The 71,275-nt window shown below is 42.0% G+C and overlaps 6 protein-coding genes across 9 annotated transcripts in view; 3 read left to right on the top strand and 3 right to left on the bottom strand.

The window, feature by feature from the left end:
- The first annotated feature begins 7,460 nt into the window (after positions 1 to 7,460).
- On the top strand, positions 7,461 to 7,964 carry LOC124684609 (SKP1-like protein 1). Its single transcript, XM_047218884.1, has one exon. The coding sequence runs from the start codon at positions 7,461 to 7,463 to the stop codon at positions 7,962 to 7,964; it is 504 nt and encodes a 167-aa protein (XP_047074840.1).
- A 12,898-nt stretch (positions 7,965 to 20,862) lies between these two features.
- Positions 20,863 to 23,428, top strand: LOC124665135 (protein TWIN LOV 1-like). Its single transcript, XM_047202541.1, has 2 exons — positions 20,863 to 22,686; positions 23,089 to 23,428. Exon 1 carries the CDS (start codon positions 20,863 to 20,865, stop codon positions 21,673 to 21,675), a length of 813 nt encoding a protein of 270 aa, XP_047058497.1. The 3' UTR covers positions 21,676 to 22,686; positions 23,089 to 23,428.
- Positions 23,429 to 23,917: 489 nt separating this feature from the next.
- On the top strand, positions 23,918 to 25,584 carry LOC124665125 (cysteine-rich receptor-like protein kinase 7). Its single transcript, XM_047202529.1, has 6 exons — positions 23,918 to 23,930; positions 24,100 to 24,245; positions 24,337 to 24,601; positions 24,796 to 25,042; positions 25,154 to 25,304; positions 25,384 to 25,584. Exons 2-6 carry the CDS (start codon positions 24,102 to 24,104, stop codon positions 25,582 to 25,584), a joined length of 1,008 nt encoding a protein of 335 aa, XP_047058485.1. The 5' UTR covers positions 23,918 to 23,930; positions 24,100 to 24,101.
- A 3,141-nt stretch (positions 25,585 to 28,725) lies between these two features.
- Positions 28,726 to 35,127, bottom strand: LOC124701856 (disease resistance protein Pik-2-like). Its single transcript, XM_047233957.1, has 3 exons — positions 33,087 to 35,127; positions 31,794 to 32,408; positions 28,726 to 30,695 (listed from the first exon to the last, which is right to left on the bottom strand). Exons 1-3 carry the CDS (start codon positions 34,182 to 34,184, stop codon positions 28,884 to 28,886), a joined length of 3,525 nt encoding a protein of 1,174 aa, XP_047089913.1. The 5' UTR covers positions 34,185 to 35,127; the 3' UTR covers positions 28,726 to 28,883.
- Positions 35,128 to 39,097: 3,970 nt separating this feature from the next.
- On the bottom strand, positions 39,098 to 42,094 carry LOC124701828 (cysteine-rich receptor-like protein kinase 6). 4 transcript variants are annotated; one of them, XM_047233925.1, is made up of 8 exons: positions 41,908 to 42,094; positions 41,633 to 41,789; positions 41,290 to 41,554; positions 40,811 to 41,066; positions 40,582 to 40,732; positions 40,293 to 40,484; positions 40,154 to 40,186; positions 39,098 to 39,315 (listed from the first exon to the last, which is right to left on the bottom strand). In XM_047233925.1, the coding sequence occupies exons 2-8, from the start codon at positions 41,777 to 41,779 to the stop codon at positions 39,253 to 39,255; spliced, it is 1,107 nt and encodes a 368-aa protein (XP_047089881.1). In that variant the 5' UTR covers positions 41,780 to 41,789; positions 41,908 to 42,094; the 3' UTR covers positions 39,098 to 39,252. The 4 variants fall into 4 exon arrangements, with proteins under 4 accessions (XP_047089881.1, XP_047089904.1, XP_047089888.1 ...); XM_047233948.1 differs by having other exon boundaries at positions 40,154 to 40,190; positions 40,296 to 40,484; XM_047233932.1 differs by having other exon boundaries at positions 41,633 to 41,781.
- Positions 42,095 to 70,690: 28,596 nt separating this feature from the next.
- The window catches only part of LOC124684608 (cysteine-rich receptor-like protein kinase 25), a 3,002-nt gene continuing 2,417 nt past the window's right edge, over positions 70,691 to 71,275 (bottom strand). Inside the window, exon 7 of the mRNA XM_047218883.1 lies at positions 70,691 to 71,050. The gene's annotated coding sequence lies outside the window, so the exon portion shown is untranslated. The remainder of the gene's footprint in view (positions 71,051 to 71,275) is intronic.

Below are 71,275 nucleotides of genomic sequence, written 5' to 3'. Positions count from 1 at the left end.
TGGCAGGGGGCATACAACGGCCATTCTGAGGGGTGCACGGTCATTCTTGAAGCTGTTGCTTCACATGACACATGGATTTGGCACTCATTCTTCGGAATGGCTGGCTCGCACAATGACATCAATGTGTTGCAACGCTCTCCGGTGTTTGATAGGCTAGCGTACGGTCAGTCCCCTGATGTGGATTTTGAGATCAGTAGCCACCACTACAACAAGGGGTACTACCTTGCTGATGGTATCTATCCACCTTGGGCTACACTCGTGAAGACAATCCGAAAACCCAACTCAGAGCAGGAGGCAAGGTTTGCCAAAGAGCAGGAGGCAGCCCGAAAAGATGTCGAGCGGGCGTTTGGCATCCTCCAAGCTCGTTGGGCTATCGTCAGAAACCCTGCCAGAGCCTGGGATGTGCAAACTCTGTGGGAGGTGATGACCGCTTGTGTAATCATGCATAACATGATTGTTGAGGTAGAGCGGGATGATTTACTCTTTGATAATGAGTGGGATGGCCAGGGAGAGTTGGTTACTTCTCAAGGTGGCCCGGCATCATTCCAGGACATTCTTCATGCGCACCATGAAATTCGAGATCTAGCTGTACACAACCAGCTTCAGGCTGATTTGGTCGAGCACATGTGGCAGCATGTAGGCAACAATGCTGCAAACAACAATGATGAAGGAAATCCAGAAGCCTAGAGCATTTGTATCGTTTTTTCATTTATTTGAATAATACTTTATCCTTGATTACGTGGACAATGTAATGTGTAATAAATTTTGATCATTTGTACTGTTTCATATATTTTCTATAATTTATTTTACGTTTTTATAGTAAATTTACAAGAAAAACAAACCATATGGCGCCGCGACCCAAATCTGCCGCGTTGGGCGCAGCGCGCGTCCGTTTGGGTCGCGCGCTTCCGTCTGCGCGTCCGCTCAGCCCAACGCATCCGTTTGGGTCGCTCGGTTGGAAATGTCCTTACAGCTCACTTAGAACTGTTATTTTCCAGACTGTCTAGTTTGAGCGCCCGAACTCTCAGTACTAACATCGATAAACATTTTTCCAAAAAAAAATTCTACTCCCAAGCATCAATAGCTCTTTGTGGCCGAGTTGCCAAGTAGTTGCATTTCAACTGACACGAACTGCGGGTTGTAATGTTCATCTCCCAACCAACATGAACCCACAACCAGTTGTAATGTTCATCCCTAACACATCCTTCAAATTTTCAGACATGGTAACAAATCCACTGTGCTGACTGGTGTGGTGCATACATTTTGTTTTTTGGCACCCACTTATTTGCGAGCCTGCTCTCCACGCCTCATGCAGCTCCACAAAAGCATATCCCCGATTCACAATGCATGACAAATAGCATAACACGGTCGTAAATCATCCAGCGCAAAAAATTATAAATACAGCCTCACCCCTGAACCACGAACGTGTAACAGATAATATCTTACTTGATCCCATGGCAGGTTCAATATACAATCAGCCAGACTGTTTCCAACGGTTCAAGGAAAGAGAAGAATACGGAAAACTTCGAGGAGCTATATATTCATATTCATGAATATAACAGAGAAAGCCATATAGGAACCTGGTCGAATCGCTAGACCAATGCAGGTGCATTCAACCTTCATGACAGATGGGAATGTCTTCGGGAATCAGATAACAATAGGAAGTTAGCACATTTAAGGATTAATAATTCATACAGCTACACTTCATAGCTCACCAGCGCATGCTACATTGATGCGCCCAGCATATGAATGGAAGAAACTACACCCAAAAACTCTCTCTGCGTCTTAGTCACCCCAATGTAACTCGGGTACCTGTGGAGCAAAGCAACAATACCATCAGCTAAATAAATTTCCACGGTACCATTCATTCAGTAAAAGCCATTGGGCTTATTCTCACAAATTTTTGTAAGGCACAAACAGTAAAGATGAGCTTTGAGAACGTGAAACTTGTGCCAAAAGCACAAAATTCTAATCATAGTATCAGCATAATTAGACAAAGCAAACATTTCAGAGAGAAAAACAATAGGTAATTTGCATGCTACACAGAGGGGGTCAACCTTCGCGTCCGGCATACAAATGGAAGAAGAAACTACACCCAGAAACTCTACATCTCAGCCACCCCAATATAACTCACGAGGTACAAATCTCAAGAAAGGGATCGTGCATCATCTTATCAATTGGTACTTCCATTGGTCAAATAAAAACTGTCACTGTTTTTTTTACACTGCACAACATCAAGCATTGATGATAATATATGCATAAACATTACAAACTATTACTAGTGATCATAACTTTTTAAAGGTGAATCTATCATGTCATCTGGATCATGTGTTCAACAGTATTAAACATTCAAGGTAGCCAAAACAGAAGATATTACACTGCACACAAATCATACATGCATATAACTTGGACCAGCCAAATTGGTGAGGAAATGTTTGACCAGATAACCTAAAACTAGATTAATCGTTAGTAAATCAACAATAACTTCAAGAAACATAACAAAGAGCAGTATATGATTTAATGAAGGCACATGACACAATAACATTTCACAGAGAGCCCAATAGAAACGAGGAGGCATCAGCGAGATTTTGATATAGTCACAACCGTAATTTAAGAAAGAAAAAAACTCAGTTTGAAACAACAAAAACAATAGATATATACAATACATCTACTGCCAAATTTACTGAATAATTCAAAGCAACATTTATTCAGTAATATCGTAAAAATGAAGAACATGCACAATCATATACTATTACCTCATCAGAAGGGACAAGTTATCTGGAGTTATTGTTAAGTTTGTTTCACACCATATTGGAAGGAAACTAAACTATATTCTCATGGCAACGTGAGTGGTCATAATTTATATTATGTAAATAAATTTAGACGAAAAGATGAAAATGAAATCTGCCACAAAGGCCCTAAATAGACTCGCCACATGCAAGGCTATCCCGTAAGGGATAAAATAAACAGTGTCAGAAATTTCAAACCAAATAGTCATGACGGGTTTAAGATTAGTAGCCATATTAGAAGATATAACAATACTGAACGTACACCCATTGAGAAACCTATTTGACATCTTAGTTGGTTCAAGCTAACTTTACATGCAGTCAACCTCATCTTGAGAAAAAAAAAACCTGCAGAACAGTTCAACACCACTCTGCAATGAAGATGTCATGAAGCAGCAGATTAAACAGTCATGTGACACAACTTAAAATTATTAGCTTATCACAAAAGGATGTGAAAAACATTTCATGAACGAACTATCATAAATAACTTTGTTTGTTATACTCGTGGTTTAGAGCCATGTTAATTTATTTTAATTTGACATGTGTAATGGGTTGAAGGTGAATTATTACCTGCTGCATAGACACTTTCAAATGAATGATTGCAAGAAACCAACGTGTGGTCCGGAAGTTTCTTGAACTGCAATGACTTAATATGGATCATGAATACGCCAATAGGTGTCCCCAGGAAGAGCACATTATTGTCCTCAGCAAACCCTCTTACGCACAGGTTCACTCTTGCCCCAGAATTCAGGGAAAGTAGTTTCTCCAGTTCAATAGTTCTTTCCAGCACCCAGGACGCAACACCATAGAGATTGGTCTTCCTTTTCCATAGTTGTGCGTTGTATTGTGATCTTGACACAAAGAGGAAACCAAGCCCACCACCCTCTGTCCGCACAACAGCATATTGATATTTACTCTTCGTAAGCACATCTACTGGCGGCTGTATCACAGCTATGCTCTTCCTCTCGAAATCAAACTCGAGAATACCAACCAAATCCCCATCAAGGATCCAGTAAAGGGAACTCTCAACCAGCACAGCCGGCTTGGTCGGGTAAACAAAGACGACACGGTTACTCGAAGGAACCATGGGCGGAAGCGGTGCCGAGATGAGATCACCCCATACGCCGGTCTCCGATGAGTAAACACAGGCGAGCACTCGGCTATGATGAGGGTCTTCGGCGTCTGCATCTACCAAGACCACCTGGAAGTGTTGAGCATCTACGGCATCGCGAAGTACCGCTCCATGGATCGCGAACACAGGTCCTGCAAACCCTGGGGGAAGGTTAATGTGGTGTTGGTCAGCAGTGATTGGATCCCACACCAAGAGCTGCTTCCGTGGTGGAAGGAGGACGAGTACTAGGCCATGGCGAGATCCGAGGAGATGGAACTTGTCACCTTCATCGAACTGCAAGGAGAAGCGCCCAGGCGGGACACAATCAGGGGCCTCCAGGGCTGGTACGAAGTGGAGGTTGTGGGAATCCCTATCGAAGAAGCCTAGGTGTGGAGGATTCCGGTAGTGGTAGAGGCGGAAGCGCCGGAAGAAGCCTGGATCGGAGACAAGGCGGCGCCAGCGATGGGAGACGAGGGAGGCGCGCGGGAGGGATGAAGGCAGCGGGTGGAGGCGGAGGAGGATCTCCTCCAGCAGGTGGTCGACTTCTAGCAGCGGCAGCGCAGCCGGCGAATCAGCGCGGCAGCCAAGACTCTCCATCATCTCACCCACCTTTTTCCTCATCTCACCGGCGCTGGGGACCTCAGTTGTCGCATTGACCTGTTGAAGTAAGCAAAACATAATTAGTTGTACCCATTATCAGATTTTTCAAATTTATTTATGGTTTCTTGGCACACAATAACCTTTCTTGAAAGATCATTTTAAATTTTTCAAAAGATGATGCATAAATACATTCTCAGATTGACGATAATGAAAGCAACCTCACCGACAGTGAAAATGTACATGGGGAAAATTATTTCAACTATGTTGTGCAGTTATGCGTATACAGATTTACCATAGCAGGGAGCTTCAGTAGTCAGCCGAGACCACTATTTAACTATGCAGTCTAAACTAAAAGTTCCCTGATAATACATGACGCTAGCATCACTCGTGTAAATGCAGTTGTTCCTAGGAACATTTACGTAGGAGAAAAGGCTGCAATTCAAGGTTGAATCGTTCACTGACTAGAACTCAAGGGCTAGGCCAAATGAGCACCTGCGAAATCAGGCATAGACACCCAACACCAGTGCCTTCTGCCAGGGGAATAGGACAAAGGCAAATTGATGGGAAACATGGAAGACCTTCCAGTACCCCCACCTTTAAAGACCTCCAGATTTAGATCTAGACCAAACAGAGTAGACTATTCTTCCACACTTGAAGACTTCAAGTTAGGGTCCAGGGAGCAACTACAGTAGGCGAGCAAGACAGTTCCAGCCAGTATCCATGGTAGAGACATCAAACATGGTGTACACACACAGGTCCACATTAAGGACGGTGCTTGTGATTGATGACAGGTCCTGTCAATAGAATTCACATCACGGTAGTGTGAGCACTAAAATGTGGAAGATTTTGATAGCATCAATCACTTCCAATTGAATGTTAACAAATGTAACGCTGGTGATTATTTATTTACCACTGCAAATTCATGGGTCCAAGATACGTGCATGGCGTGATCCCTAGATACCCAGGTAATCGAACCACCTCCCACGATCAAGCCAAGGACGGTGTAGGTACCGCTGGGTTACAATTTTCTGCTACCAGAGGGTGCCTGGAACCTACAGCGTTTAGAGCAGTACTTTACAGAGGAAGACGTAACAGAAATTCTAAAGATCCAACCCTCACAACGCAATGACGACAACTTCGTTGCTTGGTTTCCAGAAAAACAAGGTAATTTCACTGTAAAGAGCGCTATCGCCTTGGCCTGAACTGTCTCATGCAGGATCAAGACCGTGATGCAACAAGTTGCAGGCCAGATGGCGATAGACCGGCGTGGAAGCTTATCTGGGATTGTCCTGTACCTCCAAAGGTCAAGCTTATGGCGTGGAAGGTTTGCTGCAACGCTGTAGCAACACAGGTAAATATGCATCGCAGGGGCATGGCTACATCAAGCTTATGCCAGATTTGCGGTTCAGAGGATGGGGACACCTTCCACACCTTCACACGGTGCCCGCATGCACGCAGCCTCTAGTTAGCAATGAAAGAAGTATGGGATCTCCCAGCTGATTCTCTGCTTAAGAATACAGTGAAGGAGTGGTTGCTAAGCCTGATACATGAAATACCACTGAACCAGCGCGCTAGAACACTGATGGTATTGTGGAGAATATGGCATGGCCATAATGAACTCACGCATGATAAACCTTGCCCCACAATTGAGGGCTCTAGACGTTTTCTCGTAAGCTACTTAAACTCACTGATCATGATCAAGCAATGGCCCCTAGCTGAGATGGAGGACAAGATGCATCACACTTTAACTTTTTTTTTATCACTTCCACAGCCGAATGATGGATACTCACTGTTTAACAGAACAGACTGCTAGCAAAATAGTTAATCTGCTAATACAGCTTCTGCTAGCCGATAAGGATCTAGAGAACAGACGGCTAGCAAGATAGTTTATCTGCTGCTAAGATAGCTTCAGACCACTCTCCCCTGCAGAGCTTGCCTCGAAACGGTCTTCTCTTCAGCCACATCAACAGCTTGTGTCAATCTGTATTGACATCATAGCTCGCCAGAATAACCTCAATGGTTTTACACACATGCCTCTTCACAGCTTACCTTTTTCTTGTTTTGCATTCACATATTTTTGTGTGTGGGTTCCTGGGGTTTGTGTAGCATCGATTTACGCCAGGTGTATATTATTGCGGAGTAATGTGTAATGCTGGACCGGCTTCATATCGCTGCAGTGAAGCTGATTTAATAATGATGTTAGCTGGGTAAAAATAGATAGAACTGACAACAATTTCGATAGGTGATGGTTGATATCACCCGTCCAAATGTGTTCCATCTTTTCTGTTCCAAATTTGGGTTGCCTATTGTAGATGTTTTTGGAAGGCTGCACTTAGTGATTTCATTTAATACCTTCCATACTCAACTTGTAGATATCATTGATCAACATGGTGCTACTAGTATTCCCTGCGGACTTTAGAAGATAGTTTGCTCCGGGAATTCTTGTAGATGGATGCAAATCATCTGTATCGCTCTTGTGGGTAGCAGTTGCTGTTTATTCATTGCTAGGCCTGAAGATTTCCTGCTGATTTGCTAGTTCCAGTCTGAATGAATCTGTTACGAGGAGCTATCTCGGTACGTTAGTTGGAAGCACTGTGTCACATGAAGCAGTTTCGTATTCCCTATCATCTTCTATTGCTCTTTTTTTTGCAGTAGATATACACGAGTAATTAGGAAACAACAGATTTAGATGTACCTGTTTTGGTGGGACATCGTACGATTTAGAGTTCATATAGAACCTATCCTATATCTAGAGTAATCCCGACGGGAAACAATATATCGGCGGCTGATTGCTGGTGTTTTTTTTTCTGAGGGCAAAAACTTTCTACTTAAGTGTTTGGTGACACCAGGTCATTGCCTCCAGACTCCTCTCTCTTCTGCAGCCGCCCCCTTCTCGTTCGCTAGGGTTTCCTCTCCTCCCAAATCCCCCCAAATACAACCCAGATCCCCAACCTCACCCTCCCATGGCGGCCGAGGACCTGAAGAAGATGATCACGCTCAAGTCCTCTGACGGGGACGAGTTCAAGTTGGAGGAGGCGGTGGCGATGGAGTCGCAGACGATCCGCCACATGATCGAGGACGATTGCGCCGACAACAAGATCCCGCTCCCCAACGTCAACTCCAAGATCCTCTCTAAGGTAATTGAATACTGCAACAAGCACGTCCAGGTGGCCAAGCCCATGGCCGATGGCGCAGCGGACGGCGCTTCTGCCCTGTCCCCCGTGGAGGACCTCAAGAACTGGGACGCCGAGTTCGTTATGGTCGACCAGGACACCCTCTTCGACCTCAGCCTCGCCGCCAACTACCTCAACATCAAGGGGCTGCTGGACCTCACCTACCAGACCATCGCCGACATGATCAAGGGAAAGACTCCAGAGGAGATCCGTAGGACCTTCAACATCAAGAACGACTTCACCCCTGAGGAGGAAGAGGAGATCCGCAGGGAGTACCAGTGGGCCTTTGAGTAAATCTACAACCTGCCGTGTTGCTCGTTGTTTCCGTATTTCAACGCTACTTTTTAATGTCGGAATTAGTGTCTTAAGAGTCGAGGTCTGATTTGTGAACATCCTCGGTGGTTGCTTATGTCAGCAAGAAGAAAAACTATCTATCTATCGTTTGTCAGTGGTCATCGCTTGTGCTGCACAACCGAGTTCATATCGTCAACTGAAATTGATTTTGCAGCTTTATTTATGCAGTTCCTGTGCCATTTTAACCAAGAACCAACGCACTTCGACCCTGCTGGCCTCCAATGCTAACACTAATCATATACTCATAGTTTAACAGAACAGAATGCTAGCAAGTTAATCTGCTAAGACAGTTTTTGCTCTACAATCTGTATTTACATCAACAGCAGTTGTTTAACACCATATCAGATTAACTTGTGGTTAAGGATCTGGAGAACAGACTGCTAGCAAGATAGTTTAATCTGATGCTATGATAGCGTCAGACCACTCTGCCCCCTGCACTATTTGCTTCCACATGGTCTTCTCTTCAGACACAGCAACAGCTTGCGTGGCAATCTGCATCGACCATCATAGCTTCTCAGAATAACCCTAATGGTTTTACACACATGTCTCTACACAGCTTACCTTTTTTCTTGTTTTCCATTCACATATTTTTGTGCGTGGATTCTGTATGGCATACAAATGCCCTGGGCTTTCGTAGGAAGGGCAAGGTTTGCGCCTGGTGTATATTACTGCGGAGTGACGTGTAATGAGGCTGGACCGTCTCCACGTCGCCGCAGTGAAGCCGATTTACTAGTGATGTTAGCTGGATCGAAAGAGATGTAAACTGACAGCAATTTTGGTCGGTGATTGTCGATATCTTAATCACCTGCCAAAATGTGTTCCATCTTTTCTGTTCCAAATTTGGGTTTGCCTATTCTAGATGCTTTTGGAAGGCTGCACTTGGTGGTTTCATTTAATACCTTGCACACTCATGTTGTAGACATCCTTCATCAGCGGTGCTACCAGTATTCCCAGTGGATTCTACAAAGACAGTTTGCTCCGCTAATACTTGTAGAGGGGATGCAAATCATCTGTATCGCCCTTGTGGTAGCAGTTGTTACTGTTCATTCACTGCTAAGTGCTAACTATGGGTCTATGGCCTGATGATTTTGTGCTTAGTACCCATGAGAGTTCAGTGCAGATTCTAAGCAAGAACTAGTTCCAGTCGGAATGAATCTGTTATGAGGAGATATCCTGAATCAGTTTCGTATTCCCTATCATCTTTTATTGCTTACTTTCTCTGCAGTGAAACAGTTTCGTTTGGACTGACGATTTACTAGTGTAGTTTTGCTTGTTGGATCGAAAGAATTGTACGTCAACAGCAATTTTGATCAATGATAGTTGATATTGTAATCATCTGTCAACACTTGTTCCATCTTTTCTGGTTTAAAGTGGTTGCCTATTCTGGATGCTTTTGGAACGGTAATTTCGTCGAACATCTTGCGTACTTTTGAGTCACAGCTATCATTGATCAGCGCGGTGCTACCAGATTTAAGATACTTTGCTCTGCAGAAGTCTTGTAAAGGGATGGCAATCCTGTGTACCGCCCTTGTGGTAGCAGCTACTGCTGTTTGTTCACTGTTAACTATGTCCTGAAGAATTCTCGCTTGCTAGCACATGAGAGTCCAGTGCAGATTCTCAGCAGTCAGAATGAGTCTATCACGAGGAGCTATCTCCGTACACCATTAGTTCTATGTTCATAAGTACTTCCTCTGTTAGTATCTGGTTGACGGTGAGGAGGGCTTTAACAAGATAAAGAGCGGTTCAGCGGAACTGAATGTTGACGGAGCTTTTGGCAAAGAAGGGGATCGAGGGATTGGCATCGCACTGTGTGATTCCCAGTGAACCATGATCGTGGCGGCATGCAGAGAAGTCAGAAACTGTAGAGATGCTACTGAGGCAGAGCTCATGGCGATTGAAGAGGGCATGAAGCTTTCGTTCACATGTACAACAATGAAGTTTGCTACTGTTCAGAAGCTCTGGAGCTGATTAAGGAGTGCAGCACCCTCAACAGATCCATCTATGCGTTTTAGAATAAAGGTTATTCGTGATCTATTACGGGAAAGAGATCCTAGTCTTGTAAAGATTAGTAGGAATTGTAACCAGGTTAGCCATGAACTAGCTAAAATGGGCAGGCTTATGTGTCAGACTCAAGTCTGGCTGGGGAGTTATCCACCTGGGATCTCTCAAGCCATGACTGCCGATTGTAATCCTGCGTTTGGTTAATGTATTTTTTTTCCCCGCAAAAAAAAAAAAAAATCATGGGTTCAAGTTCTACATGATAGGATTCACACCAGGGAACGTCAAATGGTGACTCGGATTCTAGACATGGCCCAGGAAATTGGTATAGTGGGGTCTGGAGCATCTAGTGTCCAACTGTCGGTTTAGCCCCTTAATCTTTGGACTCTGGTGAGGGAACCTACCACTTGATTGGAAGATTCGAGTGCCCCTATACTGTTAGAGGATCAACATCGCTAGCAACATGTGGGAATCGCTGGTGAGAACAGGAGCAGTACCTACAGTCAGTGCCGGCGGAGAAGCTCGCGGACGCGGCCGACGCAGGTAGGTGCGTCGTTCAGCAGCACGCCGGGGACGGCGTCGTGCAGCAGTAGCAGCAGCCGGGGACGGCGTCGTGCAGCAGTAGCAGCAGCCGGGGACGGCGTCGTGCAGCAGTAGCAGCAGCCGGGGACGGCGTCGTACAACAGCAGCAGCAGCCGGGGACGGCGTCGCACAGCGGCAGCCGTACAGCAGCAGGTCGGAGACGCACGTTGGACAGCAGCAGCAGCCGGTCGAAGGCGCGGCCCGAGAGACGTGGGGAGCGGTGGCGCAGAGAGACACGGGGAGCGGCGGACGGGCTGCGCAGAGAGACGCAAGGGGCGTGGTGGTCGGCGAGCGCTACCCGGCGGCGCGGCCGGATAGGCTGGCGGCGGGGAAACCCTCGTCTTCTCGGGCGCGTGAGGCGAATGGGGCTCGATTGACGAACAATCAAAAAAAATTGAATATACAAACAATCAATTTTGACATACTGGTGGAGTACTTTTGGAAACAAACCACATAATAAGTAAATAAAAAACACAAAAAGACCTACTTTCTGAAAAGAATTCATAAACTACCCAATTATTACTTAAAAGCGCGGAAAAGAATTCATAAACTACCCAATTGTTTTGTGGTATCTGCTATAGATGCTTTAACAGACGAAGCTATACTCCATAGCACGAAGCCGTCTAAAATGACCCCATACCTTCTATGATGATGCACTAAAAAACGCCATGCTTAGTCCGTTGTGGGGTCAGCACTAGTTGATGGCATGTATATATGGATTGAAAATGTTTGGGAGTTATTTGGTGTATACTTCAAAGCTGTCTGGACCAGCGGACGATCAGGTTGGGCACACCGCGGAGCGATCACCCGAGTTTGTGTTTGCACAAGAGGTGCTGCCGCGGCCGGTGGCGGGATGGAGGCCAGTGCGCAGCCAACTCCGGCAATGCGCACGGTATGCATCCTTGCTGGAAATGGGGTACTCATGGCGACTTCCTGGAGCGGTAACGACCGGCTAGAGCTTTTGTCGACGGCGTACTCGACGGCCAGAAAACGTGGTTGGTGCGTCCTTGCCGGAGGAGAGCCACTGGAAACTATAGATGGCAACGACAACCCAAAGCGTAGACGTCGGCATTGGGGTGGCGGCGGAGATGGAGAGCAAGGGTTAATTTGGGGAGAGAAGATTGGGCTATATGCCTTTCATCCCATTGGCGGGAGGGCCTAGCGGCCTGGCCAAAAGGGAGGACGTGGGAGGACGCACGCAATATCTGGCCCGCCGCATCGGAGACCCAAGTTTGGGAAACGGATGGTCAGTCCATGCGAGTCGGTCCATTAGGGTCGCACCCCTTTAGCTTGCGCAACCAATCCGCCAGCCCGGACAGACTGTTTCGTACGACCCAGATAGAATGGGTCGTCCCGCTAAGATTCCCTAACAACAAGGAAGAAATTACGTCGAAGATTTGAGAGGTGAAATTGTATCCAACAATTTTTTCTCCGTTCTTTTAAGCAAGAGAAAAAAATGTAAATGAAAAGAAATTCAAAGATATGGTGAGCAGCTACATCTTCGAGATACTCAGCTCGTTCATGTCTCTCATATACAGTCTGTTGTATTGGTGTGGTTGCTATATTAATATAGCGGGACGAAATCCTGTTTTGAGGAGACTCAGCTCGTTCATGCTCCTCCTCTTATCTAACTTCCACATATCATGCATGTTCTTGTCTGGTAACATTTTTGAAAATCACAAGAGGTTTTTAAACAGAAGGCCGTAGCCCTGCGTTAAATTAATAACGCCTTAACGGCAAGTACATGGTGCTGAAAGATCAGCTTACAGGCTCCAAAACAACAAGCAAGCAGAGGATAAACAAGAAAAAAACTTGGGCTTCCAGGCCATCGACCGTCGGAAAGATCAGACGAAGTAGACAGCACCGTGAAGACAAGCACGCCACCGGAGGAACCCGCCTTGGCCAACTTCCAAATCAACATTGCCCATGAGACATCTGTTTCCACCTCCGAAGAAGTCCCCTGCCTTCTCGCCCTGGCTCGAAGGACGTCGTACCGTCGGGAGGCAGAGCAGCTCACCCGAGAGCGCGGATGCACAACCAAGAACAAAATGTCAAGGAAGCGAACAACAAGCATGAACACCTCTGCACGCGAGCTTCCCTCGACCGGCGTCGTCGACCTCAGCACCAATCAACCGAAAGACGCAAGCTTTAGGACCATGTCACCACCGAAGACACGGCAAGAAGATGGCAGTCGCGCCACCGTGAAGGCCAGACCTTAATCCGACCGAGCACGCCACAGCAACTCCTTCGAGAGACGCCGCCACAGGCGACCATACCACACACATCACATACCCCCTTCCGCAAACCCAAAGACGGCGCCTCCAAGGGGGAAAACGACACCGGAGCGCCGCCGCCGCCCAATCCGTGGTTTTGGGGTTTTCACCCGGGCACAAGGAAGGAGGGGAAAAGGGTGTACCTCGACATCGCCCCCAAGAAGGAGAACGGCGTCAGAGATGTCGCCAACGTCGGGCCGCCACCGCCGGCCAGGGATTTCTCCCGGACAGAGCCCCAGCCCCATCACCCCGAGACGGCTCTAGATCCGAAGAAATCAAAGCCAGAGGGGTGGGATCTGCGTGGTGTGGAGCCGCCGTCTTCAGATCGGTGGAGGTTAACGGGGTGGCCTCCACGCAGAAGCAACCACCCGTCCACCGCCCCCTTGCCGCTCGCACGACTAGAGAGGGCGGCCAACAACACCGGCGAGCGTCTCCTGCCGCCAGGAACCACGCCGCCCACACCAAACGAGGCCGCCGCCCCGGACGCCAAAGCCCTCTGCCAGAGAGGCAGAGCCGCGACAGCCTCGCCGCCTCCGTCCTTGGCACCGCGCCGGCGCGGTCGCCTCTGGCGGCAGCAAGGAAGGGAGGGGGAAGGAGGTCCTGGGCGGATAGGGTTTGGGGGTCCTCCGGTGTCGCCCCGAGCGGGAGCGACACGGGAGGAAGGGGGGGGGGGGGCGCTTTGCTTCTGGTCAAACAAGAGGTTCAAACGCAGTTCTCAGAGAAATTTCATGAATAATTCACCGGAACTCTAAGAGTCATGCAGAAAACATTTCTGGTCCGAAGTCCCTCTTTCTTTCCTTCTTTATTGCCTTATTAACTGTACCTGACAAGATGTATGCACCTGTGGCTAAGTCACATATTGGCCAGCCCAGAAGGTACTCTACAAAAAAAAAATTAATAACAGCAGGTACTCTACAATTTAGCGCGTTGGGAAGAGCCAAACTGCAAGACGTACTGTCTTTGCTTAATCGCCTGGTGTATCTTAAACCCAGTTGAGAGCGACGACTAAGCTGCACCTGCGTCACTACCTAACAGCTACCTATTTTTTTCGAAAATGACAGCTACCTATTACTCCCGCAAAAAAGAAAAAAAAACAGCTACCTATTAATTTGTGAAGAAGCTTCCGAATGCTAAAATAGTCGCTGGTCAGGTGCATACCAATCACGATTGATGCCCTTCCGCTATGTCAACCTATCCTCCAGTCAGTCATGTGTGAATTGGCAAGTGGCTCATTTCGCTCACTACTAGAAATTGCAAGTAGCCCTAGGACTGCATACCCTAGGTGAAGGGGGAAAAACTCTAGGGAAAGCCAATCCCCTAGGGTACACTCTAGGGAAAACACCCTAGGGTCGTATTCGTGGGGAAATCATGGTTTCCCTTGGGGGCATGTGGAGTCCTCTAGGTAAACAGTTTACTTCCCTTGGGTTATGAGCTCTAGGGAAAGAAAGAACATGTGGCAGCCTTGCTGACGTGTAAAGTAAGTTTCCTTTGGGTACACCATGCTCCCTAGGTAAAATTTCCGTAACGGTAGTCACCGTTAAGTGCACATATCCCTTGGGTTTAAGAACCCTAAGGAGTACTTATACGCCATATGCAATAATTAAATACCACACATTAGTTTTGAAATTTTCACAAATACAACTAGAGAAACAATTATATATAATCGCTAACCGCTCCAGAAAGTCTCACTTCAGTCACACATTTCAACATTTTGCTTAATATGAAGACAGGATCCATATATAATATCATAATGTTTGCTCAATATCAGTCTCTACAGTAGGTGGCATCCAGTTGCACACTTGGTTAAGATTGTCCAGTTCAGCTAGTAGCATGTACTACATACCATGCATATCAGCCTTCACAAAAAATGGCTCCATATCAGTCCTTACAAAATAGCATATAGCTAACAATATCGAACCTAGTAACCTGGAACAAATACGAGTAAGCTTCCAAGTCCATGAATCAAGTCACCATCAGCAAGTGCATGGCCCAAAAGCAAAGTGCAAGTCCACACTTTCGTATGCATGTCCCAGCAACAATATTTGCTTCCAATTGATCAACACAAAAAATGGCATGCCACGCTTCCTTTGCTTCTAACATAAATATCTCAGAATGCAGGTAAATCATCACCAGGTGGGGAGAAATTTCCAACAGGAAAACCATTGGCATCATTACCATTCGTATCGAAGAAGCCACCAAACATCCCCTCTCCCGTCACGTGCAATGTATTATCATTTTCTGCACCATTTGCTGATTCACCACTAGAACGCTGCACGAGTACTATTATTAGATATATTTGAAAAATAAAGCACATGCACAAATAATATAACACTAGTTCTCAGGTATATATTGATATTATATGCATGTAAAGGCAGCATTCAGGCTAATCTACATGTACATAGGAATAATACTCTGAATTCAACAACACCAACAGTTTGTAAAAAGTAACCATCGGTTCAGCCTAACCACCAAGGAATAATACATACCATTTCTGGAGAAAATATTGGTGATGAAGTGATTGATGTTGGGAAAGCTGGAGGTGGGGGTATAGCAATATGTGGAATCTCAGGTCCGGGAATTCCTTGTATGTCTGCAATAGTCTGAAATAATTGGTATGAATTGGACAGTTATAACAAGTGGCTTAAATAGCAATAATATGACTTCATAAAAAAATTATACACACCATAAGAAACTTGTGCAAGCCACCAAGGCTATTCTGCACTGTAGTTTGGACAGATTTTCCCCATTCCGTCATGTTGTGTGCATGTCTCTTCATTAGCTCATGCTGCTCAACAATCCTTCTATCATGTTCTACCCGTTGGCGCTTTGATGAAGATGAAGAGCGATTGATTTGCACCTCCCGAAGAGTCTCTCTACCCTCCACAGCCCCATTAAACAGTGACCACTTTCCATGCGGCTTCCCATTACCAGCTTCATAAAGTGCTTGTGGAACAATAGGAGAACGCAACCAATCATAGTCCTTGCCATGCATGTTCCCTACCTTTTCTTTGTAAAGATCCTACGCATAACACATGATATACAAAGAAGGTTCAGCAATAATGTAAGAAAAAATAAAAACTCGGAATCATGTGATGGATATTATACCAAGCATTTGGAGGCTGCGACACTATTTAACACATCTGGATTATTTGGATCAGCTCCTCTATGTGTGTGCATCCATGCCTCAATCTTAGATACCTCTCTTCCTTCTTTCTCAGACTATTAAAAGAAGAAGAAAATAAGTAAGTAATAACATACTTAATTTGTTCCGAAGTTAATTAGGACTTAGGAGTGTACCAGTTTTTGGCAAATTGTCGTCAAGGAATTGGATCCACCTCTATGGACCTTGTATTTGGAGGTGAGGCGATTACCACGATTCTTCTTCGACTGCTCAATCCATTTACTAGAACACCATTCATCAACTAAAACCTCCCAGGAAAAATCAGTGCACCACCATGGTCTTTGTGCCATGTACTCATCTTTTTCAAGATAGCGTTGTCCAGCAAGTTTATCTTTTATTTTGCGATTCTCAGTTTTGTATGCATGGTCCAGTATGGCCTGGATGCGAGCATAGTACAAAACACTTACCAAGAGCTGGTTGCAACACTTTTCAAGATGGAGCTTAGCAGTTTCTCTATACTCAGGCTCATGCCTAAACCGCAGCTGCAGTACAAATGCACAAAATTAAATTACAGCAGTACAAGTCATGCAGACTCACAAATCTTGAAAATCAAGAATCATTTAGAATTATTGCAGTGGTACAGGTCATGTCAACATATGTATTGCAGCAGCACAAATCAAGAACCAAGTTTTTGTACACTTAATGCTTATGTAGTCAGACATGCCCAATTGAGGTAAACTATGAAATGGACACAAGGTTGAAACAACAAGATACACACATGCATGTATTGCTGCATAAGATACATGTCTGAGCATGTATAGTAAGAGATAGTAAAGCCAGATAGTAAGGTTAGGAGCAGAGTTTCCTTTTTACATATAATGAATAATAGAGTGAAGCTAGCAAAAACTACATAAGACTGAACAAAAAGATATAGTAGATTAGTTACAAAGAATAAGATACCAGGAAGAAGAAAACCACAGAAGCAAGCGACAGGTACTGACGGGGCACATCAGAGGCTGACCATCTTATTCCCATCAGCACTCTGCGATCTGCTCCAAGGTGCTTTTCGGTAGAGGTTGTCATTACAGGAGGAAATCGCCACTGTCATGGTGGAACAGCTCTCTACCCATTTGACACCATCAAAAGCAGGCTTCAGGTGAATGGCGTCTCCACTGCATTATCTTACATTAGACATACCAGGAGACAGCTGAATACCTGATCAGGGATGCCAACGTGTGCAGTGCACAAAGCCCCTGTGGCCATGTACCATGTCTAAACCTGACATAAATCCGAGTAACATGTACCTCATGTTAAATAAATACATAAAATTGTGCCCTTGAGCCCTTCATCAATATGAATGGCTTGAGGTTGTCAACTCTATATATTACTATAAAAAGACGGTGAACAATTGCTCTTTACTACCAAGGAATTGTGTCCAATGCGACACATCAGGGTGAAATAAATAAGAACCCTATTAGAAGGGGCTAAAATTGTTAATCTACTACACTTATTGTGGTCCTGATGCAAAACCGTGTAGAAATACTTACCTAAATAGACAACGAATCATAGTAGAACTATATACATGCATTTTGTCTATCAATTATTGAGGACCTTATTCAGAAGCAATCACTTAATACATATTTTCTCGAAAAAAAAGCCTCAAACCTTTTACATAAAAGGTTGCTCTAGACTGCCACAGTCTTGACTCTTTGCCTGTGTCACAACCTTATGTCGAACATACGGAAGCTAAATTAAAATCTATCAATCATGAAAGATTTGTCACTTCAAATATTTGACATTAACTGGGGCACCTCCACTGAAGTAGTCCTTCCCAACAAGAATATTGTAATTATTGTTGCAAGACTGTAATCCTAAAATACATGAAGGCCAAAGAATATTGCAATCCCAACAGGAATTAACATCATTCCAGTGTCCTGATGTCAACAGGATCATAGTTAAGCACTAACCACCATATAGTGAACATCTTCATGAAAAGCTGAAAATTAATACATCAAGTCGATGCAACCACGCAGATTAATGTACCCCTGATGGTCCCCATGCCGCAGGTGGAGATGGAGAAGCTGCAAGTACAGAAAACCAAATGGATTTGATTAGTGACTCTTGATAACCCGAGGTTTGTTGGTTGTAAATCAAAGATAATGTAAAAAACCAAATCACATCAGAGATGGGGTACAAAATAAAAAAGCCATAACTACTGCATTTTCTCAGCGCATTTTCACCACCGCTCCCACCTACTTGGTTTGAGCTTATTTCCTACAGATCCTATCATTCAGAAGTGGTGAACTGCTACTATCAGTTGAGCTGCAGCCCTGCACCCAAGCTAGCGAGTATATCAGCTACATATATGAGCTTATTTCCTATAGATCCTATCATTCAAAAGTGGTGAACTGCTACTATCAGTTGAGCTGCAGCCCTGCACCCAAGCTAGCGAGTATATCAGCTACATATATGTCGTCCAGAATACAAAAGGAAGCATAAAGAACTATTGGTTTTTATGGACAGAGGGTGTATGTAAATTCCAGGATTTTGTAGTTTCTTATAATATAGTATCACTATTCAAATTATAGCACTACCTATACCCATAGTATAAACATTAGATGCAGAACGCATATACTTTCATAGGGTAGCTGCTAATATGTAAAATATCACAAGAGCAGAGATAGCAACCTTTAGTATGATATCCTCAAGTTTCGAATCAATTTTTGCAGCTCTTCAATCTTTGAAGTTAGTTCAACAAAATAACAAGTACACATGAGAAATATTGAATGTCTAAAGAAAAATTTCTCCAATCCTCAAACCAGTTTCCATCATCTAAACTAAATATCAACCTTCAGCTGTGTTAGGTGATGCTCCATTTTGCAGTTCTTGTCAAGAAGCAAAGCTTCCAGCTAGCTATCTCATTTCATCACAGTTAGTTGCTAGCTCCCAGTCTTCAGCTTCAACTGAGTTGTACTGTACCCATTATCCTATTGGGAAAAAATAAAGGTATTTCAGCAAACCTGAGTAAAGAAAATCAAAATAAAGCGGGGATAGCATGGATGAATAACAATATGCATCTGAGCACCAACAAAACTATGTGGGAAAATCATGTATATGATGCACAACACAGAAAATTAGATTCCATGTAACATGAGTTATTTAAATTGCATTATAAGATAAAAGAAGAAATGCAATGAGTTCAAGTTCAGAGCCAGCTGATTATTGACTGCAAATTGCCACAGATCAGAGCTAAAGTAGTTTTAATAAAAACGTGTTAATCTAGAGGGCTATTTTTGTCACAAACGCTGGAACTACATGAATCAACTGATATGCACGCAGCAAATGAATTCTTTCTATACTTAAATCTAAGATAGGTGTCTTCTCTTATGCCATCTTATTTTGTATAGCAGTACATTAGTCTGAAACAAGAAGAAAAATTCAGATACACTGCGCATCCTGTACTTGCTCGTTTTCACAGGCAGAAGAGCCTCATGAAAAGGCACGACAGAGGACGCAGGGAAGGGGTTCACCTCGGGTCCTAGGTGTCATCCTATGGTAGGGTTTGGCTGCGCCCTTCGTGCTCGCTGAGGGGCGCCAGGATGAAGGCGGCAGCGTGAACAGATCGCCCCTCACAGTCACGCCTCTTTCCTGCGCAGACGAAGACACCAAGAGGCGGAGAGCTGCGGCCCGCATGGCGATGGTGATGGCGGCGGCGTGAACGACTCGGCCTGCTAGCCCTCGTTCGGCCGCCCGCGACTATGAGTGATGGGGTGGATGAGGCGGAGCTCGGCTAGCGTCAGATCGTCGCTTGCAGGGAGGAGAGAAAAACGGCGGCGGGAGCACGGTGACGGGAGAGAGCGCGTTAGCGGCAAGCACGGAAAGGGCGAGGGGGGCAAATGGAGAGGACGAGCGGCCTGGCGGACGATTTGTCTAAGAAACGAATGGCTCAGATTTACGCATGGCTCGTTTTCGCCCGCCCACTCAGTGATCGACGCGTGGTTCGCTTCTTAGGCCAACGCCCAGCCCGTTGACGCCAACTCGCTATCGTGGATAGTCTTGTTGAGAGATGGTGGCGGCTAGGGTTTGGGAGAGAGGCGCTAGGGTTTGTGTGTGAGAGGGACGACGAGAGGCGCCCCTTTTTATAGGCCGGAGGGAGGCGGATGAGCGGTGGCGCTCATTAACACCGAGCACGCTGCAGCTAGGGCGCGACGGGACGCGTCGCCGCGCCCTCTCGCGGAACCTGCACCGTCGCTGCGCGCCAATTACTTCCGTCGCGAGGTAGGCGACAGTTAGGTTTAAATTAATTGTGCCGCTGACGGGTCGGCCCCGCCACTCCCCGCCTCGCTTTTCGTTGTGTCCGGCGTCCCCGGAGCGTCGCCTGTGGAACGGGGACGGGCTCGGGGCGCCGGACACCGTATCGGGGCGTGCCGGACAAAAATGGGCTTTGGGGGACGCGACTGAAACGCATTTTCTGTCCGGCGCGCCTCAAATCCCTTTGGGGGACGCTTTGGGGGACGCGACTGGAGATGCTCTTAGGCTCTCCAGTCAAGTCAACTTGCCCTCCTTCCTCCTCCGATTGCTCATATACCTACTCCCACCTGCACATACACTATGTCACAGTTGATTTTTAGGGGCACTTTCTTAGAGGCATTTTTTAAACTGCCTAGAAAAATACATTTTAGAGGCACTTCCAAATTATTGCCTGAAAAAATACGATCTTGGGGGGCAATATTAGAAAGTGCCTTAAAAAACTGATTATTCAAGGCAGTTTCATAAAATGCCTGCAAAGATACTATTTTTTGAGGCAGTTTGGAAAGTGCCTGGAAAAATAGCTACGCATTTACGGAAAACCCCCTCTATCTTTATGCTAAGAATCCCACACTCTGTTCTGTCTTCACCAGGAAACCCTAAGCGCGACAACACAAAACACACGATTTTACGACCCTGCCCTCTTCCCCCTCCACCCACGCAGGCAGATCTTTTCCTCCTCCTCCTCCGCCCGCCGATCGATCACGCCACCGATACGGCGAGGCGAAGATGGAGACCTCGGCCGCGACCGCGGCGGGCGGAGGAGGAGCGGGGGCTCGCGGCGTCGCTGACGGCGCGGTACTCGGACTGGGTGGTGGAGGAGCTGGACGAGCTCGGGGGCAGCTTCCTGCTCACGGACCCGGCCATGCCGGGCCACCCCATCGTCTACGCCTCGCGCGGCCTCCCCGCCCTCACGGGCTACCCGCGCCACGCCGTGCTCGGCCGCAACGCGCGCCTCTTCCAGGGCGCCGCCACCGACCGCGCCGCCGTCGCCGGGGTCCGTGAGGCCGTGCGCGCCCAGCGCGCGCACCAGGTCGCCATCCTCAACTACCGCAGCGACGGCTCGCCCCACTGGATGCTGCTCCACGTCGCGCCCGTCTTCCACGCCGCCGACGGGCGGGTGCTCCACTTCCTCGCCGTCCAGTTGCCCATTGCCGCCGCCGTGCCCCGCAGCGCCGCGTGCCGCGGACCCGCGCTGTTCGCGGCATGTCGGGAGGAGGCCAGGGTGGAGGAAGAGCTGCCCTGCGCCACCCACGCCGGGGAGGTGTTTGTGGATATCGATAAGAGAGGTCAGTTTGATTCTGTACATGCTGCTCTTACTCTTACTATTCAGCGCTACTATATATTGCTCCACGACAGCCACAGATAAGCAGTGAACCCAACATTAATTGCACACAAGCGAGCTGGTAATTTATACCATGTGCCCTACCGTGCCTTCATTTGGAATGTACTGCCTATGCTCTATACTGCCTATGTTAGTGCGAGGTGTTTGTGATATTGTGTAGCGGTGCATTTGTTAGTGCAAAGATGAATCATGTATGCTTACTCCTATACTCGTGTGCTACTAATATTGAACAGTAATGAATCAATTGGAGTAATACAATGAGGATCCATTTGTGATATTGCCTGTCGTGAACTGTGTGTGGTTGATTAAGGTGCTGCGTTTGTCCATGTGTCAGTGCTGTAGTCTGTAGGGGATTTTCATGCTTGATGGTGCCCATGTGGGGTTTCTCAGAGGCATTGCTAACCCTCTGGGTATCAAGGTAACAACTAATTCTGACACCTATCATGAGTCATAATATAATTTACACTTAAGTTAAACTCCGCATCCAAATGGTGAAATAATGCACAATTTGTCTCATAATAATATTGCCCTTTCTCATCTAATTAAATGTAGATCAGCGACAAAATGGATATTTATTGACTATGACCATTTCTGAAACTATTAAGTACTGAGTATAGCCTAACTTGTCCAATATTTACTCACCAGGTTGTTAACTTATAGCTAAAGAGTTTACACATGACTATATGCTGTGATGTACTGGTTATTGCTAGTTGTTGAAAGCAGATGCATACACAAATTGAACTGTTATTATTTTGATTTTTGCAGAGTACTATTGCTTGCTGAAGGCACGGCATACACAATTCCTTGTACCATTGTTTTCTCTGCAAGCTCCTAGCAGTATACTGGATATTCGTTACTCCCTTTTGTTCTTACTTATATTAAGTAGGACAAAATTTAAGTAGAACATCTGAGAAGAACATGGAACTGAGATATGTTTCTTGTGCACCTGCATATGTCTGTTTTAGGTGAACTGGAGCTTCCTCTGTCCACAATGCTGGATGTCAGCGTTGCTCCTTAACAGCTACTGTATCCGAGGTATGAAACATTCTCCCTGTCTTGAAAATGAGACCTTAGCTCTATGGCTCCTGCTGCATTCATTTGAATCGGCAATGTTTGCTCAATCATGTAATCGGAGTGTACGCTAGAAGTTTACTGCTCGATCTGATACTCATTTGATCACAGCAATGATTATCACACGTGCAAGTTACTGCTGAGCTGTCAGGTTGATGACAATATTATTCTGCTTAAATGATGTGGTTAAGAAATGCCGTCAGCCTGATACTTTATTATGCACTCCTATGTATTTTTATATGCTGGTTACTTACTATTTTTTGATCTTAAACTGTTGAAGAGAAGTCAAATTCAATGCCTATCTCTAGAACCAAACAATTGAAAGCAAATTAGCCCAATAATCTCATTGATGCTCTTTTGTAACAGGGTTTCAGAAAAGTTAATCCATAAGTTGTAACAGCAGCTGCAGACAAAAGACAAGGTCCAGTGAACACACTGCCATGAACACATGTTCTTTATGTTAGAAATTTAGCTACTAACGCAGGTCAGAAATTTAGTTAGTAATGCATTGCACTGAATGCAATGAACACAGATGTTCTTCGAGCAGTAACCTAAAGTTTGTTCTAGTTTCTGAATAGAAAGAGATACAGTAGCAATTTATCAGTGTTTATGAGTACTGAATTGACCAAGTTAATGCGTGTAATTATCTGAATTGTAAAGTGCTTGTAATGTAAGCTTGACTTTATGTTAAGAGTGTCTAAAGAAATTGCCTTCAAATGTTTTTAAAGCATTTTAAAAAGAGCCTACAATGTTTTATAGGCATTATTGTATTTGCCTTGATTATTTTTTCAGGCACTTCCGCAAAGTGCCTTCAAATATTTTCTGAGGCACTTCTGCATAGTGCCTGCAAATGTTTTTTGAGGCATTACTCAATAATGCCTCAAATTATGAATTCAGGCAGTTTTTGAAGTGCCTCAAAAGATCTATTTTTTATAGGCACTTTTCAAAGTGCCTTGAAAAATCTATTTTTAGGGGCACTTTTCAAAAGTGCCTGAAATGATCTTTCCCTACACCATTTGATACAGCACTTTTTTTAATGCCTTCAAAGATTTTTAGAGGCACTTTTGATATTTTTGAAGGCACTTTTTTGTGCCCCTAATAATCAACTGTGGTGTAGTGATAGCTAGCAAGGACACATTCATCCTGTTCTTCAATCTTCTCTTCCCAGCAGCCCGGATCACTCAAGACTTCAGGTGCTCCTCTCAAAGGTTAGTGATTTTGTGCGGCCTGCTGTGTTTTAGTTCTTCGTGGAACCATCATGTTAAAATTTTCATTTTTTGTCTTTTATATGTTTCTGAACAACTGTACTGCTTTTGTCAAAATTGGAAGCTGTAGCAATCCACAACTTAATTTGGTTACTCCCGCTTATTCCATTAGAAATGGCCACCGGAAGTAAGACCCAAGAGAGCAAACCGAGCCTCGAACTTCCAACAGAACTACCATATGATTTTCTGAAGAAAATTACAAATGACTTCTCCAACGATATGAAAATTAGTGGAAGTCCGTTTGGAACCCTTTATAAGGTAAAATCTATCATTAATATTTCCAATTCCTTAATTTCAATTAAGTTCGATAAACATATTTTAATAATGGTATGTCTACTGGATTAAACAGGGAATCATTCCAAATGATGACAGAGTGATTGCTGTGAAGAAACTTCAGGAAAACGCACCAATGCCAGCTGACAAAACATTTACGAAGGAGGTTACAAATGTTATGGCGCTGAAGCATGAAAACATAGTACAGATAGTTGGATACTGCAGTGAAACATCAAAAAAATTGGTGCAGTTCGATAGTAGATATATCCAGGCTGACATTAATGAAAGTTTAATCTGCTACGAATATTTACCTAAAGGGAACCTTGACGATAATCTATTTGGTATGTAAAACATTATATCTTGTATATTTTAAATACTCCTCTTTCAGTGTCCCTTACTGGTTATTTTTAAAGTTGGAGCTACAACGTAACTTCCCTAAGTTATTTGGTGTGTTATCATCCTGACTAGTTCTTTTAATGCTTTTTTATATATTATTTATCTTCTCTATTCCCTAAAATCTTACATTGATATACAGGACCCCAAGCAACCTCTTCCGCTGGACCTGGTATCAATTGGGACACACGTTTCAAAATAATTAAGGGCATCTGCAAGGGTTTACATTTTTTACATAAGTTGGATATTCCTATTATCCATATGGATCTAAAGCCTGAAAATATATTGCTGGATGAAAACATGGTGCCCAAGATTGCGGACTTTGCACTCTCGAGAGTCTTTGGCCAAGAACAAACAAGATTGTGCACCCAAAGAGTTGTGGGGTCATAGTAAGCTTATCATGAAATCCATAAAATTTATTCTTTACTATATTGTAGATTATTTTTGGTTGCTCCTTTATTTCCCATTAACTCCAAAATATCTATGTTAATGCCATACAGTGGGTATATGGCTCCAGAATATCTATATAGAGGTGAAATCTCAGCACAATCAGACACATATAGTTTGGGGCTAATTATAATTGAGATCACCACAAGAGAGAAGAACCGCCCAGACAAAGACCAACCGTCCGCAAGAAATTTTATTGATAAAGTGAGAGGAAAGATTATTTGTGTTCTGAATTCGAGCTTATGTTACATTTATATATCAAGCATTAATTCCTTCTGTATAGGTCGGTAAAGATTGGACAGATATGCACATAGCAGACAAGTATGGATCGCAAAATGTGGAAGTCCTTCGACAAGTTAGAACATGCATTGATGTTGGATTAAAATGTGTTGAAATTGATCGGAAGAAAAGACCTCCCATAGACAAAATTGTTGCAGCACTCAAGGGACTACATGCAATCGAAATAGAAAACGAGGTAAGATAGTGACGAAAGATAAAGAGGTTCTCTTCTCAAATGATTTTTAATTTCATAAACACGAAGAGAATATATGTTAATTCGATTATTTGTTTGGAACTGATGATGCACTCTTTACCCTTTGGTAACTAAAGGTTGATCACGTCTGTCCTTGTATATCAAGATTCATGGTGCCAATGCACAACCATTTTAGTGGCAGAGTTGCACTCATATTCATGTGTATGCATCGTGTTAGATATTTTGAAACACTTAAGATTTTCACATAAAAAATATTAATTTATTTATATTTTGTGGTTAACTTGTATAAAATAGCTCCTGTATTTCAACTTGAGCGTAGGAATAACCACATATCTGGCTAGAATATTTTGGATATGCAAGGGAAATTGCTGCAAATCAGAGTGTACTAAAAAAATATATACCCTGTGTATCTCTGTGGATCGGCTCAATATGCCAATAAGGAGTGCATATTTTGATATAAAAGTTATGTATCGAGATGGAGGGAATGCTTCTTTTATAGTTGCAAGTTTGCAACCCAAACTAGGTTGGATCACCACGATAGATATTTCTGAAGGGGATGTCTAATGATGTTCTTAGTATCATGGTAGCCTTATCCGTTAGTTGATACACATGGCATAAGGTTTATGCTTAACTGCTTATGCGTGCCGATGCTGTACTTGGTATATTTAAGAAGACAACGAATGTCCCCATATATCATAAAATGCTTCCATTAAGATGTATGCAACTTATTTGCAAAAAATTATGCAATCTAACCTTGATTGCATCAGACGGTCTATTATAATATTATATGTTAATCAGCAAATGCACATTGGATATATATCATTACTTCAGTAATCAAACATCTGTTTTCTAAGGAAAATGCATAACCATATAATATATGCATAGAAAAACCATATGGTTTTAACATGCTCTATGAAATTTCAGGTCCTCCCTGCGTCTTCACCGCCACCGAGCAAGAAGTCAGGGTCATTTTTTTGGTTTCAATAGGAAATCAAAAAATCTATTGTTTGTACTAGATCATACGTTTATTTTGGAAATAAGACCCTTTGATGTCATGCCAGCTGTGAAATATTTTAATGATATTTCCTTTTGGGAATCATTTCTTGTGTTATATATCATGTAATAATTCCACTCTTGTTGTTGATGTTAGTATGAAATGAGATATCCCCCCTATATAATTGGAGTTCTCCTTTTCTTTTGAACAGCATAATAGTTACACACCCCTTCTAGACCATCCAATTTTGTGTCAAAATTGCACGCAACATTTCTCCTTTTTTTTTTCTTCCCCCCAAAAAAATGAAAATACAAATTTAAACTCTCCAGGTCAACATTAACTACAACAAAGATGGAGTTTAATTCTAAGAAAAAAGCAAGAAGATGAGAGGCAACATTTTCCCAAGGTGCCCAACACTGAAGCCCGGGCAAGTGCCTAGTCAACAGGGATGTTGGTTCTACCCTTGCATGCATGTGCTCACACCCTCCCCAATAATTTCAGTGATGTTTTCATCAACATGAAACTAAACATTAAATACTTGACAAGTCTTGAACATCATAAGAGTGATTAATAACACATAAATATATTGAGTATTAGTTACCCGGGACCAACATACAAACAACTCCATGAGCCCTAGTGAATCCCATGTCAACTTCGTTTGTCTTCCCAGTAAGAGAACTCGTTGAGCAGTTTTAGAGTGCCAAATAATCACAAGAAATTTTCGGTTAGGTTGATTGGTCGTGTGTGGCGATCTTTGTGTTTCAATAATATTTATCTCTTAGATGATGTTGTTTTCTTGGATGATATATGTTATATGTGGTTTGAATTAGTCGTACTTTGGTTCAAGCGAATTTATGTTTGGATTAAAAATTCAAAATAATACGGACATGAAATGTTATTGAAGTTTGTGTGGCAAAAATTTCAAAGTTTGAATAAATTTATGATTAAAAATGCAGTTTAAATGGTGTGATGTATGATTAATAGGTGGAAAATAGCAAAAAAAAAAAATTGTAAACCTCAGTTTTGGGGATATGCGAGGCAAGTGGCTACCAATACTTAGTTTCTTTTGTGCCTCCAAAAAAGAATGTTTTCAGAGTTAAGCTGGTGATATATGCTGTAGATGGTCTAAGAAAAGACAAACATCTTTGTTTTTTTACTTCTCTCTCCCTTCCAAATTACTAGCAGTTTTTTGTTTTGAGAATCCCTTCAAAATAATCCAATCCTGATCGGGCCACGTCGCCTCAGCTGGGCCAGCTTAGCCCATTAACCGCACCTTTCTGTGCGGCCTGCCATGCGTCTTCGTCCGGCGATGGCATCTGAAAAAATAAAATTCCGGCGATGGAGGTGTGGGGATCACGGCGGACAGCCTGACTGGTAGCTCTCGGGCGGTGGGTAGCAGTGCGAGATGTCTGAATGCGGTGCGGGAGGCGCGGCAGCCGGCGACGACGGTGGTAAACGGTCGCGGTGCAGTCCGCGCGCCGGCGGCGGACCTGCTGCCGATGGGGGCGGTAGGAGCTGGTGGTTCTGCTACCTGCCTTGGGGGCTATTTGTGCTAAGTAGCTCTTATCCTCACTTTTTTCCTCTCAATGCCGATAGTTGCATTGCATTACAATATTATTTTTCATGCGTGAGATGATCCAACTTAATTATACAATATTTTGGATATGTTGAAGCGGATTAAGGATTTTCTGCATATCCAACTTTGGCAATTGGAGTTGAGATTCACCAACAGTTACTGCACTAGTATCATCAACATTGCTGACAGACTACACTATACATATTGGCTTGATCCTGTACCTATGAAGAAGCGACTAAACATTTCAGGTCAGAATACGGGATCACTAATTAACTACTGCACTATTTCTCTTCACTTCACCCTTAATTTACTGAAAAGCTGAACCATACATACCGGCAAGCTTCCCGAATCAAATTGTACCGATGACCAAATGGGTCCACTTCATCTAACTACAACTGCAAGAGGAGTTTTGAAGAAGCAAATTAGATAAAAAGATGTCCTTAGTGGTAGCTCCAACAAACTCTTTTATGCTAGTACACTGCAACAGGCTCACTACATTCGTAACATCAACCACCGCTCCAATGAAAGTAAGCTTCTTCTTTTTTGGGAAGAAGGTATAAGCTAATTAGAAGACTGCATATAGTATTTTATTACAGGATATACATGTTTATGAAAAATAAAAACACAAGCCAAATACAGACATATGAGAAATTGCAAGGGTTGGATCCAGCTAGTGATAGGTCAAAACAAAGGGAAATAAACAGACACAATGCCAACCCTTCAGGATGAGGGTGGTATTCCTCCGAGCTTCACCGTAGGCTTCTTTGGATGATTGGCAAGCAGGTTCTCAACATATGTCTTGACTTCTTCATCATCAGTACCCTTGAGAAAGACTTCCTTGAGCTCCAAAAGATTGTTTTGGCCTGTAAGCTTATAACCAGCGCTGGAGCAGTCAATCTTGAGCAGCTCAAGATTCTTCATCGATTTTGATCCAAAGCTTACATGTAACCTGCTGGACATGCAAGTGACCTCGAGGATCTTCACCTTCTCGAAGGTGTCCAACTCCAAACCATTCATGTGGGCATAAAAATGGAGCTTGCCATCCACAAGCTGTTTGACTCGAAGGTGTATGATACGTAGCTCTGGTAGCTTGGTTAGGAACTCCATTCCAATACTCTGTAACGTGTCCATCTCCAGATCCAACTTTCTGAGATTTTTAAGAGTGTCCATCTCCAGTGTCGGCAACATGTCTTGGAGGCCGTATAGTGTAAGACTCTGCATGTTCTTCCAAGGAAGGGAGATGTTTTCCAGGAAACCTTGACTGTCCTCGTCGAACTGTACCAAGACAGATTCCAAATGAACAAGACTTGAAGTTTCAGAGAAGAACTCATTGATGTTATGCCTGTTGATTCCGGACACTCCGAGCTTGCGCAATTGGGTCAGCTTCTTGAGCTCTTCCATGATGGCCGTCCCCCCTGAAGCATCAACGTTAACAACACCAAGCGTGTGCAGCGCTGTTAGTTTTCCAATACCTCTTGGTACCTTAACACCAACTAGACCATGGCGTCTGATGAACTCTGGCAACCTGCTAGATGAGGCCGGTGGCGCTGATGCTGGGGCTTTGGTGCCGGCACGGACGTACTGCAGCTTCTGTAACTTGCTGATGCTCGCTGGCAATTTGACTATGCGGGTGTGTCTCACATCCAGAGTCTGGAGCTGTCTGAGATCACCTAGTGAATTTGGCAGACGGGAGATGTCCTTGCATCCTCGTAAAGAGAGAAACTTGAGGCGAAGCAGCCACTGCACCATTATCTTGAGATCTTCATCTTTCACACCTGATGTGTCCTCTAGATCAAGCACCCGAAGTAGACTCATGCTTTCAGAGATGAAGAATGTTTCCCACTTTCCAAACACCGTCAGCGACCGTAGCCGCGAAAAGTCAATGCTCTCGAAAACAATTCTGTCTCTATCCCAGCCTTTCAATATGATAAGGTGACGCCCAGTACGTTGGGTGGTTAGGACACAATTGGGCCCAAGTTCAAAAACAAGGTTCTCTTCCATTCTTCTTGACACGATGTACTCGCGGATGAAGGCATTGACCTGACACGTGACCATCCTTGTATCACTAAATGCAGTGGTAACTAACTGTGGTATATGCTGGATTATACTCAGGTCAAGGAGCTTTGAGAAGAAATTCTCCCCTTTATCCACTGCGGATTCTTCTTCACTGTCTCTGGAGTAACCTTCTGCAATCCACCTCCTTACTAGTCGCCTTCGCCGAATGTTGTGACCTCGAGGAAAAATTGATAGGTAAAAGATACATGGCTTGAGGGAATCTGGGCAAGTACGGAAATAGTTATACATCCAGTCAAATAGGCCCCGCAAACTATCATAATCTGGATTTTTCTCTAGATCGTGCATAAATTTTTCATTCAACGCACGCACAGTATCCATCAATGTGACGGTCTGTGTGGCCAATAAGGCAGCTATAGAAACTATCACTTTGGGAAGACCTCCACATTTCAAAATAAGTTCTTCTAGGTCTTCATCTTTGTGATCGTGTAAAGGGCATGCTGGATTCTTTCTTTTTACCTAATATTCAAAAAATAACATTAGTTAGCATCAGTTAATTAGCATGGTAAGAATCAATTATATTCTCATATTTCTATTGTAGAATATAGACCGACAAATCCAGTGACAAATGTATGGTAAATGCATGCATCAGTTCAATGAATATTTGTATAAATTAATTAAGTTATCTATCATTATGTTTCTAAGTTATTTCTATAAGTGGCCAAGAAATTTTCATTATAGGATCTGTATGGAGAGACAAACGTCTCTAATATTTATGTCATTTCAGGAAAAAGGTGCACTTACTTCTGTAACTTTCACAAGTAGGGAAAAACTAAGTAGAATTGCTAGGTGAAAATAATACCATTAAATCCGCAGGCAAAGTGTATGCAACATAAAACTTAAAAAATCAATGTTAAAACTGCATGTTAGTTAGAGTCTATGTCTACGCCTAGTGATATTATCTTAATTTTCTTACAAACAAACAAATAACATGAAAGGTTTTTTAACAAGAAAGTTGGGGGAGGCTAGACAATCGCTTTTAATTTATTTACTTACATATTTTCCTATCCAAAATATGTTGGTACCTTCCTAAACTTCTTAAAGTATGTTTTGCACCTTTTAGACACATACATGAAAATACGTAGTATAGTATTTTCACTTAAAAAAGACGAATATATGTACATAAAAGACGAAACTTTTCTTCGAAAATAGATAATTGCTACATATTGTGTACTTACTTCTTTGCAAGTGGAAGTGAAAACATGTTATATGAAAGTTGAGCATTCATGATTTTCTTTTTTGACCTATATTTAAAATTCTAGAGTCTCAAGGCTACCATTCTAGATAAAATGGAAATAAACACATTTGGAATAACTGTTAGTTATGTGCATATGTAATTCAGATGCTTGGAGCAAAAATAAAAATCTTCTATTACCTATAAAAAATCTAATAATAATGTTAAAATATATGTACCATTTGCACATTCTGTTCAGTAAAGTGGGACAGAGCAACTCATGCTTGAACGGTTAAGTCTAGGACGACATGCATGCAAGAAATGCTAGTTACTATAGATTCCTTTAAAAAGCTACTAGATAATATAGCCGGAAGAAATCACACCTCTTTCCTGAAGAGATCCATGGCTGCATCAGCTTGTAGACCTTTGACATTAAAGACTTGGTCTTCGTTCTTTGTGCAATGAGTGGCAAGGGTAGCATCAGTTGTAATGACAATGATAATACTTGAAGAAGGTCTAGATACCAAGGCAGCCTGTATTAAGTCCCATTCTTCTTTGGACTGGAGATCATCAATAACAACGAGGCATTGACCTTGACTCAGAAGCTCACGACACTCTTTAATGGGATCTTTTTCCGAATGATGATCTGAAATTAAGCTTCGAGAAAAATCCCTTAAATTGAATGGATGTGATATATCAACCCAACTGTACTGCTTAAACTGGCCGCTGTGAAGTATTCTGTCATAGTACAAGTTTCTAACAAGAGCAGATTTCCCAATGCCAGCTATCCCCCAAACGGACACCACTCGGGAATTACTGAAACATGCCTTGGCTGTATAACTGCCAAGTTCATTCATTTCTGTCTCACGTCCAACAAGGGGAGAGTTTTTCATCCAATAAGTGGCAGCTTCCCAGTTAGACGAGGGAGTTTTTCCATTGGAGGAATTTTGGCCCACTTGAGACAAAGCTAGTTTCTCATCTTTATCTCCTTGAGAACCCTGCATGTGAGGAATGTGTTAAGCTTTTTTTTTTGAACTGGGTGTTAAGCTTTATTGACAGATAAACGATGCCACACAAGCTGGTGCTAGCAGAGCAAAATTCACTCAGCCTTTTCTTGCCTATAGCTCTACCAATATGATACAATGGCCTAGATTTCTTCTTAATGATGTACTTTCTCCATCTAATATGTTAGTCATTTAATTTGTTCTACATTCTCGATGTACTTTTACTCATATTTTTCTGTTTCCCCTTGCTAATTTCACATTTATTATTCCTGAGAGAAAAAAATAAAGGAATAAATGAAGGGTAACATTGACATTTTTCTTGTTCTTGGATCCGAAGTAGAAATTAGTCATAATTTGCTCTACCATCCCATACTTCACCCAGATCACTAAATTGTCCACAACTATTAAAAGATACTCTATATATTGCAGCTAGCTAAGCCAATACATAACAAGACTTGTTAGATAAAAAATGCTATGTGTAGTTTTTTTTCTTGAAGTTTTAATACACATAAGAATATTTTGATTAAAAGACATAGAAATATGATCAAAAGTATATGTGTGTAAAACATTAATGTGTCCATCTTTAAACCTACGGAATAAAATAGCAAAATAGTTTCTAAAAATGAAAATTTCTAAAAGTACATAATTGATATTTATAATTGCTTGCTTTACCTCTTTGAAGAAGGCACAGACTGAGTGCTCAGGCGAGAACTGCTGCAGCTCCAATGGCTGGTAGGAGTCTCCGATGCACAAGCTTGCAATCTCGAATTGCTGCGTTGACACGATGATCCAGCTGCCATTCATCATGTCAGGAAGGAATGTCCTCACATCATCCCAGTCTACCATGTCGGTCAGGTTCTCCAAGACGACGAGGTAAGTCTTGGTTTTGACTTCTTTCACGAACTCATTTAGGAGATCTCCTTGCTCAGCCTTCATCTTTGTCAGGACATGTACACCTACATCTACTCCTTGTTCTTCACAAGAGTTTTTGTAGACCTGAGCCATGAAGCGCCGGACAAATTCGTTGGGGTTGAAAGGATGCATCAGCTTCACCCAGGCACGGCACAAGAACTTCTTGCAGATTTCTGGGTCACAGTATGCCTTCCTGATGATGGAGGTTGTCCCAAGATCGCTGCCTGTCCCCCACACAGAGATCACCTGAAGATGAAGGTCTTTATTGTCTTTGTTGGTGATTAAGTGGGTGATATCCCCCAAGCCTTGCTGCCTCCTGGCGGCGTCCCTCGCCTCGGCGAGCATGTTGAGTTCTGTTGAGCTGAGGGCAGTGGTACCCGCCATTGCTGCTTGATGCTGTGTGACAGGCTTGGAGCCAGAGTCGCTGATGAGACTGTAGCGTGAGTTCCTGGTGCTCACATCCTTCACCTGGGCCTTGAGCTGCTCAATCTCGCTGACCGCCTTGTCTAGCGCCAGTGCCGTGGGCGGTGGCGCAATGCACCACGAGGGGATCATGCGCCAAAACCAGTTTGTCTTGCTGGTCTTGGTGTCAAGGTGGACAACGAACTCGATACAGTCCTCCACGTCGTAGGCCAGCTCGCGGACCTGCCGCACCCAGGTCATCACCACCTTGTTCTCCACACGCTCCTTGGTGGCGACGTTGAGGAAGGAGTGCATCATTTCGAACTCACCGGTGATGAAGACGAGATCCCGCTGCGCACTCTGCTGGAGCTGGGACTCCTCCTCAATCGCCGACTGGGCCTTGGTCAGCGCGCCCTCCACCACTGATTTGGCCAACCCAACAACCAGGTCCGCCATGGCTGCTAGCTCTATCGATCTGGTGTTTAAATCTTGTGTGTGATGTGGAAGTGCTGGATTGGGTTGTGCTTCAGCTGAGCACCCAGAGATGTCCTTTCTGAAGGTGAAATAGATGGCCTATTGTCCAGGTCTGAGATGTGCAAGTTGGCCTATTGTCCAGGTCTGAGATGTGCAAGTTCTGGCAATATTTTTCCCAGAAGTCGTACGTGATTAGCTGTATCACAGAAGGATTTGGAGCCATCAAAGAAGACAAAGGGCCATCACAGACTCCCTTTAGCACATATGGCAAGGAAAGCCACAGGTGAGTCCACATAATTTCATTAACGGAATCAAAGGATTACAACTGTATCTTATAAACAAAGACATATGGAATGGCTTCTAGGTATTTGCACAAAGCAAAGATGCTATAGGAAGCAAAGGCTGGCATGATAGTATTCTAAGTTCTTAAGTTACGATGACATGAAAAAGAAAAGTAGAAGGACTTGTATGTCGTCAAGTCCTTGAAGTTCCTAAACATTTTGTCCATCACTAGTTTTTGTCTTGTCTTTGTTCGATGCAGTGAGCTTTTTCTTATTTCTTACTTAAAATAGGACATGGGAACAGCCTTATTGATATACTCCCTCTGATCCCCTTAAGTTGTACTAAATCAAAGTTAAAAGGGATAGGAGAGGGAGCAGTATTTAACTAATTAATCATCGAACAGACGGGAACACCTAATAGCTTAGATAAATGGATTTGCCATGTTATAATGAAGAAGTACTCTGCCTCGTTAACCACCATTAATTAATGCACATGATTGCTAGCTGAATGGCCCTTGTTCATAGCCCTGGGGCAAGCAAAACACATGGTTCACCCACTTGTTACTAACTTACTGTCTGTTATACTGTTTGGAAGTGGTGATGCGCTCTGTTTTGAGATGGCCGAGAGCAAATGCTGATTAGATCTTTGGAATGAGTTTGGGAAAATAGATTTATACAAAATTAACCCCAGCGGAATTCTTAAGGGCGATGGGCTACTATTAGTGCGAAACAGCGAATTTATATACAATACGTATTATTGTCTAGTATACGCGCAATTATGAGTAGTTAAGTTTGTGCTTGGAGATGCCAGAGAGCAAAAGTTGACTAGATCTATGGAGCGAGTTGTGAACAAATTGTTTTATTGACCAGAACCACCAGATGAGCTGCATACTCCTAACAAGGCTGGCCAAATTTGTTAGATGAGACTTTTTTAAATGAGAAGACTTTTATTGAGATTAGAGATGTATAGTCTGGTCTAACTGATCATTTATCTAGGTCATACACTATTATAAACTTAATATTTTTCTTAAGGAACTCCAAATAACTTGTATCTGAAGGTGAGAGGACATATTGAATGGATGTCCACAATCCTGTAACGCTTCCTTGTTTCATATGTTCAGAGAGGTAGCCACATCAACATTAAATCTTTATTGTTTTTCTCTGATAGTATCTTGCAAATAATAATATAATATGCTTTCTCTTTGCGATAATATAGCGCACATCGTTTCCACCGAAGTCAAATTGCACTAACTTTTACCAAGTTTATTGAGAGAATTGTCTATATCTATAACTTCAAATGTACTCACTCCGTCACATAAAATTTGTCTGATGCTATACATCTAATTTTGGATAAATCTCACACAAGATGAGGCAGGCTAGATATGAAACCCGTCGAAAATATAAGAAAACCAAAACAAGGAGAGAAAAAAACAGAAGTAAACTAAGATAACAGCACATGGATCGCTGATTTTCATGCGGTCCTATCAAGAGCTAAATTTTTAGGGACATTTCAATCCCTCAAATCTATTTTTACCGCCTCCGCCCATATAAACTTTGGTCGTCCTCTGCTCCTCCTTGTATTTTCCATACTTAGAAGTTGAGTATAACACTAAATGTTTACCATATTAAAATATACTTAAATGATGTTTCTAGTGGTATTGATTTGATATTCTAGATGTTGATATTTTCTTGATAAACTTAATAAAAATTGACTTAGTTGTACTTTGAAAAAAACTAATACGCATTATATTTCAGCATAGAGGGAGTACATGACATACACCATACTTGGCGAACTATATTTGTGAAGGGGTAGAGAATCCTATTATTTCATTAATGAACCAGAACATATTACAACTAAACATGGCGATATTATTAGCAATTGATCCACTTGATCAGATTTGAGGAGTAAACTAATAAGACTCGGTAGCTCAAGTATTTGAAGTTCACATCAACCTGTCTCTTCGTCATGCTAATGAAACCATTCGTCCATGACTGATTACCCACTTGTTATTGTGTAAAGTAGATAGCATGTGGTGAGCACTTGGATTTATGCATTGACCTCGAGCTTGCAGATGACAGCATATGTTGAATAGATCTGGCAAACGAGATTGGAACAGCTTGATTTATAGGATTAGTCTTTGATGTATGGTTCCAAGGTCATGAACTAAAATCATTAAAGAGCATCTTATGATCAAGTAGTTCACGTGGTTGTACCCCATCAAAAAATAAGTTCACGTGGTTGTAGGTAGGCTGAGAACAGTAGAAAAGAAAAACGATAGTGGAATATCTGATTGAACTTAGCATGTAGTTCCATTAATGCCCATTCAAGGTGACAAACCACTCCAATTACATTTTCTGTCTAGATTGCGTTTGAAAAATTGATCGAATTAACATTCAATTAATGTTTTTCAGGCACCACTTGTTACTCATTTTCACTGAGGAGGTATGGTGTTTGGCACGAATGCAGGTATACCATGTCTGCGCTGCACTGCTTCCATTCATGATCTTAATATTCACGCTTTTTAAACCAATACTACAGAAATCCAATGCGTGTCTACCGTGTATCTGTGGTGCCTCCATACCGGATCCATTTTGTTTTATGTTGAATTTACTATTGGATAACGTAGTACAGCAGCAAGGAAGTAGCAGCGTTTCTTTGAAACAAGTAGAGTATGACCCCTGCACTTTCAGTCAAGATCTAAAATTTTGGAACCATTTGAAGGTGGTATCTTATGAACATCTTATGTAACCCTCTAAATATGGGATATTCACTTTGGCTCATAGGAGCATTTGCTCCTGTTATGTGAATCTACATTTCGAAGTGTCAAAAAATTCTAAAATAAAATTTTCCATGTACATCTACACATTTTATGTTCGTACACAAGTTAAAAAAAAAACTAAAAAATTTTGTGGCTCCTGTAAAAAAACAAATTTTGATGCTATAACACGACTACGTACAGGACATGTTTTTGTCTTTTCTGTAAACACCACATAAAATGCTATTTCTCCACGAAAACTTGTTCACTAACATAGAATGTCACGATGTACACCAAAAAATTTATGGGACTTTTAAAATTATTTTTTATAATGGGAGCATTTGCTCCTAGGAGCCAAAACGCCGCCTCCTCTAAATATTGACTTCGGTATCATTTAGGATTGCCTTAGCTTACATCTCAACTCGTCGTGTTACTTTTTTCCAATCCACCTTTGTCTTCTCATCCACCACATTGTTAGTTATGTGTATGTGGAAAACAATGGGGGATGCCCTAGCACCAAACGTGCACCTTAATTATGTGTATGTGGAAAACACATCAGTAAAAATGACTTTACATAGACGCCAAATCTGCAAAACTTCTTTGAAATTAGGCAAGGATTCAGAATCGAGCGGTTTCATAATTTTTAGGACTCAATGTGGACCAAAAGGGGAGTTATTTTGAATATCTAAGATTTTTTTCTTCAATAGTTCGAATAATTTTAATAGATCAAAGTACAATCAGGCAGCGCCACTTGATGCAGATTATCTCAACAACAAGGGGGCAGAGTTGCTGTTGGAAAAGATAGTGTCTAATGAATGTAAGTATCGTAGCGCCAACTGACCAAGCTTGGAGGTCACATTTCACTCAATTTATTTCTTCATATTCAATTTGTGATCCTTCCTGTTTGAACTAAAAGCTTGTATACACACCTTTTTAATTGTACCGTTTCTGAAGCCTACTGTTTTAGTAGATGCCCCATAGGTACACATACATTTTTAATTCTATCAGTGCATGTAATTTTTTTATGTATTGCAAATGCTAAGTAACATGACGTATTGAGAAAATTAGATATGTCAAATAAAAGTTAAGAAAAAGAGGGAAAGAGAACCTGCGGACAACTCTTCGTGCCAATAAGGTGAGGTGGGGTTGCTGATCCAGTAACATAACAGTTTCGCCTCTCATGGTATGAAAACCTAATCAAGGAGTTTTGGGTCCTTTAGGAAATCGTAAGCGAATATTACGTGACAGTATCCGGTTGAACTAATTCTGTGGAATACTGGCACCATTCTCACCTTTTGTGGTTCGAGATCGAGAGGGCCAGGGAGGTCTGAAAACTGAAGTTGTTGCATGCGGTCAAAAGATCGTACATAGGGCAAACCTTCAGCGCACGCCATTGTGGTCTGAACACTCGGGGCACCCTGCATAGTGCAAATCTGCAGATTATCCTTGATCTGAACTCACGGAGGACCTACTTGGTTTGCAACAATAGAGCAGCATCTTTACTGTGAAATTGCATAGCACGTATGCCTAACTTTTCTTAGGTATATAATACAAAAAAAAAATCCGCTAGTCTTGAAGTTTTCAAACTTTTTATGTTGTTTGACATCGTCTTCTGCATCTCTTACGTGGTTGTGCTCCTGTATCCCGATTTTGGTTGAGGAAGGTACCTAACCATGTGCGCTTAGGTAGGAATTCGATTAATGAGACAACCAGACGGAAATGATAGAGGGCGAGCGAGGGCTGTCGTTTTCTTTAACATGTTCGGAAATGATAGTTACTTTTCATACTAAAGTTAACAGCATTATCTTATTGTACCAGGGAAACCGATTCTTATTTGAAAGGACATGAAACACAACAGTAACAAAAGATGTAATTTCTGAAAAAAATTACTCCCTCCAATCCATAATAAGTGTCGTGATTTTAGTTCAGGGATTTGAGATGTTTCCACACTGACTTGACATCTACGGGTCTTATTTCCAGCACACATAAGATCTTGTAGCAAATACTAGAGCACTATTTCTTTTTGTCACAAAAAATGGATCTAAGCTTCGCGCTAGTTGTAGACGTGCAGGAGACCTGAAATTTCATATAGCATGTTGGAGCAATCAGAAATGTCTAGCAGAAACTGTATGATCATGCAGATAGGTGATTCATTTTAGAAATCACATGTTTTACAATTACAGTAAGATATATATTCAAATATGCAAGCCAATGAAGTAGACAGTGCATTTAGTTGGCAACTGTAGTATAGATATTACACAAAAAAACATTTGCCAAAAATAAACAGTATTAAAGAGAAGGCCTCTTGGCCCAGCTTTATAAAGAAAGCAACCACCATAAAAAAACAGTATTGTAGACATGATTATGCAGTTGATGACCAGATTGCTTATATCTTAATGAAAACATTTTATGCTACATGCAAGAAGAGGATTATTTCTTTTCTTGTTTGTTTATCGTGGTCATCCAACCTAGTTAAGTATGGCCATATACTTTTGGCTTTTTATAGTTGCGAAATTTCTACAACAGAGCTCTTCGAGTGTCCCATTCATATCGCTAGGTGACATCCTAAGATAGAATACACACTTCCTATTAGTCGGCAGGCAGAAATGAACAGCAGAGGGTATCTATTTTTGTAGTACTCTTCAGTTCGCAGCAAAATCACGTGAAAGGATTCTTATGATGCGCTAAGAAATTCTACATTTGGAACATATCTAAAATATCCGACCAGATATCTGTGATGATTGAGACTCCCTTCCTTAAAGAATGTGAAGGGCGTGTATGTGCTAGTTCGTATACAAAGTATGGCAACAGCACAAAATAAACGCAATATATGCAGTGTCAGAAATTTAAATATATCAATGTAAACATGAATATGCTTGTAATTTTAACGATTAAGACGTTTGTGCATACGCACCTTCGTGAATATAGATGGACAGCAATGACCCTCCTTTAGTTACCAAAAAATAAAGAACTGATCAGCTATTTCAGACGAAAATTAAAATGAAGTTATCTCAATTCACTATAAGAAATTACATAATCCTGTATTAGCATACCTTTTTTGTCGTTCGGCTTTCACGCAGTCCGTTGAGAGTGTCAACAATTTCATCTACGGGAGGTCTGCATTTCCGGTCAACCTCAACACATTTTAACCCAATTTCAATGCATGCTTTAACTTGTTTGTGGCCTTCTGAATCTAACAATGCATACTTCGATGCTATATGCTCTGGTGTCCACTCTTCACATACCTACAGAAACAATGCTTGGTGGTTATATGCAAACTAAATGTAGCATAAATCTCCAATTTCAATCTTCAAAACTCAAATAATTAGAGTCTCATCATACTTTATCAATAAATTTTCTTGCGGATGGCTGGTCTTTTTCGGGGCAGTTCTTCTCTCTTGTGGTGATCTCAATTATCATTAGACCTAAACTATATATGTCTGACTGCGCTGAGATTTCACCTTTGTATAGATACTCTGGAGCCATGTATCCGCTGGATCGCATTAACATCTAAAGTTAAGTGGGAATTACATTATAATAAGGAACAGAGTAATGTTCTCAAGCTGCTTACTAGGATCCCACAACTGTTTGTGTGCACAATCTGGTTTGTTCTTGGCCAAAGACTCTCGAGAATGCGAAATCCGCAATCTTTGGCACCATATTTGCATCCAACAGTATATTTTCAGGTTTCAGATCCATATGGATAATGGGAAGGTCCAACTTGTGTAAATATTGCAAGCCTTTACAAATCCCCTTGATTATTTTGAAGCGTGTGCCCCAATCAATGCTGGGTTCAGCCGAAGAGACATCCTCGGCTGCTTTGGCCCCTGCATATCAGCATAAGAGGAATATTAATTACTGTAAACATACATTACAGGAAAAATACATTCCTTTGATATTAATATATTTCCTTTATCGAAAAAATACATTACAGGAAATTAGATGTGACAGATGGAACTCTGAGTAATGTAGAAAAGCAATGTCCTATCTCCAAACAGCAAAACTAACCACTAAGAAATATATGAGAATATGTGGGAAATAATATACTACCAAAAAGTTTGTCCTCGAGGCTTCCGTCAGGTAAATATTCGTAGCAGAGCAAACTTTCAGTAATATCTGCCTGGATATACTTTCCTTCGAACTGCACCAGTTTCTTGGTTGTTTCACTGCAGAATGCAACCAGCTGCACTATGTTCTCATGCTTGAGCGCCATGACATTCTGAACCTCCTTTGAAAACGTTTTGTCGGCAGGCATGGGCGCGTTCTCCTGGAGTTTCCTCACGGCAATCACTCTGTCACCGTCCGGAACAAATCCCTGTTCAATCTCGCAGATATATTAGCATGTCTTCCGCAACCTCTGGAACACCAAAACACCAATGGAAAATTATCACACCTTATAGAGTGTTCCGAATGGACTTCCACTGATTTTCCGATCTTCGGCGAAGTCATTCGTGATTTGCTTCAGAAAGTCGTATGGCAGCTCCTCCGGTAGCTCGGGGCTCGTGTTGTTCTCTTGGGTTTTACTTCCAGAAGGGGCCATTTCTGAGGATCTAAGGAACGTGAGCAGCGACTGGTTGTGGGTTATTCTCAGTTTACAAAACAGCATAAATAAGAGTAAAAATGCAAAATTTAACAGCTAAAAAGAACATGCTGGGCACAGTCACTAACCTTCGACAGTGAATCTGGAAGCCTTGAGGGATCTATGGGCAGGTGGGATTCGATCTAGCTATGGGAATCGAGGAACGAGATAAATGGTCAGTCTTGTTGCTAGCTATGGCAGGTGGGATTGGATCTAGATAAAGGAGCAACACGAAGAGGAAGAAGTTGACCTGTTTGGGGTCAGTTCAGTCTTCCGATTGGTGTACATAATAACGTATGTATATGCCCATCGTGTCCACGTCATAAGATGTCCACCAGACAGTGCGTGTCGCCTAGCTGCCTAGATCTCGTCGTCACCGCGTATTTTCCGCAGGCCGCGTAGAACAAGAACTTTATACCTGCAGTTAGTGCGTCTCCAATACCGCGTGGCGTCATACCTGCTGTAGCGTGTGTAGCGGCGGTTGCAACTAGCAAAACATGTATACGCAAAAAAAAACTAGCAAAACATTTACTGTACGTCCAAACAGTGTAGGACAAGCAAGCCCAACCCCCCTCGCGCGCTCCTCACGCCCCACGCCCAGTCCGTCTCCATCCATCACCGCAGCCACCGCGGTGGGCCCTGCAGCCGAATGTGCTGCTGCTGGTGGCGGTGGTGGTGGTGGTGGTGGGGGGGGGGGGGGTCTCTCCCGCGCGACGCATGTGGCGGGATCCGCCGGGTGAGGCGGCTGCATGCTGACCGACGCGAGGAGGCCGGGGCGGCGGCCCTAGGCGAGTCGACAGCGCTTCGGTGGTGGCAGAGGCTCGGGTGGTGGCCGCGGTGACGTGCTTCAGCGCGTTCCCGTGGATGGTGGCCGGCATCTTCGGTCACGAGGGTGGCATTGCTACCGGTTGGCCCAGGGAGCCTCCTTCGTGGCGGATCTGGAGCTCCAAGCTTCAATCCCTGCGTCCGGCTGGGCCTTGGGTGGTTGTGCTGCTGGCCCAGATCGATCCATCTTGGATTCGTTGGGGCTTGGCAGTGGTAGGGAGGTGGTGTTGTGGCGGTCTTGGATGTGGAAGTTGGTTGTAGTTCGTTGCCTCGCAGCTCGGGTGGTTCGAGGTGAAGGACCCTAGGAGAAATCCTTGTCCGGGCTTTGGTCCGGACTGGCAACGGCGACACATGTGGGTGTCGTTGATTTTTTGGAAGCGTCGTTCAGGGCTCCTCTAATCACCTCAGAATTTTGCCTTCAGAGGGAAACCTTAGATCCTTGGGATCGAACGATGGAGACGCTTCTGGGTCTTTCTCCTTGTTGAGGGCATCGTTTCGGAGTTGGCTTCTGATACGTCCAATTTGCATCACTATTTTGTATCATAATTTGCTGTTATTCATTGATATATTTCATATTGGGACACAATACTTATGTTATTTCATCTATTTTGCATGTTTCACCATCTTTGGAGGATTAAGCACCGGAGCCAGGATTCTGCTGGAAAAAGCACCGTCAGAACGCAATATTTTGGAAGATCAACTGTGGAAGGGAATTTCACGAAAATTCCTATTTTTCCAGATGACGGAAGGAGCCAGAAGGGGAAGAAGAGAGGGGCCACCGTGGGCCCGGACCATAGGGCGGCGCGGCCCATGGCCCGGCCGCGCCACCCTATGCTCGGGGGCCCCACAGCCCCTTTCGCCTCCTTTTCTTCGCGTACTCCTTCGTCCCGAAAACCTAAGCCGGATAGAGGACCTCACGGAGGGTTACGGCCGCCTCGCGGGGCGGAGAACACCCGAGAGAAAAGAGCTCTCCGGCGGGCAGGAATCCGCCGGGGAAATTCCCTCCCGGAGGGGAAATCGACGCCATCGCCATCGTCATCGAGCGGGACATCATCTCCATCATCATCATCATCATCTCCACCATCTACACCGCCATCACCACCGCTGCACCTCGTCATCGCTGTAGCAATTCAGGTTAAATCTTGATTGTTTGATAGGGGAAACTCTCCCGGTGTTATTCTATACTTGTTGTAGATGCTATTGAGTGAAACCATTGAACCAAGGTTTATGTTCAGATTGTTATTCATCATCATATCACCTCTGATTGTATTCCATATGATGTCTCGTGAGTAGTTCGTTTAGTTCTTGAGGACATGGGTGAAGTCTAAATGCTAGTAGTGAATTATGGTTGAGTAATATTCAATGTTATGATATTTAAGTTGTGGTGTCATTCTTCTAGTGGTGTTGTGTGAACGTCGACTACACGACACTTCACCATTTATGGGCCTAGGGGAGTGCATCTTGTATTCGGTTGCTAATTGCGGGGTTGCCGGAGTGACCGAAACCTAAGCCCCCGTTAGTATATCGATGCAGGAGGGATAGCAGGATCTCAGAGTTTAAGGCTGTGGTTAGATTTATCTTAATTACTTTCTTGTAGTTGCGGATGCTTGCAAGGGGTATAATCACAAGTATGTATTAGTCCTAGGAAGGGCGGTGCATTAGCATAGGTTCACCCACACAACACCTATCAAAACAATGAAGATTATTAAATCATATGAAGCGAAAGTACTAGACTAAAATCCCCATGTGTCCTCAGGAACGTTTGGTCATTATAAGTAAACAAACCGGCTTGTCCTTTGTGCTAAAAAGGATTGGGCCACTCGCTGCAATTATTTCTCTCGCATTTTATTTACTTGTACTTTATTTATCCGCAATATCAAAACCCCCGAATACTTGTCCGAGAGCATTTACAAGTGAAACCTTCATCGAAACTCGCTTGTCAACACCTTCTGCTCCTCGTTGGGTTCGACACTCTTATTTATCGAAAGTACTACGATACACCCCCTATACTTGTGGGTCATCAAGACTATTTTCCGGCGCCGCTGCCGGGAGTGAAGCGCTATTGGTAAGCGGAATTGGTAAGGAAATTTACTTGTTTGTGCTGATTTTATTTCTCACTCGCTGCTATAAATCATTATGGAGAGATCTTCTCTTCAATTTCTATTTGGGAAATCTACTACTACTGCAACGGTAGTGGATGAAGCGCCGAGGTGAGGAAGTAGTACCATATAAAATACCTATGAAAATTATTGAACGTGTTATGGATAACCGCTATGAAGGGGATGGAACTATTCATCCTGGTGATCATTTACTGTTTTTGCATGAATTATGCGGTTTATTCAAATGTGCAGGTATTTCTATGAATGAAGTTAGGAAGAAACTATTCACTATATCGCTATCTGGTAAAGCGGCGCACTGGTATAAATTGCTGAAGAATGGTGATTCTATTGATTGGGAGGACATTGTGCCTTTATTTTATTCCAAATTTTATCCTCCAAGTGAAATTCACAAAGATCGGAACCGCATATATAATTTCTGGCCTCATGATGGAGAAAGTATTGCCCAAGCTTGGGGAGATTGAAGTCTTTAATGCTCAAATGCCCCATTCATGAGCTTCCTGGTAATGTTATTATTGATAATTTCTATGCAAGACTTTCTTTTCAAGACAAGACCTTGCTGGATACTTCTTGTTCTGGATCATTTACACGCAAGAATGAAGAGTTTAAAAGAGACCTTCTTGATCGGATCCAAGAAAATACTGAAGGATGGGAGAACGACAAAGATAGAGAATCAGGTATAACTTATGATTATAAATGCATTGAAGCTTTTATGGATACTGATAAATTTCGTAATATGAGTGCTACATATGGTCTTGATTCCCAAGTTGTTGCAAATCTTTATAAAGCTTTTGCCTCTCATTATGAACTACCTAAGAAGAATTTTGATAAGTATCATGAACCGTATAAAGATAAAGTTGATTCATCTCGTAAACAAATGTGTAGTGGTTGAAACTGTTGATAATGTTATCCCTGAAGCTTATATTGAAAAAACTCCTTTCCCTGCTAAAATGAAGGAGTACTCTGTCATATCTAGTGCGGTTAATAAAAGTGAAAAGAAACCTAAAGAACCTGAAGAACAAATTAAAATTGAACCTGATGTTGCTATAGTTAAAGATCTTGTGACTGAAAATGTGGAGGATGGTCATATTATTTTCTGTGAAGATGTTTCTAATATTGTTTCACATCCTAATAAATCCAAACAAGTTAGTGTTCCTATGCTATCTGTTAGAATTGGTGATCATTGCTATTATGGTTTATGTGATATTGGTGCAAGTGTTAGTGCTATACCTTATGAGCTTTACACGGAGATTATGCACGAAATTGGTTCTTGTGAACTTGAAGATATTGATGTGGTTATTCATCCGGCTAATAGAGAAACTATTTCTCCAATTGGTATTGTTCGAGATGTGGAAGTTCTATGTGGTAAGATTAAATATCCTGTCGACTTTTTGGTACTTGGTTCCGCTCGCTAGTGATCATTGTCCTATCATTTTTGGTAGACCTTTTCTAAATACTTGTGGAGCTATTATAGATTGTAAGAAAGAGAAAATTTTGACTAGATTTGTCTGGTGAACCTTATGAATTTAACTTTTCTAAATTTACCAAAACTCCTTATAAAACTGACTTGCCTAGTAATGATTTTAAAATGGAGCAAGTGTGCATCTATTGTTCTTGTTCCTAATAATCCTTTGCAGCAACATTTGGAGAATAGTGAAAGTGAAGCTTTTAGGAAAGAAAGAGATGAGCTTGAGGAAATTTTTCGTCGCCAACCTATTCTCAAGCATGATTTACCGAAGTGGAAGATTTGGGTACAACACCGCCACCAAAGGAAGATCCTCGTTTTTGATTTAAAGCCTTTACTCTGATAATCTTAAATATGCTCATATTGATGATAAGAAAATATATCCTGTTATTATTAGCTCTAAGCTTTCGAGAGATTGAGGAAGAAAGGTTATTGGAAATATTGAAGAAACACCGAGGAGCTATTGGCTATACTCTTGATGATTTGAAAGGGATTTCTCCTTCTATTTGCCAACATGCTATTAATATGGAAGATGATGCAAAACTCTGTTGTTGAACATCAACGTCGTCTAATTCCGAAGATGAAGGAAGTGGTAAGGAACGAGGTATTAAAACTCCTTGAAGTCGGTATTATATATCCTATTGCCGATAGTAGATGGGTTAGTCCTGTTCATTGTGTTCCTAAGAAAGGAGGAATGACTTGTTGTGCCTAATGATAATGATGAGCTTATTCCTCAAAGAATAGTTGTAGGTTATAGAATGTGCATTGATTTTCGAAAAGTTAATAAAGTTACTAAGAAAGATCATTACCCTTTACCCTTTATTGATCAAATGCTAGAGAGGTTATCTAAAAATACTCATTTTTGCTTTCTTGATGGTTATTCTGGGTTTTCACAAATTGTCGTTAAAGCTAAAGATCAAGAGAAAACCACTTTTACTTGTCCTTATGGAACTTATGCTTATAGGCGTATGCCTTTTGGTTTATGTAATGCTCCTGCTACTTTTCAAAGATGCATGTCTGCTATTTTTCATGGTTTTTGCGAAAGTATTGTAGAGGTGTTCATGGATGATTTTTCTGTCTATGGGAATTCTTTTGATAATTGCATGCGAAACCTTGATAAAGTTTTGCAGAGATGTGAAGAAACTAACCTTGTTCTTAATTGGGAGAAATGCCACTTTATGGTTAATGAAGGAATTGTATTGGGACATAAAATTTCTGAGAGAGGTATTGAAGTTGATAGAGCTAAAGTTGAAGCAATTGAGAAGATGCCCTATCCGAGGGATGTTAAAGGTATTCGTAGTGTTCTTGGTCATGCTTGGGTTTTATAGGAGATTTATTAAAGATTTTTCTAAAATTTCAAAGCCTCTTACTAATCTTCTTCAAAAAGATGTACCTTTTGTTTTTGATGATGATTGTAAAGAAGCTTTTGAAACTCTAAAGAAAGCCTTAACAACTCGCTCCTGTAGTTGAACCTCCGATTGGAATTTGCCTTTTGAAATTATGTGTGATGCTAGTGATTTTGTCTGTAGGCGCTCGTCCTTGGACAGCGAGTAGATAAAAAATTAAATGTTATTCATTATGCTAGTAAGACTCTTGATGCTTGCTCAAAGAAATTATGCTACAACCGAAAAGGAATTGTTAGGCTGTAGTCTTTGCTTGTGATAAGTTTAGACCCTATATTGTTGATTCTAAAGTTACAATTCATACTGATCATGCCGCAATTAGATACCTTATGACAAAGAAAGATGCTAAGCCAAGGCTTATTAGATGGGTACTTCTGTTGCAAGAATTTGATTTACATATTATAGATAGGAAAGGTGCTGATAATCCTGTTGCTGATAATTTGTCTAGATTGGAAAATATTGCTTATGATCCCGTTCTCGTTAATGATAGTTTTCCAAATGAACAATTGGTCTGTAATAAAGGTGAGCTCGCGAGAGAGCCCTTGGTATGCGGATTATGCTAACTTTATTGTTTCGAAGTATTTGCCTCCAACCTTTTCAGCTCAAGCAAAGGAGGAAATTCTTTTATGACTTGAGGCATTATTTTTGGGATGACCCACACTTATATAAAGAAGGAGTGGATGGTATTATGCGAAGATGTGTTCCTGAATATGAACAACAGGAGATATTGAATAAATGTCATGGAAGTGTTTATGGAGGACATCACGCTGGAGATAGAACCGCGCGAAGGTTCTACAATCAGGTTTTTATTGGCCAACACTCTTCAAAGATGCAAGGAAATTTATTTTATCTTGTGATGAATGTCAAAGAGTTGGTAATATCTCCAGACGCAATGAAATGCCTATGAATTATACTCTTGTTATTGAACCATTCGATTGTTGGGGATTCGACTTCATGGGTCCTTTCCCTGCTTCAGACGGTAACACTCATATACTTGTCGTTGTTGATTATGTTACTAAATGGGTAGAAGCTATACCTACAAAAAGTGCTGATGGTGAGACCTCTATAAAAATGCTTGTAGATGTTATATTTCCTAGATTTGGAGTACCTAGATATATTATGACTGATGGAGGTTCTCATTTTATTCATGGAGGTTTTAGAAAAACTCTTGCTAAGTATGGTATTAATCATAGAATTGCTTCTGCTTATCATCCTCAAACTAGTGGTCAAGTAGAATTATCAAATAGAGAGATTAAAGCTATCTTAGGAAAGACTGTTAATAAATCTAGGAGGAATTGGGCTAGCAAATTGAAAGAAGCACTATGGGCTTATAGAACTGCTTATAAAAATCCTATGGGAATGTCACCTTATAAAATGGTTTATGGAAAAGCTTGTCATTTACCTCTAGAACTAGAGCACAAAGCTTATTGGGCTGTTAGAGAACTAAATAAAGATCCTAAATTAGCCAGGTAATAAGAGGTTGTTGCAATTAAGTTCTCTAGATGAATGGAGAAGTGAAGCTTATGAAAATGCTAAACTCTTTAAAGAAAAAGTTAAGAAATGGCATGATAGAAGGATCATCAAAAGAGAATTTAATGTTGGAGATCAAGTTCTATTATATCGGTCTCGTCTCAGATTCTTTGCAGGGAAATTACTCTCAAAGTGGGAAGGACCATATGTTGTTGAGGAGGTGTATCGTTCAGGAGAAATTAAAATTAGCTCTCTCCAAGGCAATGCCACACAAGTGGTGAATGGACAAAGACTCAAGCATTATATCTCGGGTGATTCTTATAATGTTGATATTGATATTATTCAAGTGGAAACACCGGAGGCTTTCATCAAAGGACAAATTGACAGTCCGCCAGAACTGGACTTTGAATAGGTAACAGTATAGGTAATAAAAAGTCCGCGTTTACCTTTCCGAACATTATTTCTGTTGTTTTTAGAAAATATGAAAAATTACGAGTTCGAAACGGAGTGGAAAGGACGCACGAGGGCGTGCCACCATAGGCCGGCGCGGGCCCCACCTCGGCCGCGCCGACCTATGGTCTGGCCGCCTCGGCGTCCCGTTTCCACTCGTTTTCGGCCTGGAACCTTCCTTTTGTCGTAAAAATATTTGCTATATAATCCCCCGGACCCCTGGAGGTCCGTTGTCAACACCCGGATTTTTTTTTAAGTCCAGATGCCTATTATGCCGTACATCGCAATCCCAGGAATATTGTTGTTGCGAGACATAATAGTTGAATATCATAGAGTCATTATTTATTACAGCACATAATCGTCTTACAAAGGTAGATCACATGATCCAATATTACAATAATAGTTGATCTACCGATCAACGAACATCACAAATAGCGGAAGCGAAGTAGTAGTGGCTATCTAATCCACAGGCCAACGCTTGACGTCGGGAGCGGTCCTAGTTGTCGTAGACGTCCCGCTGTCCATCTTCCTCGTACCGCTGTTCACCTTCATAGTCCGGCCATTTGAATAGCCGGGGACAAAGCCATGAGTACTTTTAAAGTACTCGCAAACTAATACTAGTGTAAGCACCATCAATTATAGTAAGGGGATACTAAGCTCTAGGTTTATTTGCATAAAGCCAAGTTTATTTCATAAACATTTTAGAAAAGACTCTTCATTGGCTAAACTAACTCAAGTGGGAACATTAGTGTCATTCCCACAACTCGTTGTGATTCAATTCAAAGTCACCATTCACCTTTCAAAATTCAAGTCCCAAGTCATATGTCACATTTTTTGAAAATGGTCTGATGACGGAACAGTATGGCCTTTCCAACCGTCCATAACCGTGGACACGGCTATTCGAATAGTTCTACACTCTGCAGAGGTCGTACACTTGTGCCACAGTATTTGCAATAATCCGTCAGGGTTAATCGGCCCTCGATTTACCATACTCCGTATGCGGACTACCAACCATAACCTTTCACTTACATACTCTAGTATAGGCACCTCTCCCCATGAGCTTGGCCTCCCGGTGAAAACCGCAGTCAACCCGGGAACCGCACGGAGGCTTGGGCCGGACATTCACCTCATTCCACGTCATATCGCATCGTTTTGTTTGTTGTGGAGGCAGCCTTCGGCCTAACCCCGATGACGCTTGTTTAGAGGGAACCCATACTAAAGCACATAAGTTTCTAGTTAAGCCCTTACCCATATTGGGTATTGTGGGGGTACTTTCAAAATTGGAATGGTATCGCATCCGAACCCAACCATCGGTTTTCAGTAAAATTCACCAAGTCATTCACAAGTCATATTCACCTTCAAAATCTTTCAATAGAATGAATCATCATTCCAAGGTTTTCAAAGTCATTTCATTTCACATGATCCCATCTAGAGTAGTCAATTTTATTTGTTTAGCACTAGCAACTAGTCATGAGGGGTGCTAAGCAACTTGTATTGCTCTAGGCTAAGTTTGATACTCTTGTTCTAATCTATATCTAAACCAAGTGAAATCATGAATCAAAAAGTAAGCTTTGATAAACCAAAGTCAAAAACTTGTAAGTTAAAAACTTGGGATAGGATCATTAAGCATAAATAAAAGGGGGATGAGGCCTTGCTCTTGTAGAGCTTTGCCTTAGGGTATCTTGCAAGAATATTAGCTTGCCTTGAGTGGTGATGTGATCAAAGTTTTCTTCTTCTTCCTCTTGGTAGAATACCTCCTCCTCTTGATAGTCTCCGGTACTAGCGTCTATACACGAATACGAGGATACAATCACCAAACAACACTTAAGTAATCCTAATTAGCCTTAATGGCTCACACAATGATCTAGCATTACTACTTAACATTTATCACAAGATTATACTAGGGTTTCCTTATTTAGTAATAGGAAAATAATTTCCTCTCATTGAAAATGGAGTTAGGTTTTCTCTTTAGTTTGTGAGAAAATAATTTCCTCTCATTGAATCTTCTTAAGATTTAATTTCTCTTATGAATAAAATATGACCTAGGTTGACTAAAGTCAACCTCTTCATACTTATCATTTGGGAAAATGATTTAAATGAGGTTCCATACCTCATGTAATTTAATACTAACATGGTAGTGATTTGATGCCACCAAATAATTCAATATGAGGTTATATAGACTATGAGTACTACCTCATGTTGAATTACTTTAGAACAAGATTTAAATGAGAGGAATATCTCTCATATGAGTTAACACATAATTGTAACTAATTTTAAAGGACTATTATTGAGGTGATTTAATATTCTTAAAATAACCAGGGATGATCCCATGTTGACCAAGGTCAACACTTCACACTTATTATTTGAGAAAAGTGATTTAAATGAGATTCATCATCTCATGTGATTTAAATAACTAGTGCAATTTAAATACTATGTTGATTTAAATTCTACAAGTGAGCAAGTATGAGACTAAGTATTTAAAGGTCAACACATTACTTCATAATACTGGTGAGAATGATTTAAATGAGGTGCTACACCTCATAGATTTAAAATCCTAAAATTTGCTATAGTTTAAATGGACTAGTATGGACTACATAGCCAATATTTTGATCTAGTCCATGATCATACAAACAACCTGTCTATATTATTGCATAATCAATTAGAGGACATCAATTGTGATTTATTAGAGTTGGAATCAACTCAAAATCATTTATAGATACTTTCTAATATTTATTTGAAGTCAGAAAAGTCCCTGCCTTGTTATTTTTATCATTTAAATTTAGTTTCGAATTTGGACATGAGGCCAGTGCCATTATTTAGATAATTTCATGAGCTTTCCAAATATATAAAATTTGCTAAATTTGGTTCGAGTAGATTTTAAACTATTTAATTTTGAAGTTGGCAGCAGTATTGAATTTTAACTAAATAGATTAAATGGTTTTTGAATCAATGGGCCACGCGGGAAAATAAACGGGCTAACCAATTTAAACTAACCGGGCCGGCCCAACTCACGTTCACCACGCAGCGGGCCAGCTGACATGTGAGGGGCCACTCGTCGCTGGCCGTTAAAACGAGCGAAACGGTACGAGCGATAGGATCCGTTAGATCGGAACCCGATCGAACGGCCGAGAGGCTTCGTCGTCTCCGACGAGATGCCGGCGTGCCGGCGGCGTACCTAGGGGGTCGGAGGGAGCTGTAGGCCGCCGGCGGTCGATGGCGAGGGTCGAGGCGACGTTGGCAAGGTGGTAGAGGCTCCTGGTACGGTGGCGGAGCTTGGGGAGGCGGGGATCGATGGCGAGGATCTGCGGGCTCCGGCGGCTCCGAGCTTCGAATTGGGGCGACTCCGGCGAGTTCTAGTGAAATTGATTGGTGGGGAATGATCGGTGAGAAGAGAGGAGTGGATGGGATGCAGGGAGAAGGCGCCGATCATCTCCTTTTATAGGGTCGCATGGTGGCCGTGGTGTGCTCGTGAAGGGTCGATCATGGCGCGGCGTCTACGGCGTGCGAAGAGGCGAGCTAGGATGCGCGTCGTGTAGGCGACGGCTAGACGATGCTAGCGCGCTTGATGGCGAGCCAAATGATGGCCTCGTGGCGTCCTGGCGACAGGTGGTGTACGCGCAGTACCGGCGCGGCAGGTCGGCGATCATGGCGACGGCTAGATGGTTCCCGCGAGCCTAGTTGGTTGTCTAGCATGGTTCGGGTGCGGTGTAGGGCGCGGGTGCACGAGAAGAGAGGGAGGGATGGACGAGCGCGTCCGAGCACGGTGGCGTCCCGGCGCGTCCAGGGTGCTGCCGGTGCACGCTCTGGCGTGGCCGGCCGTGGTGATCACGCGTGTCCAGGGCGTTGTCGTGTTCTCTTTAACCCGGGACGATGTCTAGTGTGCTCAGCAGAGAGAGGGGAGCTAGTTTGGCAAGGTTCGTGAGAGAGGAGAGGGCCGGGGTAGGGTTGAGCATGAGCATGTCCATCATGGCCGGCATGGTGGAGTTTTTGCTCATTGGCTTCACCTTTTGCGGGGCTGCAGGGCATAGGATGATGCGGAGAGGGTACCAGTAGCACAATGATCGGGGATAGAAAGTGATTTAGGCAAAAGTCCGAGAGGTTAATAGCATGTATTGAAAATCTGGAACAATGCCCGCCATGTGTTTGTGAAAATGGCCGCATGAAATTTTATTTGGATTTTTGTAATTCTTTTTGGTGGAGCTCACTTATATAAATAAAATGATTGAATGGTGGTGGTGGTGGTGGATTTGGTTAAGGTTTGTGAGATTTCAAATTTGGTAGGATCTTCACATAGATTCAAAGTCTCCACTTGTCCCTGTCTTTCCGGTCAACCTAGTCAACATTAGCAGAGATGGTCAACATGAAAGTTGTTGACCTTGACATGGTCTTGGATGACATGGTCATGGTTGACAAAGTTTAGTTTAGTATTTGAGAAATACAGGGGGTAAAGTGGGGAAGATTTTATAAATGGGTCATATGACCATTATCACATGTATGTTGAGTTTGAGATTTTCTTTGATTCAATTTTGGGTTTCTTTGATGCAAATGTGTTTATTTATCATATATGAACATTCTACAAGCAAGAGATCAAGCAATGGTGGCCTTGGTTGAGGTTTTGCAATTTGGCATAATATGTATGTGAGTGAAATTTGGAAATCTTCTCCCTATTTGATTTCCCTTTATTTGATTCTTGATCCAATGATGCAATTGTGTTAGTTTATCATATTGAAGTATTTTAGAAGCAAGGAAGCAAGCAATTATGGCCTTGGTGAAGGATTTGCATTTTGGCATATGGTGTATGTGAGTAAAAATGGAAATTCTTCACCATTTGAATTCTCTCTATTGGATTTGACTTTGGTTGACTCTAATGTGGTTCTTATGAGTGTAGAAACATTTTAAGAGCATTGAAACTAAATCAAAGGGTCTTGTTCAAAGATTTGCAATTTTGGCCTTAATACATAAGAGATGAGGTGTCAAATTTTACTAAACTTGTAAGTGGTTGATCTTGCTTCACTTGGGCATGGGCTAGGGTCCATTTAGTGTTATATTAGGTTTAGAGATGGTTTCATACCATTTGGTCAAGGTTTATAGACCTAGGTCAATGTTTGGTGAAATGCCTATGTGTCACATATGCTTTTATGCATATGTGGTATTTTATTTTTAATTTGACTTGGTTTGACCCAATTGGTTTTGTTGAATGTTGAAATGATATATGGAGGTGATCCAACCATTCACAACAAGTCCTAGGGTCAATTTTCTTAAATTCACAAATTTGCTATTTTACTCTCATATGCCTCTATTGCATTTTTAGTTTCTTTTTAATTTCTTTGGAAAACACTTGGATTTGATTTGATAAGCCTTTGGTAAGGTGTATGAAGGTTTTCCAAACCTCTATGCAAAGTGGAAAGGTTTAGGGTAAAGATTTATAATTATAGTCATAGGCACATATGCCTTTTTCTTATTTAATTTCTTTTTATTTCATTTTAACTAGGATGATGAAAAGAGGGGTGAGGTTTAGGGTTTAAGTTTATTTCAAACTACTATAACAATCAATCATCGCAATAGCACAAGAATTAAACAAGATCACTATGTATCATACTTCATTTAATAAAAGTTTTTGTTGGTTCCAAAATTTGGAACTAGTGAAATTCATTTGTTTTATTTTGAAATTCTTGGGATGTTACAAACCCTTCCCCCTTAAACAAATCTCGTCCCGAGATTTTAAGAAAAGTTAGGTTCCTAAGAGAGATTGAGCATTTTGATTAACAGGAAGACATACTTGTCATGGTCTGGGGTGCTTCCTGGACTTCAGTGGCAGTCATGTGGTAGAGGCGGCCGTTGTTGTTGTTCTGGTTCCTTCTACCGGCGAAGCGACGCTGTTGCTGGGCAGGTGCAGCGGTGTTGGCGGCAATCTTGGCAAGCTTCTTGGGGCACTCATTGGAGTAGTGGCCCACAACTCCACATTCATAGCAGTTGATCGTGGACTTGTCCTTGGGGTTGACGGGAGCAGTATTGCTTCCGGCTATTGGGGCGAGTGTTGACGTTGGTGTTGTTCCCATTGTTGTTTCGTTGTTGGGGTTGTTGTTGTTGTGGTGGCTATTGTTGTTGTTGTTGTTGTTGTTGCCTCCGGGCTTCGGGGGTCCTCCGTTGTTGTTGGCGTAGTTGGGGCGATAAGTCTGAGCAGGTGGCCTGTTGTTTCTGGGGGTGAATCCTCCAGAGGAGTTATTGCGGTACTTCTGGGTATGGTGGGGTCCACTCTGGTTCATCATTCTGCGCTTGCGGTTCTCATTGGCCTGATGCAGCTTTCCTTCCATCTGTATGGCTGAGTCCACCAGGGCTTCGAGGTCAGCGAACGGAATGTTCACTAACACAGTTTGCATCTCGTCATGCAGTCCGTTCAGAAATCTTTCCTTCCTCTTCTCGTTGGTGTCGGTCTCATCCGGGCGTACCTTGACAGAGTTAGAAACCCGTCGCGGTATTCCACCACGGACATCCTTCCTTGCTTGAGTTCACGGAACTCGTCTCTCATCTTCTTGATCAGTCCTTGGGGCACATGGTACTTGCTAAACTTCAGCTTGAAGTCTTCCCAGGTCATCATTTGTCCCGCATTCATTGCACGGGCACTTGTCCACCAGGCTCTGGCAGGTCCTGACAGGTAGTGGGTGGCGAACAGTACTTTTTCTGCGGCTTCAACTCCCGCAACTTCGAGGTTGTTCTCCATGGTCTGGAGCCAGTCATCAGCATCAAGGGGCTCTTCAGTCTTGTTGAATACCGGCGGGTTGGTGTGCTGAAAGTTCTTCAGCTTCGATCCAGGGTGATCGTGGTTTCCATGGCCTTGATTGTTCTGAGCTATCTGTTGCAGTGCAGCAATGTTTGCTTGGCGTTCAGCTCTCTCGGCTTCTCGGTCTGCCATCATCGTCTGCAGCAGTTGCATCATGACATCTTGGGTGGTGTTGCGGGTTGGTGGGGCCATCTGAACATTGAGGTAGATGATAAGATAAGAGGGAAATTTCTAGGGTTTGTTTTGTTAAAGTTTAAAAAGTTCATAATATTGAAAACTTGAGTAGTGTTGCGGGGGTAAAAACCAACAACACTTTTTCATTCATACCAAACATCACACATTACAAAGCTAACACACCGTTGGTTTGAAGAACCATTCATCGCTCTACGATACAAGGGGATCCTGATACAACTCACACCTACTTAAGTGCTTGGGTGATACTACTCTTCAGGGTGGAATTCTGCGTCTTCACGGGTAATGTGCTTGGCGAGAGGCGAGGGCGTTGTCCAAATCCCTGAGGGTTTTGTACTGCCTGAACTCCTGAGGTGCTTCATAGGGGTTCATCTTGGGTTGTGGTGGGGGCATGGTCATCGGTCTTCCCATGGAGTCATGTCTTGGGTAGTAGATGAAGCGAGTGTTCTTGATCTTGTTCTTATTTTGTCCGCACAGACGGAAAATTGCTTCTTGCATAGCTCTGACTAGTCCTTCCTTCCAAGTGTTTCCCGTTACGGAAAACCGGATGGTTTCCCATACCGGGGCATCAAGCTTCCTTCGTAGATCGGTAGAAACGTCCCACCGAGGTGGTTCTCCGGAGTGGTTTTTGAGGGGTATTCCGAAGAACTCGGGATACGGGTGTTCTAGATAGTCCACTAGTTGCTTCAACTCCTTTTCGAACCTTAGGTCGCCTCCGGAACCAAGCTGATAGGACTCCCATTGGTACTTCATCTGTGAGCAATGAGGATGAGTAAATTAATGAGGTGATCAAGTGTGCAAAGTTTTAGGTACAATTACAAAGAAAAGTAGAGCATGGATTTATTCTTTTGAAAAGATCTTAAGGTAAGGGTGAGAATAAGTTTTTCAGAAATATTCACTTTCTTTGTTTTGGAAACTAAGTTTTTCGGACGTCCATTCTAACTAGGGTCTCCTAAGGTCAAACAATGGCTCGATACCAACTTGTCAACACCCGGATTTTTTTAAGTCCGGATGCCTATTATGCCGTACATCGCAATCCCGGGAATATTGTTGTTGCGAGACATAATAGTTGAATATCATAGAGTCATTATTTATTACAGACACATAATCGTCTTACAAAGGTAGATCACATGATCCAATATTACAATAATAGTTGATCTACCGATCAACGAACATCACAAATAGCGGAAGCGAAGTAGTAGTGGCTATCTAATCCACAGGCCAACGCTTGACGTCGGGAGCGGTCCTAGTTGTCGTAGACGTCCCGCTGTCCATCTTCCTCGTACTCGCTGTTCACCTTCATAGTCCGGCCATTTGAATAGCCAGGGACAAAGCCATGAGTACTTTTAAAGTACTCGCAAACTAATACTAGTGTAAGCACCATCAATTATAGTAAGGGGATACTAAGCTCTAGGTTTATTTGCATAAAGCCAAGTTTATTTCATAAACATTTTAGAAAAGACTCTTCATTGGCTAAACTAACTCAAGTGGGAACATTAGTGTCATTCCCACAACTCTGTTGTGATTCAATTCAAAGTCACCATTCACCTTTCAAAATTCAAGTCCCAAGTCATATGTCACATTTTTTGAAAATGGTCTGATGACGGAACAGTATGGCCTTTCCAACCGTCCATAACCGTGGACACGGCTATTCGAATAGTTCTACACTCTGCAGAGGTCGTACACTTGTGCCACAATATTTGCAATAATCCGTCGTGGTTAATCGGCCCCGATTTACCATACTCCGTATGCGGACTACCAACCATAACCTTTCACTTACATACTCTAGTATAGGCACCTCTCCCCATGAGCTTGGCCTCCCGGTGAAAACCGCAGTCAACCCGGGAACTGCACAGGGCTTGGGCCGGACATTCACCTCATTCCACGTCATATCGCATCGTTTTGTTTGTTGTGGAGGCAGCCTTCGGCCTAACCCCGATGACGCTTGTTTAGAGGGAACCCATACTAAAGCACATAAGTTTCTAGTTAAGCCCTTACCCATATTGGGTATTGTGGGGGTACTTTCAAAATTGGAATGGTATCGCATCCGAACCCAACCATCGGCTTTCGTAAAATTCACCAAGTCATTCACAAGTCATATTCACCTTCAAAATCTTTCAATAGAATGAATCATCATTCCAAGGTTTTCAAAGTCATTTCATTTCACATGATCCCATCTAGAGTAGTCAATTTTATTTGTTTAGCACTAGCAACTAGTCATGAGGGGTGCTAAGCAACTTGTATTGCTCTAGGCTAAGTTTGATACTCTTGTTCTAATCTATATCTAAACCAAGTGAAATCATGAATCAAAAAGTAAGCTTTGATAAACCAAAGTCAAAAACTTGTAAGTTAAAAACTTGGGATAGGATCATTAAGCATAAATAAAAGGGGGATGAGGCCTTGCTCTTGTAGAGCTTTGCCTTAGGGTATCTTGCAAGAATATTAGCTTGCCTTGAGTGGTGATGTGATCAAAGTTTTCTTCTTCTTCCTCTTGGTAGAATACCTCCTCCTCTTGATAGTCTCCGGTACTAGCGTCTATACACGAATACGAGGATACAATCACCAAACAACACTTAAGTAATCCTAATTAGCCTTAATGGCTCACACAATGATCTAGCATTACTACTTAACATTTATCACAAGATTATACTAGGGTTTCCTTATTTAGTAATAGGAAAATAATTTCCTCTCATTGAAAATGGAGTTAGGTTTTCTCTTTAGTTTGTGAGAAAATAATTTCCTCTCATTGAATCTTCTTAAGATTTAATTTCTCTTATGAATAAAATATGACCTAGGTTGACTAAAGTCAACCTCTTCATACTTATCATTTGGGAAAATGATTTAAATGAGGTTCCATACCTCATGTAATTTAATACTAACATGGTAGTGATTTGATGCCACCAAATAATTCAATATGAGGTTATATAGACTATGAGTACTACCTCATGTTGAATTACTTTAGAACAAGATTTAAATGAGAGGAATATCTCTCATATGAGTTAACACATAATTGTAACTAATTTTAAAGGACTATTATTGAGGTGATTTAATATTCTTAAAATAACCAGGGATGATCCCATGTTGACCAAGGTCAACACTTCACACTTATTATTTGAGAAAAGTGATTTAAATGAGATTCATCATCTCATGTGATTTAAATAACTAGTGCAATTTAAATACTATGTTGATTTAAATTCTACAAGTGAGCAAGTATGAGACTAAGTATTTAAAGGTCAACACATTACTTCATAATACTGGTGAGAATGATTTAAATGAGGTGCTACACCTCATAGATTTAAAATCCTAAAATTTGCTATAGTTTAAATGGACTAGTATGGACTACATAGCCAATATTTTGATCTAGTCCATGATCATACAAACAACCTGTCTATATTATTGCATAATCAATTAGAGGACATCAATTGTGATTTATTAGAGTTGGAATCAACTCAAAATCATTTATAGATACTTTCTAATATTTATTTGAAGTCGAAAAGTCCCTGCCTTGTTATTTTTATCATTTAAATTTAGTTTCGAATTTGGACATGAGGCCAGTGCCATTATTTAGATAATTTCATGAGCTTTCCAAATATATAAAATTTGCTAAATTTGGTTCAGTAGATTTTAAACTATTTAATTTTGAAGTTGGCAGCAGTATTGAATTTTAACTAAATAGATTAAATGGTTTTTGAATCAATGGGCCACGCGGGAAAATAAACGGGCTAACCAATTTAAACTAACTGGGCCGGCCCAACTCACGTTCACCACGCAGCGGGCCAGCTGACATGTGAGGGGCCACCTGTCAGTGGCTGTTAAAACAGCGAAACGGTACGAGCGATAGGATCCGTTAGATCAGAACCTGATCGAACGGCCGAGAGGCTTCGTCGTCTCCGACGAGATGCCGGCGTGCTGGCGGCGTACCTAGGGGGTCGGAGGGAGCTGTAGGCCGCCGGCGGTCGATGGCGAGGGTCGAGGCGACGTTGGCAAGGTGGTAGAGGCTCCTGGTACAGTGGCGGAGCTTGGGGAGGCGGGGATCGATGGCGAGGATCTGCGGGCTCCGGCGGCTCCGAGCTTCGAATTGGGGCGACTCCGGCGAGTTCTAGTGAAATTGATTGGTGGGGAATGATCAGTGAGAAGAGAGGAGTGGATGGGATGCAGGGAGAAGGCGCCGATCATCTCCTTTTATAGGGTCGCATGGTGGCCGTGGTGTGCTGTGAAGGGTCGATCATGGCGCGGCGTCTACGGCGTGCGAAGAGGCAGGCTAGGATGCGCGTCGTGTAGGCGACGGCTAGACGATGCTAGCGCGCTTGATGGCGAGCCAAATGATGGCCTGTGGCGTCCTGGCGACAGTGGTGTACGCGCAGTACCGGCGCGGCAGGTCGGCGATCATGGCGACGGCTAGATGGTTCCCGCGAGCCTAGTTGGTTGTCTAGCATGGTTCGGGTGCGGTGTAGGGCGCGGGTGCACGAGAAGAGAGGGAGGGATGGACGAGCGCGTCCAGGCACGGTGGCGTCCTGGCGCGTCCAGGGTGCTGCTGGTGCACGCTCTGGCGTGGCCAGTCGTGGTGATCACGCGTGTCCAGGGCGTTGTCGTGTTCTCTTTAACCTGGGACGATGTCTAGTGTGCTCAGCAGAGAGAGGGGAGCTAGTTTGGCAAGGTTCTGTAGAGAGGAGAGGGCCAGGGTAGGGTTGAGCATGAGCATGTCCATCATGGCCGGCATGGTGGAGTTTTTGCTCATTGGCTTCACCTTTTGCAGGGCTGCAGGGCATAGGATGATGCAGAGAGGGTACCAGTAGCACAATGATCAGGGATAGAAAGTGATTTAGGCAAAAGTCCAGAGGTTAATAGCATGTATTGAAAATCTGGAACAATGCCTGCCATGTGTTTGTGAAAATGGCCGCATGAAATTTTATTTGGATTTTTGTAATTCTTTTTGGTGGAGCTCACTTATATAAATAAAATGATTGAATGGTGGTGGTGGTGGTGGATTTGGTTAAGGTTTGTGAGATTTCAAATTTGGTAGGATCTTCACATAGATTCAAAGTCTCCACTTGTCCCTGTCTTTCTGGTCAACCTAGTCAACATTAGCAGAGATGGTCAACATGAAAGTTGTTGACCTTGACATGGTCTTGGATGACATGGTCATGGTTGACAAAGTTTAGTTTAGTATTTGAGAAATACAGGGGGTAAAGTGGGGAAGATTTTATAAATGGGTCATATGACCATTATCACATGTATGTTGAGTTTGAGATTTTCTTTGATTCAATTTTGGGTTTCTTTGATGCAAATGTGTTTATTTATCATATATGAACATTCTACAAGCAAGAGATCAAGCAATGGTGGCCTTGGTTGAGGTTTTGCAATTTGGCATAATATGTATGTGAGTGAAATTTGGAAATCTTCTCCCTATTTGATTTCCCTTTATTTGATTCTTGATCCAATGATGCAATTGTGTTAGTTTATCATATTGAAGTATTTTAGAAGCAAGGAAGCAAGCAATTATGGCCTTGGTGAAGGATTTGCATTTTGGCATATGGTGTATGTGAGTAAAAATGGAAATTCTTCACCATTTGAATTCTCTCTATTGGATTTGACTTTGGTTGACTCTAATGTGGTTCTTATGAGTGTAGAAACATTTTAAGAGCATTGAAACTAAATCAAAGGGTCTTGTTCAAAGATTTGCAATTTTGGCCTTAATACATAAGAGATGAGGTGTCAAATTTTACTAAACTTGTAAGTGGTTGATCTTGCTTCACTTGGGCATGGGCTAGGGTCCATTTAGTGTTATATTAGGTTTAGAGATGGTTTCATACCATTTGGTCAAGGTTTATAGACCTAGGTCAATGTTTGGTGAAATGCCTATGTGTCACATATGCTTTTATGCATATGTGGTATTTTATTTTTAATTTGACTTGGTTTGACCCAATTGGTTTTGTTGAATGTTGAAATGATATATGGAGGTGATCCAACCATTCACAACAAGTCCTAGGGTCAATTTTCTTAAATTCACAAATTTGCTATTTTACTCTCATATGCCTCTATTGCATTTTTAGTTTCTTTTTAATTTCTTTGGAAAACACTTGGATTTGATTTGATAAGCCTTTGGTAAGGTGTATGAAGGTTTTCCAAACCTCTATGCAAAGTGGAAAGGTTTAGGGTAAAGATTTATAATTATAGTCATAGGCACATATGCCTTTTTCTTATTTAATTTCTTTTTATTTCATTTTAACTAGGATGATGAAAAGAGGGGTGAGGTTTAGGGTTTAAGTTTATTTCAAACTACTATAACAATCAATCATCGCAATAGCACAAGAATTAAACAAGATCACTATGTATCATACTTCATTTAATAAAAGTTTTTGTTGGTTCCAAAATTTGGAACTAGTGAAATTCATTTGTTTTATTTTGAAATTCTTGGGATGTTACATCCGTAATATCGTTTTCTCGTCGTGTTTTGTTTCGAGCTGTTTTCTGCCAGGATCTGCTTCGGATCTAGATCCATCATGTCTTCGTCGGGAACTCAGAAGGACAGCTTCTTTGAGGACGTTGTCAACCCGTACATGAAGGAGCTGAAGATGCACCCCAAAGAGTTGCAGCTCGTGGATGGAGAGTTGCAGATCAAAGATGTCCAGGGTCCTAAGGGAGAAGGGAGCTTGGAAGACAGGATGGAGAAGTTGGAACAAGAGGTTTTCAACTACAGGAAGATGGCTGAGCGTGAAGTGGATATTTTTCACAAGATTGTGTCTGAACTCATTGATGGACACAAGAAGGAGACTGCAAAGCTATGGGACGATATCTTCTCACTTCACGACACCACCAACAAACTCCAAGCTCAACTCTATGATGTCCATAATCAAAATTGTGAGTATGAAAACAGGTTTAAGCGCATAAGTCATGCTGCTAGTTTCAGGTTTCCAGAAACCAAGATTTCTTTTGTTGATGGAGGGCCTCTTCCATGGAAGTCTGACGACGACAAAGATTCACCATCATCACCGAAGGAGTAATTCATCATCGGTATTGGCATCCCCTTGGTTTGTTCCAAGCTTGGGGGAGTGCCGCGGTATCACATCACCACCACCTTTATCTTTTACTATCAAGTAGTGTCATATCATGAGTAGGGAAGTTATTATATAGAATAGTATGCAATGTGGAAGTATCTCTCTTAGTTAGTTATCTATGTATCCGTTGGTGTGAGTTATCGTTATGGAATATTAATGAGAAGTCTTATCATTTACTTTTTGCACACCTTATTTTAGTTTGCAATCTCCATTATATGATTACTCTTGACATGAGTATTGATATCACTTTGGGAGCATCAAGTAAATCTATTTGGTTTTGGCAAACTTAGCATTGGTCAATTGCAACAACATCTTGATGTTTAATAGAAGAGAGAAATACACTTAGATACATTACTCTATTATCTCTATGCTTAGTATTCTAAAGTTAAAATTGCTTGTGCTTATGAGAAAGATGCATGATTGTTTCTATCATATGTATATTTGTTTGTTTCCCTCAACCTTTATGCTTGCTATCAAACCTTGCTAGCCAAAGACCTCGTATCGAGAGGGAATGCTTCTCATACATCCATAACCTTAGACCAAACCTATGCCATTTGTGTCCACCATACCTACCTACTACATGGTATTTTCTCGCCATTCCAAGTAAATACTTCATGTGCTACCTTTAAATAATTCAAACTATACTACTCCTTATTTGTGTCAATGTTTAATAGCTCATGAGGAAGTATGTGGTGTTTTATCTTTCAATCTTGTTGGGCAACTTTCACCAATGGACTAGCGGCACATCCGCTTATCCAATAATTTTGCAAAAAGAGCTGGCAATGGGATTCCCAGTCCCGAATTAACTTAAATAGACACTCCTCCATGGTATGTGATTGTTGGACGGCACCCGAAGGATTCGGTTAGCCATGGATTGAGAAAGCCAAGGTTGGGGGGAGTGTCAACATAATAAAACTAAAATAAAAAGGCACTCCTTCATGGTATGAGATTGTTGGCAGGCACCGAGGATTCGGTTAGCCATGGTTTGTGAAAGAAAGGTTGGAAGGAGTGCCACCCAAAAATAAAATAAAATGGGAGCCGCTCTTTGAGAGTTTGTCCGGCAAGGGGTTAGAGTGCCCGCTACCATTCGTTGACAACAACAAACACCGCTCAAAATCTTACTTTTATTCTCTTTATATGATTTCAAAACTTGAAAAGCTCTAGCACATGATTTAATCCCTGCTTCCCTCTCGCGAAGGGCCTGTCTTTTACTTTTATGTCGAGTCAGTAAACCTATTTCCCTCTATCTCAAGCAAGCAATTGAGTTGTTGTGAACCAATCATTTATGCTATGATTCAGTTGATCATGTCTTTTATACTTTCTTGTTTAGTACCAATTTTATCTGAATGAATATGACTTTGAAGTATTCAATGATTATGAAGAGATTGTCATGCTTAAATATGAAGGCTCAGCTATAAATTCTAATATGAAAGCTTTGCTTAGAAGTACAATCCGTTAGTAGTTCTCTGACCAAGAACAAAGTTTGCCATCACCAACTATGATTTCTTATGCACCTTTACTTGTGATTTCTCTTTACTTATTTCGAGATGAGTTATATGAGGAAGTTGTTTACTAGAATGTCTTGTGTGAATGAATATGATGCTTCTTGTCCGTATTTTATTTATCGACTCTTCACTCCATAAACATGTGGTCTTGTTTATCGAGCTCAGTTCGCTTGGGGACAAGCGAGGTCTAAGCTTGGGGGGAGTTGATACGTCCAATTTGCATCACTATTTTGTATCATAATTTGCTGTTATTCATTGATATATTTCATATTGGGACACAATACTTATGTTATTTCATCTATTTTGCATGTTTCACCATCTTTGGAGGATCAAGCACCGAAGCCAGGATTCTGCTGGAAAAAGCACCGTCAGAACGCAATATTTTGGAAGATCAACTGTGGAAGGGAATTTCACGAAAATTCCTATTTTTCCAGATGACGGAAGGAGCCAGAAGGGGAAGAAGAGAGGGGCCACTGTGGGCCCAGACCATAGGGCGGCGCGGCCCATGGCCTGGCCGCGCCACCCTATGCTCTGGGGCCCCACAGCCCCTTTCGCCTCCTTTTCTTCGCGTACTCCTTCGTCCCGAAAACCTAAGCCAGATAGAGGACCTCACGGAGGGTTACGGCCGCCTCTCGCGGGGCGGAGAACACCGAGAGAGAAAGAGCTCTCCGGCGGGCGAGGAATCCGCCGGGGAAATTCCCTCCCGGAGGGGGAAATCGACGCCATCGCCATCGTCATCGAGCGGGACATCATCTCCATCATCATCATCATCATCTCCACCATCTACACCGCCATCACCACCGCTGCACCTCGTCATCGCTGTAGCAATTCGGGTTAAATCTTGATTGTTTGATAGGGGAAACTCTCCCGGTGTTATTCTATACTTGTTGTAGATGCTATTGAGTGAAACCATTGAACCAAGGTTTATGTTCAGATTGTTATTCATCATCATATCACCTCTGATTGTATTCCATATGATGTCTCGTGAGTAGTTCGTTTAGTTCTTGAGGACATGGGTGAAGTCTAAATGCTAGTAGTGAATTATGGTTGAGTAATATTCAATGTTATGATATTTAAGTTGTGGTGTCATTCTTCTAGTGGTGTTGTGTGAACGTCGACTACACGACACTTCACCATTTATGGGCCTAGGGGAGTGCATCTTGTATTCGGTTGCTAATTGCGGGGTTGCCGGAGTGACGAAACCTAAGCCCCGTTAGTATATCGATGCAGGGAGGGATAGCGAGGATCTCGAGTTTAAGGCTTGTGGTTAGATTTATTTTAATTACTTTCTTGTAGTTGCGGATGCTTGCAAGGGGTATAATCACAAGTATGTATTAGTCCTAGGAAGGGCGGTGCATTAGCATAGGTTCACCCACACAACACCTATCAAAACAATGAAGATTATTAAATCATATGAAGCGAAAGTACTAGACTAAAATCCCCATGTGTCCTCAGGAACGTTTGGTCATTATAAGTAAACAAACCGGCTTGTCCTTTGTGCTAAAAAGGATTGGGCCACTCGCTGCAATTATTTCTCTCGCATTTTATTTACTTGTACTTTATTTATCTGCAATATCAAAACCCCCTGAATACTTGTCTGAGAGCATTTACAGTGAAACCTTCATCTAAACTGCTTGTCAACACATTCTGCTCCTCGTTGGGTTCGACACTCTTATTTATCGAAAGTACTACGATACACCCCCTATACTTGTGGGTCATCAGCTTCCTCTTAGGGACTAGCGGGTGGATGGTTGTTGAGATGTCAGTTTGGCAACGATGATGCGTCAAGGAGAGCTTGGGTCGCGGTTTGTCGGTTACCGACATGTCCGATGTGTATTCTCGTGCTTCGTTGTGTCGCTGTGGAGTCGGAGCTACGGTGGGGTGTGCCTATGCAGTAATGATGACCGGCAATCGGTCGTGTGGAGTACGATTCGGTCGACGCAAGCCCATCATTGTTCTGTTGTGATGCTCGACGGCCAAGTCAGAGTTGTCTCTCGTTGGCGTGTGTGGCCGATTGTTGGTATTTTGCCAGGTCGGTCGGGGGCTATGCCCAATATGGTTTTGTTCCATGACAATATTGGTGCATTTGTATCGGTTTTTGGTCAGTTTTCTCGCTAATAAATCGGCCGTCTTCTTTTTTATCAATGAAAATGACAAGTCTTGCCTTGTTTCAAAAAGAATAGTGTAAGACACTATTCAGGATGTCACTCCAGCCCTAGCACGGTTTAACTTCTTCATTCCTCCCAGTTGAGCTTCCAAGAAACAAATGACACCTTGTTGATAATACTACCATATCAATCTTATTAACCCTTACACCATGATATCACAACTCTTTATAATTTTGATTAAATAATTATTTAAATTAACATCAATGATTAAGTAATTATAATCTTTATGCAGAATTCTATTACTAATGTATTTATTTTTAAATATATATAATCCTAAATTTCTAGCGAAAAACTAAAATCTACCTACTTTCATATTTCCATTTGGAATTCGAATGTAACTGTTTCCATGATCATTTTAGTATATTATATATTTTTTCTAACATCGTATGCAACCAAAAAACTGTTTTACCGATACTTGAAGCAATTTGCAACAAAGGCCCGCAATTCATTTTTGTTAAATTCTCTTGCAACTAGATGACATAACACATGTACATCTCTAAGGATTTTATTTTTAATTTTTTTAATCATTTTATGTCATTCAGTTGAAACTTAAAAGGCGATCCAAGGGGGTGCATGGAGGGAAAAAAATCCAGGTTTGTGTTGACAGCCTGGCCATCGGCATAGAGCTAGAGGGCAAAAATATAACGGCATCGCCTCGCCGTCACGGTGGAGACCCATGTGCCGATGGCCACTGTCAGCACAAACTTTCCTATGCTGACGACTTTTTTGTGCCGACGGCCTTCTTCGCGGCCTACCTTGTTCGGGGCCTGCGCCGACGGCTCCGATACAAAACCGTCGACATAGCATTTAGCCGTCGGCACCTTAACTTGTTCCCGTAGTGATATAGGTATCAGTGAACTTGTTTCTAAAAAATCATAATTTTAAATTTTAAAAAATTATGAAAAAATCGTATATAATCGATGTTTTATCCCACAAACGTGATTTGTTTTTTTCAAATACTTTATATTTTGAGATACAAAAAAAATAACAAAAGTGTAGATTTGAGTAGTCATTTTTAAATATCAAAAACATATCAGATTTTATTATTTTTATCTAGCACAAAATAAAAAGAATTCCGGGTTAAGATTTTTCATGATTGTGAGATGTATCACCGACTCTTTTCCAGAATTATTTTCATATTTTTGAATAACTTGTAAAAATATCTTTTTTTAAAAAAATGGCGAGAGCACTGGAGCTCGAGAGCCAAAAACACTTTTCTTCTTTTGACACAAATTTTACAGGTGCAAACCATATAATATAACCAATGTCCATGATTTATTTCACATTTAAAAAAAATCAGAAATGTGACATCTAATAATAGAATGCGGATGCAACTTGTTGGAGAATATTCACTCTCCAAATACAGGAGAACCAATGGTGAATGCCACCAATAAATCATAGCATCTCCAACGAAGCCTCAAATAGTTTGTCCTCAATGTGTTCGATGTGTCCACGAGACATTAGGTGAGTGATGTAGGCGAGTGGGGATGAGCGGTGGGACGACAAGGTCCTTTTAATTGGACCCACGTGGTAGTTGGACGTCACGGTGTGGCTTCCATGTGGGCTAGGGGGCTGATACGCGAGCGGCCTACCCATGAATAAATTGTCCATTTGGGCGGCATCTTTGGTTCATGTTTTGGGCCACTTATGCCCATGCGGATCAAAAGGATAGGTTGAGAAGCTTTGCAGGTTTCCCTTGGAGATGCTCCGGACTTCTTTCTCGGTCGGTAAGTACTAGCAAAACAGTAGAAAAATGTAAAATAAAGTTTACTCATGTCAATTAATTTTCTTTGTTGATATTTCATTTATAGGGGTGAAAGAGGACACGGTAGCTTGCTGCTATGCTTGTATGTCTGGAAAATCACACTTGTAATGATTGAGATGAGGAACGCTAGATAATGAGTGTAGGAGGATATCAAGAGAAGGGATTTCTATCTCCCAAGCTCCATTGCTGTCTCTAATATAAAAACAAATCCTATTTAAAAGTTCTTTCATTTTTTTGGATGTATTCAATGATGTATCTCACAAACTTGCAATATTTTAATTTGAAAAACTCTGTATTTTGAGCTAGAAAAATAACAAAAGTGTGAATCTGAGTATGATAAATAATGTATATTTTTAAAACCCTAATCGTTATCAGATTTTGTCATTTTTGTGTTGCTTAAAGTACAAATATTTTTGCATTCTCATTTTCCAAGCACGTACTATACACTATTAAATACATCCAAAAAACAAATTCAGAATGTTTTCAAACTTATTATTATGATTTTCGATTTTTTAATAGTGGGAGCATTGGAGCTCTGGAGCCAAAGACAGTTTACTGACCATCAGTTGAAATCTTTACAATTTTGGGACCATCAATTCGAACCGTATTCCACGACGTATGTGTAAATTGCCGAGCATAAAGCATATGCCGAGTGCAATTTATTGGGGCACTCGGCAAACAAGCTCATATGCCGAGCATTGACAATAAATGTGCTCGGCATATTCACGGTTTGCATACTGTAGCCTTGGCATATACACTGAACACATTTCTTTTAATGGTTACTCATCGTTAACCCACGGTAGGATCTTCTTTGCCGAGTCTTTTTTTTTAAACACCAGAAATAACCATGACAAATAATATTGTTAACGGGAGTTTCTGTTTTATTACTTACATTATAAAATATCCAAGTGCGTAATATGGTTTTCTGTGAATCAAGTGCACGTAATGTGAATCAAGGCATAGCTTTAGGGCCATCTCATGAGGCAATAGGTCTTTTCATGGTGGCAAGGGGTGAGGTAATCGACAAAGAGGCAAAGGGTGTAGCCCCCGGAGTTGCTGGCGTTGACGATGTTTGGATCATCTATACCTCAGATTGAAGCGGTGGGAGCCATGAGGGCACTTCTAGAAGGTTTGGCAGGGGAGGCCATGATAACCCTTCTACTATATTTTGTTTGTTCAAGACTCTAAGAAGTTCCGTCGGAAAATCTGATCATCATGTTGTCACATGTATATTTGTTTGATATTATCCTCTTCAGAAGGGTTATCATTGTTGTCCTAATAAAATGTGACCTTTTGTAAGTATGGATGTCACGCTCTTCGGGACAAGGCACATTTTATTTTCTAGGCCATCAAGCGAGGGGGCGGGGGGAGGGGGGGATTCCAATGAAGGAACCGCCTCTCGTTGTTTAATGATGACTGCTAGATGCATTTCTCTCAGAAACGTGTACAGGTGGACAATTATTGGACAAAGTACTCTTGATCCTCGATATCCTCCGGTACTTTATTAGAGAACAAGGAATCTATTGAACTAGTCTACTCATGACACGCCAGAACAAGATATTGAAAGGCCAATTGCAGCCCCCTAAATCGGCAGTATTGTCCAATTACCTTACAGAAACATGGGACATCCACTAATATACAAACACATCTTAAGGATTGTATGCGCTATAACATGATCTTTATTAAATATGTATTCTTTTAAATAGCATGGTCCCAAGCTGAGAACAATACATATCAATCAAAATAGCTAGGAAAAACAAACTACTTTTCAAATTGACATTAAGAGAACACACCATAACCTGTTGGATCCCACATGTTGATCAAAAAGGGGGGAAAATCTGGACGAGCAGTTTCCAAAAATAAATTACATTTAGTGCTTCCACAATGCCATTACATTGAAGTGTAGTAGTTCAAAATAGAACAGAGGACTCCCATCAATACCGCAATATGTTTTGTTCTCCGGACCTCTGGAGACCCAACTTGTAGGCTCACTCCATACTGCACGAGAGACCTGAAATGTCATAAAATTTGAACTATTTGAAATGTATAGCAAGATCTAAGTGATTATGCATATATTCTTGAAACTAAATATTCAGAAGTGGTAAATATTCAAAAAGAGGAAATGAAAATTAGAATTAAGTAAGATGTGCATTCAGTTGACAACAATTAGACAAAGCTTGCATGTATCTTCATCGGACATTTTATACTACAATTGAGAAGGAAATCACATCCCTTGTTTCCATACATTAAGTTATGCT

The sequence above is a fragment of the Lolium rigidum genome, chromosome 1, assembly GCF_022539505.1.
Source record: "Lolium rigidum isolate FL_2022 chromosome 1, APGP_CSIRO_Lrig_0.1, whole genome shotgun sequence".
NCBI classification, from domain to species: domain Eukaryota; kingdom Viridiplantae; phylum Streptophyta; class Magnoliopsida; order Poales; family Poaceae; genus Lolium; species Lolium rigidum.
This window is presented reverse-complemented; position numbering and strand designations above follow the sequence as displayed.

Bases quoted from the DNA above. Each gene is read 5' to 3' on its own strand.
- LOC124684609 (XM_047218884.1), top strand. From the start codon at position 7,461: ATGGCGGCCGAGGACCTGAAGAAGATGATCACGCTCAAGTCCTCTGAC.
- LOC124665135 (XM_047202541.1), top strand. From the start codon at position 20,863: ATGCTAAGAATCCCACACTCTGTTCTGTCTTCACCAGGAAACCCTAAG.
- LOC124665125 (XM_047202529.1), top strand. From the start codon at position 24,102: ATGGCCACCGGAAGTAAGACCCAAGAGAGCAAACCGAGCCTCGAACTT. The intron at 24,246-24,336 runs GTAAAATCTATC...TGGATTAAACAG, and splicing joins CGTTTGGAACCCTTTATAAG to GGAATCATTCCAAATGATGA. The intron at 24,602-24,795 runs GTATGTAAAACA...ATTGATATACAG, and splicing joins CCTTGACGATAATCTATTTG to GACCCCAAGCAACCTCTTCC.
- LOC124701856 (XM_047233957.1), bottom strand. From the start codon at position 34,184: ATGGCGGACCTGGTTGTTGGGTTGGCCAAATCAGTGGTGGAGGGCGCG. The intron at 32,409-33,086 runs GTAAAGCAAGCA...CCTCACATGCAG, and splicing joins TCTGTGCCTTCTTCAAAGAG to GGTTCTCAAGGAGATAAAGA. The intron at 30,696-31,793 runs GTGTGATTTCTT...TTTGAATATTAG, and splicing joins TGGATCTCTTCAGGAAAGAG to GTAAAAAGAAAGAATCCAGC.
- LOC124701828 (XM_047233925.1), bottom strand. From the start codon at position 41,779: ATGGCCCCTTCTGGAAGTAAAACCCAAGAGAACAACACGAGCCCCGAG. The intron at 41,555-41,632 runs GTGTGATAATTT...GAGATTGAACAG, and splicing joins CATTCGGAACACTCTATAAG to GGATTTGTTCCGGACGGTGA. The intron at 41,067-41,289 runs GTAGTATATTAT...GCTGATATGCAG, and splicing joins CCTCGAGGACAAACTTTTTG to GGGCCAAAGCAGCCGAGGAT.